We start from the raw sequence: 50,697 nt of genomic DNA, 5'->3' as shown, positions 1-50,697 counted from the left end.
CCATATTGAGGGTTAACGGCTCGCACCACCCCCATCCCCGGTCTACGCCAAGCTGGCCCAAGTAGACCAATTTCGACAAACTTTTATGTCTTTCAGAAAATGCCATTTCGTAAGACTTGCATTTTGACAATCCTTTTTGGACGGTACAATATTTGCTCTAGCCTTTTGGCTTTTGGGTAACGAGAAAAGTTTAACTGATTCCAATCTATAACATCACTAAGGCATTCTCAATGTTTTGTTTGGATTCACTAAGCTCAAATGTATAAAGAGTGGGTTACCTACGTTATATTCATACATTACTCCATAATATTAACCGTCCCTAAAATTTGAATGAATCTACACGCTATTAGCTACGGTACCATGACTACGAAAGTGTTAAGCGAAGTCCCCCTGAACGGCACTTTTCGGAGGTACTAGTTTATCTAGTGAATGGATCACCTATTATTATTGCCCGTTTTCGGAGGCTGGAACATTTCAATGGACAAGGGGCAGTCCACTTGATCGGCTCATTTCAAAACCACCGAATATTCAATATTAAGGAGAAGTCATTATGAACGGCTCTTTTTAGAGCTACAGTCTCTTAAATAGATAAGAATAAATCTATGCGCAAATAAGGAGAATATATTTTTTTTTTATAAATTATGATATTCTCTAGCCAAGGGTAAGGACAGTTAAGTCGTTGTGCAAAATAACCAACAGTTTTGAAGCTATTTGATTAATTGGCAACTTTCTAACACGACTGAAATCAGCTGAAGAGCGGTAAGTTAATGTTCGATCTGTACAATATTTACTGGCATTTGATCCATGGAAAATTTTCCTGTCACTCGCTGCGACAACTTCTGTTTCTTTTTCAAGAATGACGAGAAAGGGCGAGTGTATGTAGACAGTTACTTTTAATCGTGTTTAGGGATAGTCCTTAAGCTTACCGCCATGAACCAACGAGGGCGTCGTCATGGTAGGCATATGCGGCACCATCTTCCCAAACATATCCGTTCTCCTCACCGAATGCAGTAGAAATGTATGATATCCAATTAACGCTGGGATAGCTTTCGGCATAATCGATAAAAACTTGCTTTACATCTGAAATAAATTATATGCGATAACATAGTGAATGTATTAATTACAAGCATGAAAACAAACATACAAATCTTCGCTCAGTATGCCTTCTATTGTCATGCAGAGCCGTGCTAAAAGCCTGTGAAAATATGAAATCTTACACTAGAAGCCTAAATTTGATAAGTTTAACACCAGGGTTTGAAAAAATATTCATTGCCAAATATTATAGTTTTTACTGACATTTACTGAAAAAAATGAAAATTATTGGTTTTCATTTGGTAGAGAAAATTAATTTTACAGTGAAAAGGTGAAACTCAAAAACTTTTTTCAACACCAAATTCGATCGTTTGTATTGCCTCATTAAATGACCGCGGGAACCTAGTATAATATTATAGCCATCGATTCTCAACAATAGCAATCGATTCATTAGCATTCTGAGTATCTTAAACATCGTAAATTACGGTACGTTACAAAATCTGAAACAAGTAAGCAAAATAATGAACAAGTAAGCATTAGCATGACTCTGAGCCTTTTAGTTTTCCCTGAATTTAACAAGTGAAGTGGAATGATTAATGTGATATCGAAGGTTGAAGTTCCAAAGTTTATACCCGAGGCAGATGACCTTTTCACAAGCTAAATGAATGGACAGAGAGAATATACAGACGTTTTTTGTCCTGTTAAGTAGAGCGAATATTGGTTCTATATCATGTATATAGCTGGTTCATTAGCATCGATGATTTCAGAAAGATGTGTTGGTGAAAGACCATTTAGATATACTATGAATACACGGTTAAAACTTTAAATTCAATGCGTGAATGGGTGAGCAGCTAGTGGAGGTATATAAAGCGAGTCGGGTGGGCAAACACGACCAACCCTCATCTTCAGCCCCATTGTCAGAAATGTGCAACAGAAGTTTGGCAAAATACATTATATTGACTGTGTCTACAAAGTTTGTGGAATACTTATATTTTCAAGGAATTGTACCACCCAGACTTTCGGGTGCTGACTTTTTCTAGCTACGTTTTTTGCCACCCAGCAGTATACCATTTTTCACAAAAACACCTAGATTTGCTCTAATTTGACGCATTTAAGGACACTTTTGCCCAAATTGAAAACCCCTTTCGCAACCTAGCTCAACCCTTGATTAATTAATCATAAGCCCACTAAATGTCACAAACTACTTCATGCGGGTGCCTTCATTCAGAGTATTTGGGTTAATATTACCTATTACAATGTGAGCGTTTTCATCTTGAATTTCAAAATTGAAGTATCAAGTAATTACAAAGCTTACCTTCTTTACCAAATCCAGGTGCTTGTCCATTAAACACAATCACACAATCGTCCGTGTATAACTCTTCAACAATGGTAGAATAATCACCACTTCCAAACAGTTCTGATACTCTCGCATTAAATGCTTTGATCTCGTCTGCAAGGGAAGGACTACCTGTGTTCGGTGCTGAAAAGAAATGGTTAGGGATTATCATGATATACATTTGAGCGAAATGTGTGATGAAAAATAACGTACCAATATTTACTGTCCTAGTTTAAAAAAAGACGGGCAACCATCCGTTTAATTGCCTCAACATAGGTTTGTTTTTTCTGGTTGTTTGTTTGTATTTTTCATTTGCCTTTGATAAGGAAAATCTGAAATAATATACTAGAATGCGTTACAAAAATACAAATATTTACCTGTTAATAGCTGACACGAAAATTTCCCATCATCCTTCTGCTTGAGGTCCTCGCAATGCTTAGTACATCCCATATGGGTAATTGTATCCGAGACCACAACGCATTGATTACAGAGTGAGATACAGTCCTCCGCATTGCATTCCGCATACTCGCAAAACATGATGAAAATACCAACAACCATGACGGCCAAGATCCTCTTCATCTTGACTGAGATATTACCTGTATTATATGGTTTGATGAATGTGCCATTACTAATAATGGCTTTATGTATTCGTTTTTACAGTTTAATCTAAGTAAAGTTATTTGGTCTCTGTGACTTTTACAAACACAAAATATAGAAAAATAATAGGATTTTTTAAGAAGTATTATCTCAATCCACATACATATGTCTAGCCCCCTTCTTTTTTTTCTATTATCTATTGTTTTTCTTCTATTCAAACTCTAATCAACTGTCGATTATATCAAGTAATGTGACGGTGACCACATTATTTAGATAATTTGGACACTGAGATCATGTTGAGACATGTTGGACATGTCAAGATAATGTTAAACAGTTCAAACAATATATTTATCTGACTTGTTGGACATTGGACAAAGTACATCATTAATATTTTAATTATGAACGATAATAGAGGGCCATAATTTAGAATTTCAATACACCATCAGCGCTAAAGTGAATAATACGAAGGAAGATACTTTGAAATAGCGTATTGTTATTATGACCTTGCTAGATGGCGTTAATATGTCGGCAGACAGAGCTTGTTCACGGTTGTTCCGAAGGGCTACAAAGAAACAATTAGCGCTCAAAAACAGAAATTGGACAACTGGTTTCATAAAAAGGAATGCCTCGCCATACTTGATCAACCATATCATTTTTGGTGTGATTCCTAAGTGAGTCCTAAATTTACAACCATTTTTCTTGCGATTACATGTTGAAGTAAAACTTGCTACAAAATATCTCACTATTTGGTGTGTATAGCAGCGACGTAATAGAAAATGGTCTTTAAACATGTTAATGGTAGCGCCCATTATTCATTCATGAAGTTATAATATCAATATACATCTCCCGCTATTTGCCGTCGTTGTGAATACATCATACCTTAGTTACTAGTTCACGTTTGGTTTGTGATCATTTTGATCGTGGTTCCGAACACAGATAGCATGAACCAGTTGACCTGGCAACGATCCAGTTTGACGTCACACTGCGATGACGAATTTGACGAAGCCCAGTCCATCAAGAATCTTGAGTATAATTATGTGAAGAATTTTGAAAAGCTTTTGTTTACAGACCGTAGAAAGTATGGACTTACCAGTAAACAGTTGATCTGATCAAGGTACCGAGTTTGGTTGATGTTCCCAGAGAAAATGATTGTAATCAAAAATATTCTTATTTATACATATAATTTTTGTTGGTGATTAAAAATATTGCTTAGGAGTGAACCATTTGATTTCCAGGGGTTATGAAAAGGCTTTTATTAAAATTTAAAAAAAATGAAAAATGAGTAAAAGCAAATTGTCCCACCAACTCTGTATTAAGGGGTACTTCACCCATTGCATTTTTTTTTGCATTTTTGTGCATTTTGTGAAGAAATGAGAAAAAGAAATTGGACAAAGTGGTATGCAAAATGAAGGCGTAAATCTTCTCGTTCAATTGGTGGCATCAGTATCAATGACGCGTACATACTTCTAATGGTATAAGCCAAAAAGTGGTACATCACTGATGTTTTAATTTCACTTCATTTTGGAAAGCTTACTATCAACGCATTTCGTTAAAATTTTGGATATGTGTTGCTAACACATTAGGGAAATAATGTTGATATGTAAAATGGGAATAAGTGGTCCCTGATTTCTTTTATGACTTCATGAACTTGGTGCTCCACAACTATCAAAAACGAACCGGTTAAAATGCTTCTATTTTCAATGTTGAGCTATATTTTGTATTTTGAACTTGCGACACTATTTCACTGAAACTTAATTAAGCCATAGGTAACAGGTTACCACAACCACACTACAGCAATGTTGAAAAAGGTTGTATTTTTTGTCATCTATACCACCATATTAGGTAGTTTTCCGTAAGCTTCATTTTTTGTGATTTTGGTAACTATTTTATATTTATTTGCCCAATCCATCTCAACTAGGCAATCTAAATTCTACTCACCATTTACATCCCAAGGTATTTTAGTATATCCACCTCACAAATTTCCATTATATATCCAGTAACAGACAAAATATCAAAATTGATGCCTCATTATGACATGTATGATATCACAGACTATCACATGTATTCAAAATGGATGCCTGAATTTGACCTGAACCAATTGAACTATAACCTGACCTTTGATGACCTTATAGCCTTTTTAATCTCTTTTCCTATCAACACATTATAGAAGATACATACATGGTGTAGTATTAAATTGTCTATGTGGAAGAGATTAGGCGTATTTAATTTATTCAGTGTTATAATCAGTGAGTACATTTCTATAGATAGTATAACAAAGGATTTAATGTATTCTATTCATGTATTCTACTTGGACATGTTCAATAGAATAAATTATGGTTTGTTATGAAACACACATCTCAGTTACTAGGTTACAGTAAACAAAAAATATATAGGGCTAAAATGGCTTACTAAAATGGTTTAAAATCACTTTGTATGTAGATATATTTTATAAGTTCATGACATGAGGTGATGAACATATATATGTACTTTATAAATTTGCAAGAAAAAAAAGAAGAGGGGTAGTGATGAAAATCAGGGTGTTATTCCCCTTAAGGTGTACAAAAATAAAAAATCAATTTCGCCGCCTTCGGCTATAAAAAATCCGCCTGACCCAAACTCCCATACCCAATGAGAATCAAATGATGCGTCCCCTAGAGGGTACATGCCCATCGGACCGTTTAAGGTTTTTGTGATTGGTCGTAGTAACTTAAAATTGATCAGTTTGCCAATAATACGATTGGATACGAGAGTACATCGAACGATTCAAGACTTTTCTGATTAGTCGAATAGAATAGAATTTATAATTTTTAATGACAAGCCGGTATTTTAACCAGGTGTGTTAAATTGTGCACATGCATTATATAAAGTAGGCTGCTCATGATCTGATTAAACAAGTTTTTTATTTTGTTATTTTGTTTAAAAATTGGCTTGTGATATTGTACTCTTAGTAATTTCAGTGTATTCTACAATGACGGAAATAAGTCTTCGGATAGTTTAGAACCTTGCACTGAAACCGACCCCCTTTTTACCCGTATCAATGTTAATCGGGGTCTCATCATCAGGCTACGTGTTTGCAACATTGGTCAGTGGGGGAAGGGGAAGGATATAGCTTACATGAGAGTTGAAGCTACACGTAGAACATTATTTGAAAAAAAAAATACGTCCCTCCAAATTTACGTGACTGAGAATGGAAAAGAAGAGTAAAATTGACCAAATGTCCCAACACATTTTTTCCATGATTGTCTGAGCGAAATAAAAAAAAACCCAGCTAGTTTTGATCCATACTCTGAAATCGACCCCCTTCCCCACAATGTTGATCGGTGTCTTATCATCAGGTTCCGTGTTGGACCCTGTCACATTGATTGGTGGTGGAATGGGAGTGATATAGCTTACAGGAGGGTTGAAGCTACACGTAGAACATTCATTTGTTTGAAATTCATCCATCAATTTATGTGACTGGGGATGGAAACAAGGAGTAAATTGACCACGTATCCCAACACATTTGGTCCATGATTGTAGCTTTTATCTTTGTTTTTATATGTACAGCATTGCCTAGTTCACTGATCTTGGGTACCTTCTTTGAATGATATGTCTGAAATAAAAATTACAAATCACCCATATTCAGGGGTATAGGTGGTGTGGTGCAATATAAAACAATTGCGGCCCATTCTGGGGAACCAGGGTGTGGGTTCTCCCACTTGGGAGTCAGAATTTCATAATAGCCCATATAAGACCAAAGTATTTTTTGGAATGAAAAAAAACCCGTATCAACATGATCTTGTCAAACAGCAACCCCGTCTCTTATACATAATTTATCCCTTGCATACACTGTGTCTTGCAAACCATATTTTTGGACTAGCAAACCTTTCCCTGTAAACACGACGCCGTCGGCCCGACGTAGGCAACTGGTCAGCGAAGTCGGCAAGGGGTCGGGATCCTGCTGAAGTAGTCGGGCGGACATCGGCCCTACGTCACTAAGTGAACGTCGGCCTGCGACGTCGCGTTGAGGTCGGCCCTACGTCACTAAGTGAATGTCGGCCCGCTGACTCTGGGGCGACGTCGGGTTGAGGTCGGTGAAATTCATCAAATCTTTGATGTTGGGCCAATGTTATTAATCCATCCATTGACCAATTTTTTTATTTTTACATGTATATTACTTTATAAAGAAAACAAATCAACAAATTATAAACCGAAGGTCCCTGGTTGATCCCGGTAGGTCCATTAAGGTAAGTGACTTGTGTAAATTAAGCTAGGAAATTTGTGTTCGTTGTAAAATAGAGAGTAGGTAAGTGTAAGACTCGGTGTAAGCAGAGTATACGCTACTAAATAATATTTTTGATTTTTTTTTCATGATTTTTCGTCTCATTGGGCTAACTTACCAATCGTTGGATCGACGTTGGATAATGGTTGGTCTAACGAAGTTCCAAGGTCGGGCCGACGTTGTTGAAGTCGGGTTAGGGTCGGCACCGGCTTTTAAGCAGTCGGCATTACGTCGGCCGGTGGTCGAACCGAAGTCGGACCGACCTCGTCGGCAGGACATATACCCAATGAGCAACCGACATCTGAGCCGACGTTCAGCCACCGTCCATGGCGACCAATACCCGACGTCGGGCCAACCTCTTTGTGTTATCAGGGTTGTTTTGTTGATGGAGAAAACCAGCATAAAAAAACTGTTTTGGGGTAAATCAGGATATTTCGTCGGCTGTATTCCTTAGTGGCGTATTGGGGCACCAGGAATAAACAACTTTTCGAGAAAATCGGGTTTGAAGAAATGCCAATTTAAAATCGAGTTGTGTAAATCAGACATTCATTATATTTTGTATTTGATGTGAAATTTCTGAAGTAAATTGGCAAAATAAAAACAATTAGTACAAAACTATACGTCACTATGGAAAACAAGCAAGACGCAGTACCCCAACCTAACCTATTCGGTCGCCGTGTAATGGCGTTACTTTTCGTCGGTTTCATTCCATAGTGGCGTATTGGTCCAACCAGGGGGATGACACTCTTATTCACATTTTCATTTTACAACGCAAACATATATCGAATCCAGGTGGTTTGCGAATAATGAAATGTCCGCATCCCAGATCAATTAAACCCTGGTATGAATTATTTATTAGCTTTCGCCACGATCCGCTTTGCAATAACATAAAAGCACTTCAAATAACAGCCCGTTGAGTTCAATGAACTACGCCCTGAAACCGATAGTGCCCCGTAAAGAAGCTCTAGCTCCCATTGACCTCTATACAGGTCAGTGAGCTCTCCATACACAAATGAACAATTAAGTACAACAGGACAAGGCCAGCACCTATGACCTGCTTAGTGACATGTTATTTTGAAGTCTTCTAAAGCTTAATATCTTGAAGATTAGTATTCGTTTGTACATATGGACTGCGCATTTATGATGCAAAATATTAGTTCTTATATAAAATTACAAAATATTGGTATTATGACACACGGTATAGGTGATATAAAACGACTAATAAAATCATGTCATCATGGCGTCATGTCAAAGGTTCATTATATCCCGTATGTTTGTCTAAATTAATTAATATTTTCAGAACAATTTCTACACCCATTTAATATGTACTCAGGTGGAACCCGACTTTTTTTAATTTTCATTTCTTTTTATGTAACAAATTCAGGTTTTTCCATTGCGCGCGCTGCCGGTCAATACAAATTTAATGCTAACATTGAATAAACGCGGAATTAAGAATATGCGTTTCTAGTATATACAGCGTCTGACTCTACCTGAGGACCTAGCCTGAGTCCCATGGGCTCCAAGAATGGCTCTCCATACACAAATGAACAAATACAATGAAGGGTCGCCATTGCTCTCCATACACAAATGAACAAATACAATGGCGAGTCCGACTGCCATGCAAATGAGCCAAGTGTCCTCTCAAGGTATGCTCTGTGGTCCAACCACGGAATAGGCCTGGAAGCGGCGCTAGAAATTAGCATGAAGCCGCATTCATATGTAAATAGCATATTGTTATTTAAATTTGCGCCCAGACGTATTGAGGGCGACAGTCATGTTATCCAGACAGAGAATGTCTTGATGCGCCAGGCATGTCAAATTGCTGAGTGAATGTGTATAAATCCCCTTTCTGTATAGGTAATAAGCTAGTATATTTCGTGTTCCAGTTTGTTATAACAAAAAAATAAGTATTATATTAAATATATTAAGTGTATAAACTTTAAAATTGACGTGAATTTGAAATGCAGAGCTCCAAATCTAGCTAAATCGTGTAGTGTGAAATTATGCTGTGTGACCCCCTCTGCGTGGTAGAATTATATTCATAAAACATTGAATTTAACATATAATATGGGCAGCCAACCACGATTTATCAGCATTTAAAAGATATATTAATTAATATTAACAAAGATAAATAATCAATAGTACAAATGACAATTTAACTAGTAAACAAGTCTGAAATCTTAAAATGTTGCCACGTGATTTCCCGAACACGTGATATGTCTACATGTGACCATTATTCAGATTTACCGAAGTATTTTGAGTATGGTGCAAGGCTTGCAGGCAACTGTGTATTTCTTTACCTCCGTATAAAATCAATAATTCATGCTGGGAGCCAAGTAACATTCTGTCTGCTTAGTGCAGTTTGGTATTTTATTTTACTTGAGAGCATATAGAAATACATAAAAACGAATAAGGCGCCATGATGGAAAGCTATGGAAGGTCAGGTCGGGTATCAAAGGTTATTTTAACTTCAAATACTACTTGTGTTTCACACCTTGCCTCTGTCACGTATTTCCTTCATATTATTGACCGAAAGTCCTAATTTTGACTTTGCTATTGCAAAATGTCATTTCATATCAAATTAGTAGACTTTCTTTGAAAAAAACATATCACTGGTGCCCGATGGGAATATCCGTCCGCCATTTCATTAAACTGGATCGTTTTCGCCTGGTTTGTGCCCAGATGTATTGGGGCGCGCTATACTCTCATTGAACAGGCAAAGTTCGCAAAACTAACAACGTTGTTATTTGCCAATATCAATTAACATGATCCAAGGGTCGAACATGAATTATTCATAACGGATCGATAACTGGCCTCACTTTCTAGATAGTAAACCAGCGGAATTTTTCATAGGTTTTGCGTTGCTAATAGAACAACCGTGAATTTAGTGTCACCCCCTTGGTCCAACGCTCATTATAAAATGCATCGAGGTGTATGCCACTATGACATGTAATGTGTTTAGCTAATTTTGACTGCTGAGACTTAGCAAAATGAAAGAGAAAATCATCAAAACATATGTGCCAATTGAAAAAAAAAATGAATCACTGTACGCCACTATGGAATGAAGCCGACGATTCCACCTATTTCACCAAGAATATGAAACCAAATCTATTTTGATGGCGTTTACATCGTGTAACGGTCATTCTTGGCGCTTGCTATTCAAAAGTCTCAGACCCTCACAGCATAGCAACCGGCAGACTGAAAACACCAAACATACGAACCATCTGGGCGTGGCGGCCCATTGTCTCCATTGTCAATATTAATTGACAAAGAAACAAAGCTAGGTAATCTACAAACATATGGCTGTTCTCATGATTATAAGTTTGAAAGCTTCAATGCATTTTAACCATTGTGCAAATCAACCCGTATCTAATAGCGCTTAGGCTGCATGTACTACTATTCTTTGGTAAAAAATCCCTTTAAAAAGGGATGCACCGGCAAAATATGAATTACAATGAGTAACCTCGGATTTCCTTTAATATAGATTATGGTTAAATATTTTTGACGTGTAAAGATTTTGTGGTTGTTCGAACATTTTGAGTCAAAAATCAATTAGCTGTGATTCTCTAACAATCGGTCATAGTATAATTTTGTTTGCACAATTGATGATTTTAAAATCAAACAACATTCGCATCTTTTAGTATAGATTAACTCTTTGTGATAAATCAAAGTGATATACGTAGGATCATAATTCATTACATTTGCACTTTTTCTGATTTATATCATCATGATTATAGACGCAAATATATAAAATTTATCAAAGATCCGATAATTGTTTATGATGCGTGTATGAATAGATTTTGAGCGCTAATCTTGGATTAAGCCCTTTTGATAGGCAACATACCCCCTCTTGTAAACTGACAAACATACAAAGCTAGATGGTCGATGAACAATGACTATTACTATTATTATTCGGTTGAAAGGTTGAATGGTTATCTATGACACCTTGTGCTAATTAAACCTGATAGTTGCCGGCTGTTAGGTTACTACTAGTACTACTAGTATCGAAAATAAAACTTTATGATAGAAATAATTATGAAACTATTAAAATACAAGTCGCTAATAATTTGCCCCAAACATATCTATAGCGTCTGTCGATCATAAAACACAATCATACTCTAGACTTTGTGTCTTTTACAGGGTGTCCCAAAATGATTAGCACCAGTACACGCCACGACCTATTCCGAGTCATCTCACTACTAGCGTTGAGGTTTATTGTCAAATATTTCAAATCTAAACAGCAATTATATCAGCGAGTATCCGGTGGTTGAGGAAGCCAAAAGAAACACAAGAAGAAGGAAAAAAAAAAGAAATAGCGAACAATGCCCCACCCCTGATCAATATCACTCGACGAAGGTAAGAATCACTTATTCAAGTTTTAAAATGATGCAAATATCTTGTAATGCATACGTTCAAGCTATAGAATTGAATACTTTTTTCAAACCTGATTTTTAGCACATTTGTAATGTTTTGCGCTTCACACATCCTACATCTAATTGGAATCAACCATGCGTTTATAGGACAACAGAGCAATTTTGAATTAAGGGGAGGCGACCTTTTGTGCGTAATTATAGAGGGCCAGGGGATTCACTCTATCATTATAAAAAAAATATTTGAAGAAATCAAAGAGCCCTAGGAATAAAAATTGTAGTGTAATTCACGGCAGACACAATTTCTTTTAATGACAAGAATGAGTTTTTGTAATCGATCAAAAACCAAACGTTTTATACCAATTTTGAATTTAGCCTGAATCCGTAAATATGGCACCTCTCGCCCTTCAGGTTAAGGCAGTTTTTACCATTATGCAGCGAACCATTGTTGAAGCTATTTCACATACATGTTCAAAACAGAGAAAGAATATGTGGCCATATACTGCTGATATATCTTTTGTTAATTTCGAATGATAATGTCTTAACGTCGTAAATTTTAAGGTCAAATTCCTAAAATCAAAACAAAACATTGCGACGCAGATATTCCCCGACTTATGTAATTTCATCATCGTATCAGTGTCTTTATTATTTGTTTGAGGCCTTTTCCAAACGTTCGTGCTATTTATGCATAAAACGGCCACTCTATCTTTACAAAATGCATCATTTGTATGTAAACAAAAGGCTAAAGATAGCATTATGAGATTTACCTTTTATTATTACACTCCTCTGATCACCTGCCTCCGTGGCCGAGCGGTAAAACCGGGACTGATCCCATCGAAGCCTGTGGAAACTTTTTTTTCTTCAAAATTCATGATCGCATTCCTAAATGAGAAACTTGTCGGTAAATCGTGTTTCGTATCCTTAATGTCACAATGACGACATTAAATTCTAAATAGAGCTCCACGTTAAGGTTACTGAATATTTTGGATGATTTTACCAGTTGTAAAAATATATTATAACCTTGCATGGAAGAAAACATAACTAGGCCTAGCTACTTGCAACTACTAACAAATTGAATATATGAATACAAAAGCCACCCAAGTCCATACTGTGGCCAAATTGATTTAAGGCAGCTGTGTACTCTCAGATATGCATGTAGTAAAAGTGCCATAACTTTGTAATTATTCATGCAAGATGTATAAAAGTATACATTTTTTTGACGGCAAGATATCAATGAATCTTAATATAAACACAGATTTGGTGTAAAAACAACAATTTTGAAGAAAATCACAAAAAAGTGATTTTTTTGCATTTTTTTTTTGGGTACATCATAACAAAAAAACACTCTTTCGAAAAATTGTTGTTTTATTTTTTTCTTGAGCCTGAGACTCCATTCAAAAAACGGTTTTTTTATTTTTTTGATATTGGCCTAATTTTTTGAGATATTGACCATATAAGGCATCAAAATGAACTTGTTAAAATTCACAAACGCCTATTTGCACAAAATGATGCCTAAAATCGGAAATAGACCAAAATATAAAAAAATGAGATAACCGTTTCTTGAGTCGATCATGCTTTTTACGATGATCATATTTGCTTACCTATAGATGCTGTATTTATTGAGTTATCGTGTACCTAAATCGTCATTTTACCGAGAAAATGAACATTGAAATAATGGCCGTTGAAGTTTAAAGTGGTCACATTTTGCCCTTTCATCGAATCTCACAGGAGAATGCGGCAGCTTTCGTTTTTCTACCTTATATTACGTGAACATCGGGTAAATCCACAGCCCGTTGAGAAGTTTGAGCGAAATCCGTTCATAACTTAATATTCAAATCGAGGGAAAGAACTTGAAAAAACCCACATTTTATCAGCTAAAACGGAGCCATTTGACCACTTGAAATTAGTGTTTCCAATGGATGCGCCACGCATGCAGATAATCGTCGCGTATGCGTAGCGTATCTGCGCGTTAACAAATTGCGCGATACACAGCGCGATGCGTTGTTGCGCGCGTGTACTCCGCTGATACAACAAAGATTTTCTCTCTTTTAAAATTGCAAACACGAATGAAATAGTGAAATAAAATCCATAAAATAGCACAGTTGGAGTTTATAAATCTGGATTTTCTTTCCTTGTATTTATAAAAAACATAACAAAGTAACAAATATCAAAAAAACTCAATTTTGTGAAAGAAACAACGTCTTGAGTACACAGCCGCGTTAAGCATGGGAATTTGTTGCTATGCATAGGCCTGTCATATGTATGAAAAAACAACTCAAATTCATCCACTGTGTCTATTGAGCATGTGAAAAATAGCATGTATGAAAGAACCACCCAAGTCCATGATTTGAGTCTTGTAACACATTGATTGAAATCCAGTATGTATAAAATCCACTTGTAACACATTTCATTGCTTCAGAGTGACTTTTGAAAAAAAAATGGGTTTAATAAAGGAAAGTGTGTGGTTTATATTACATGGCAGAATGCATATCAACATTATACATACCTGTGTGCTTTATTTTGTATTATCTTACTAGTGGTAATCTCATTCAAACATTGTTGTCATTGTATATGATTCAAAAAACCACCCAAGTCCAAAATTTAAAATGAACCCCACGAAGTCCCTGAAATGCTAATCGTCATACTTAATACAGTTTAACCCACTCATTTGCACGTAAAACTTACCATATTGACCAGGTAAATATAACTGAAGGAATTAAAATGATACACGTGTTTTTCTCTCAAAATCACTTCCCATGGACTTGGGTGGGTTTTGTATTCATGTATTCAATTGCTAAAATGTGTTTTTAGTCTATAGATTTGTACCTGAGTCCATAGCAGTCGGGTTTTTCTTAACACGAACATGGATAAGCCAGGCCTACTGTATTGTTTTAAAGCTGACTCCGAAGGACTTAGATTCAACTTTTACAACTTTCCTTTTTTTGCAGAATGGTTGAGCCCATTGTTATGGTCAGGGCCGTTACCAGACCTGACCTTCAGAGGGGGAGATTAAAAAAATCCCAATTTCTAATCAAAAGTTGTAGTATTTATGTGCGGGAGGGAGGGGTCCAGGGGCCTGCCTTATGGCCCCTGGTAGGGTCCATGGGCATAGCCCCGGCGGAAGCTCCTGGTTTTTGACATATTAGAAGCTTAAAAACAGTGTTTCAGAGTATAAATTTCATAATGAATGTAGTATAGATTTTTTCCCCTCCCCTTTCTCTTCTTCGATTTTTCTTTCCCTTTTTTCTCTTCTCCCTTCCTCTTTTTTCTTCCCGCTTTTTTCTCTTCTTTCCCTTTTCTCTTCCTTCCCTCTTTCCCTCTTTTTTATTTCCCTCTTTTTCTGTCCTTCCCCCTTTCCCCCTTCCCTTTTTGCTCTTCTTCACATTCTCTTATGTGGGTGTGTGTGTGTGGGGGGCAGCTTTAAAAAATCCCAATTTCTGATTAAAAGTTAGTATTTATGTGCGAAGCGTTAAACGGGAGGGTCCAGGGGCCGCCTTATGGCCCCTGGTGTAGTCCATGGACATAGCCCCGGCGAAAGAAGCTAACAAAATCATTGTTTCAGAGTACAAATTTCACAATGAAAGTAGTATAGATTTTTTTTTCTTTTTCCCTCCCCCTTTTTCTTCTTCTCTCTTTCTTTCCCTTTTCTCTTCTCCATTCCTCTTTTTTCTTCCCTTTTTTGCTCTTCTTTGTGCTCTTGCCTTTAGTGGTAGGATTACCGGGAAGTAGTGGCTGTTGGGTATGGTTTGCTCTCCGATTTACTCAGGTCCTACTATATATTATGTAGGCCTACAGTACTGTTAATTAGCTTTCAGTGGTAGGTTTACCGGGAAGTAGTGGCTATGGGTATTGTTTGCTCTTCACTTTTCTCAGGCCCTAATATTATCATAATACTAATCATGGCGTGTCCGTCCGTCCGTCCGTACCTCTGTCCGCGCGCTATCGCGTGTGCGTGGCTCACTAACGCGTGCTCGCGGTGCGCTATCGCGTGCGCGCGGTGCGCTATCGCGTAGGCGCAGTGCGAGCATCGGAAAGCATTACAGTGTGGTTAAGGTTTTACCGTCGTCAGCCGATTCGACTTGACTATTGCGCCTGTTTTCAAGGCGTGCGTACGCCGCGTCGTGTTCTGCGTTGCGTTGCAGACATCGCAGAGAACGATGCGCGTTGTGCGTCTGAATGGTATTGTTGCGCACCGGCGATAACTAGGGCCAAAAATAAAAAAACAATGTTTGCTGAGCGCAAAAAAGTGGTCGCTTCTAATAAGTAATATATTAAATACAACATGTACAAACCAAATATTGCCAGCGTGCTTCCAGTAATAACGGACCTGGACCCCCTCCCCAAAGTAGGCCTACGACAGTAGGGTCCAATAGATGGTATGAAGTTATAGGCCTACCAAACAAACACAGAATCAGGTGGTTTTTTTTTATTTTTAGGCCTAAACGAGTGTTGGTTAAATTGGTTAATTCGTTTTAATAACATTTTGGCCTAAATGTTGGGTAAGCACTACGGTATATTGGCGTATTAAAGGTTATACGTTTGTAGAACGTTTCATAATGAAACACGCTACAACAAAATTAAAAACATGTGAAAATGTTATTGTAGACATATATTATTTTGGCAACATTGTTCCAACTAAGAATATGTTTTGCAGCAAGTGTTCAATGTTTTTGATTGTTATTTTCATAATGCATGCGATATAGACAACACCATCAAAACTATTCAGTTTTAAAAAAATGTGTCATAGGGCCTACATTGTATACAAAAATGATATCATAATTGGCCAAACGTTTTTCTACAGCTATAGGCAACCCAGCGTTCTACAGCTATAGGCAACCCAGCGTTTAATTTTGCTTTAAATTGAACTGCAACAATTGATGATATGAATCCACCTCGAGATAATTCCGTAGGCCTATAGTTTTTGTGACCAAAAAGTTTTCCTCTCGGTAAAGGCACCAAGCATGCTAAGTAGGCCTATGCCTATAATAATTGTAGGCCTATTATAGTCAAACACTTCCGCCCATGGTGTCAAACGCTTCGCTTTAACATGTTTAATAAATCCTCTTTTTGGTCATTCGAGTCAGGTGAACATAAAGCTGAAAATAACTCACTTTGTGTAACTTGATAACTCTTTGGCCCAATATCTTTGCAGAATGGGAGTCTTTCTTACACCCGTTTGTGACCAAAATACACCAAATTAGAATTAGGCTAAGAATTTTTTGATATTCTTAGCCTTAATAGTCGACATCATTATAATTGTTCCTAATTATGGACACTTTTTAGCCTAAGTATCTTAGGTAACTTTTTTTTTACAGTGAAATATTTCCGGCGTAAACAGACAATTCCTTTTTTGTGGCCATATGCGTAAATGAACGCTGATCCGGCATCAGATCGCGCTTCATACCAGCGCGTTGGCACGCACCAAAATATCCACGTACGCAATTAACTACGCATGGTGTCGCAAAAAAATGCATTTTGACCTATTTTGGTCAATTTACGCGAAAACTAGGTCCGGTACCCCCAATTTTTTTTGCGCGATTTTACAGAGCTTTTTCTTTTTCATAACATATATAAAAATTAAAAAATTTTGTATCGACAATTTTTTTTTATACAACGCAAAAGGTGATATATTTTGGGCAAATTGCTGATTTTGCCACTGAAGTGTACAGAGATTTTTGGGAAATGTACACCTCTTTTAAAACAGCTGTAGCTCAAAAGTGAGGTCCGGCACCCCCTGTTTTTTTTTCCTGATTTATTATCTACACATATTAATGTACAAAATATGTCAATTTAAAAAAATTTCGTCGATAGGTTTAGTAACGACGGTAAAACCTTAATCGTGCAGGTGCATCTCATCGGATCAACACATTTCAAAACGGCACACGTGCAGAGGCCTATTAGTAGCAGAACATGACTATTTCCGGGATGCAAAGAGGCGAACGATGGGTTTCCAGATTACAGCCAAATAAGCATCACAGCTACAAAACTACTAAGTTGATTATTGTGTCAAATTGGGTCTTGATCATTGAGAGACGTATCATAGTAGTAGTTTAAAAGGTCGGGGCAAGTAGGCCTATATGGGTAACGGGTGTTGGGTAATCAGAGATAGTCACAAGAACCACCCAACCCGAGAACCGCGAAATCTAGTATTATATACTACTAGATTTTGCGGTTCTCGGGTCGGGCGCTTCTCGTGATAGGCCTATTTCTAATTACCCAAACCCGTTACCCATATACAAACCCGTTACCCATAATTATACCTACCCTGACTTTTTAAACTACTATGAAATGCGTCTCTCAATGATCAAGACCCAACTTGACACAACTTAATCAACTCTGTTTGTTTTATATATGTGTGATGCGTACTTCGGTAGTTCGGTAGGCCTACCCATAATCTGGAAACCCATCATTCGCCTCTTCCTAGCCCTGCCCTGTTACCAGATTTAGAGAAACCGAAATTAGTATCTGGACGTGGATATAGGCCGTTACTAAAGTAATGAAATCAATCGCGAGAAACGTGAACGCAAAAACGGTTATAGGCCTTATTCCGACGGTTCTTTAGTCCGAAGGTTCTTTAATCCGACGGTTCTTTATTACGAAGGTTCTTTATTCCGACACTTCTTTATTTCGAAGGTTCTATAGTCCGAATTTTAAAAAAGGTTCCCTAATCCGAATATTAAAGGAGGTTCTTTAATCCGAATTTTAAAAACGGTTCTCTAGTCCGAATATGAAAATAGGCTCTATAGTCCGAATTTTAAAAGGGTTCTATAGTCCGAATATGAAAATAAGATCTATAGTCCGAATTTAAAAAAGGGTTCTATAGTCCGAAATTGCAAAACGGTTCTATAGTCCGAAACGGATACCGTGTTCTTTAGTCCGAATTGGTAAAAAGGTTCTATAGTCCGAATTTGTATAACATTAACGTATACTACATTTTGAATACAGAACAAACAAACAAAATGGGAAAGGGGGATTAAAAAATATCGAACGAAATCAAGAATAAAACAATGAACAAATGAATTAAAGAACAAACTAAACGACGAACAAAAGAACGATTCGGAAAAAGGTATACGAAAGAAAGAAAAAACAACGAAAGACAGAATAAAAACGAACACAAAAAAGGGACAAGCAATCCCAGGGCCAGCAGGCATCACTGCCAATTGCATGCATGTTACCCGCTCGCATCCCTGATAAAAGCCAGCCAGGATATTTTACATCCCCTTCAAATCGCAAGATAAAATCATACTATTCTGTAAAAAAATTTGTTTTAGACAAAAGCCGCAGCATTTACATGCATCGCAGGATAGCGCAATTAAAACTAGAGCTCAAATACACCGTAGAGTGTCGAGTCTCTTACTAGTATATAATAGGCCTATTATAACGGAATGAATAACAGATAAAAATGATGAAAATACCATCAGAATAAAGATAAACGTCAATGTATGCTACGGAAAATATCCAGAAAAAGCAACCATGTTGAACTTCATCGGATATGTATTTAACAATTGATGATTTGACACTGAAACAAATGATGAAAATAAAATTCGGACTATAGAACCCATTTACCAATTCGGACTAAAGAACACGGTATCTGTTTCGGACTATAGAACCGTTTTGCAATTTCGGACTATAGAAGCTTTTTTAGAATTCGGACTATAGAGCCTATTTCCATATTCTGACTATAGAACCCTTTTTAAAATTCGGACTATAGAGCCTATTTTCATATTCGGATTAGGGAACCTTTTTTAAAATTCGGACTATAGAACCTTCGAAATAAAGAAGCGTCGGAATAAAGAACCTCTTTTTATTTTTTTTTCGGACTAAAGAACCTCTTTTAAAATACGGACTAGCGAATGCTATGAACACATGTTCGGACTAGCGAACCTTCGGACTAAAGAACCTTCGGATTATAGAAGCGTCGGATTATAGAGCAGTCCCCGCACGTGTTCGGTATTGAAATAATGTGTTGAAAATAAGGCATATACTTATTGGTCCGATGAGATGCACCTGTTAGTCACACTGTAACAACTGCACACAAGTGCGCACTGTAGGCCTACTCCGCGCACACTCCCGTTGATACTCCGCGATAGCGCACCGCGAGCACGCACGCGATAGTGCATCGCGTGAACGCGAACCGCGCGGACGCGAACGCGATAGCGCGCGGACAGAGGGACGGACGGACGGACGGACACGCCGTTATTAGTATTAAGATTAAGTAGCTTCCAGTGGTAGGTTTACCGGGAAGTAATGTCTACGGGAATTTATTACTCGGGTATATCACAAAGGAATGCAATTCGATATGTCTGATGTGCTCTTAGGTCCCACAAAAAATACTGTGCAAAAGGTGGGTGACCGACCGCTTTAAGCAAAAAGTGTAAAAACTTTAATTTTAACAAAAATTATCGAATCGTGTTTGATTTAAACACAGCTGCTGGTTCATATTGACTCGTCCAGCCATTGCTACATGACATGCCCTTCGCAACCACGTACACAATATCAACACTTCGTATTCTATACGCGCGCTGACACGAAATCATGCAATACTCAGTTGATTAATATGTGGAAAATCCATGATCCCAGAAATATCTTGATGGGGATGGGCTGGAAAATATGTAGGGGTCATAAAATTTGATCTGAATGGGAGGGGGAGTTTTGTGTGTGTGAACGGGGGAGGGGACAGTTTTGTGTCATGTAGAGGATGGTGGTGTTAATCTTAAGTATCTTTAATCTTGATGCAAAATTTAGCCTAAAATTGAAAAATTTTCAGTAAAACTTGAACAACAGTACATGGCAGATAATTGTATTATGTATCTGATAAATCGTTCACTGTCAGAGACATGTTTCTCGAAACATAGCTAGTGGTCAGGCTTTCTAAGCCACCAGCAGCCTTAAGCCAATAAGTCATAGGCCTACATACCATTGCTTACAATGTCATGTAATAATCCTCAATATAATAAGAAGTACCTGGATAGACAGTTCAGATTCGAACGAAAGTGATGTGTCGACAATTATTTAGACTCTGGATAATTTCAATAGTCCACGTGCTTTTCAGTAGTACTGCCCTCACCTACATTGTAAACATGCCAATATATAAACAAGTGCACATTACCTATTCAAAGAGCAGTTGGACCAGGGATGTGCATGGGTTCACTCTCACATCCCTGGGTAGTCGGTCTGTTGCTATTCAGTAGCCATGGTAGCGAGCCAGGAGTGAGCTAGCACTGTGACCAAAAAGTTTGTTGGTAGTCGGAGTTGACAGTTAACCATGTAGGTGTTAACAATTCTTAAAAATGGCATGATTTCCATAGACAGAAGAAGTAACACTGAGAACTCGTCTTATTAAACACTAAGGCTCGGGCCAAGATGATCTGCGTATTGTTCTTGAGCGCCCACAGAAATAAAGTAGTGATACATGGACAGTCTTAATTAAAATATGTTGTCTCATCGCCTTTCGATTGTGTGTTTCTCCAGATCAAGAAGAACCCGGACCCAAAAGGGATGTAGGCCCCATTCGCGTATTCCTAATAAACGTACTTCACCACAGCTAGTGGATCCCCACAGTCACATACATCACCTAGAAAGATAAATCAATAGAATGGATCGACATTGGCAGGGCTAGCCTAGTGGCTTTAATAGGCCTATAGTAAGCTTCACCATTAGCCAAGCTTCGAGAAATCAGACCATATAGTTTAAGAATTGTCTTGTTTATGGTCGTCTACTCTATATATCAATGAAAAGCTGCAATACCGTATATTGTTCTTCTTTCGGGTTGACATTTTACAATAATAATTCATGTAGTAGTACAGATTGTTATCACTGTACAATGTATATATTTTGACTAATATGTAATATTATATTCTTTACAATTAAAATCACGTGGCATTCCCATATTGGCGGCGGAAGCGGGAGACTGTGGTGGTGGGGATGGGGGGGATATATATGTCCCCCTATTCTTTCTATCATTTTACTCTATATGAATCCATGCTGTGTTGCTGGGGATTTTCCCGTCGTATTATATTATGTTATTGCGAAATACAGATTGCAATTGGGTTTTCCCCAGCATGTTTTTCTTACATAAGGAAGTGAACATTCAACATTGAAGGCCCCTACGTTTAAAAGTCGGGTTATACAAACAATTGCAATTGCAATTCACCGATAAAATATCGGGTAAAATATAACAGAACAAACGTCTGACCATCGAGTGGACCGAGAGTGGACATGCTACAGCAAGGCAGTGTGAACTACACAGAAAATAATTCGGCAAAGAAGAGGTAAAGTAAACTAATTGTACTTTATTTATTTATAGAGATGATACTCTTCGTATAGCAGCAATATGTTTGAGAATGGCCTATTTTGTGAAAAATCTGGAAGAAATACCGCAACAAACTCCGGTGGGGGGGGTGTCTCCCCGTTGAAGATATATGGGAATGTGCCACGGTTTTGGGTTTTCAGTGGAGACCAATGCGCATAATAATACTTTTGGGAAAAGTGCCCTTAAAAGTGCTGTTAGTCAGCTGCCTCTACCACCCTTATCCTAATCCTAATCCATAACTCCAACCCTTAACCTAAGTTCCTAACTCTAAGGGAGTGTTCATAAATACTTTGGTGGGAAAGGGGTTGGAAAAGTCGGGACCTCGGACATTACATTTTTTTAACCCCCCTAAAGAGGGTGTATTTTTTGATCCCCCTTATTATGGTCTAAAATGTTTTGACCCCCCTTCATGTCCTAAAAAAAGAAACCAAAAAAATATGTTGTTAACTCATTAGCTAAAAAATACCGTTTGGAGGTATTACTCATTGGAGTCATAGTGTTACACCCAAATTGTTAAGTGCGTAAATGTGGTTAATTCGAAACAAGCAAATAATTTGGAATGTGCGTGCCTTGTCGTACATATTACCCCGGACTTTTACACTCAAATTTCTTTGATTCCACCTAAGGACTGAATTTTGTTTGATCTCCCCTTTTTAGGACCCAATTTGATTTTGATACCTCCATATTTTCCAACCCCCCCTACCAAAGTATTTATGAACGCTCCCTAACCTAACATTCATGACATGACAGTGAATATCCTTATTATTGTAACTGCATTCAATAGAGGGCAATATACTAAATTGTGATATATTCAGACGATGGTGGTCTACCCAGCAAACACAACACAATAATGTTTTAAAACTTTATAAACGAGTTAAAACACGGTTTTATTTTTTGCTAAAACGTTTTAATAACAATTAAATGTCGGGTTATACAAAGGTCGTGAAAACTACACCAGCGTTTTAAAACGCCAAAGATTTCCACAAAATATTTTTTCAACACTTAATAACATTATGCCAGAATATTTTGCATTAAGTTTTAACAAATATTTTCTCAATGTTATAAAGCGTTTTACACCCTTTATATACATTTTGGGCTTACTGAGTAGGCCTACCTCATTTTGATGCGGCAACAGCCAATGTCCTTACAAAATATGTGCACAAAATATATTTTTCAGTGTATAAATTATCACATGAAAACAGTGCAATGCAAGTGCTGGGCGCTACCAGGGTTTTTTTAACTTTAACCTCAAAGAGGTGAGGCAAAATGCCTTTATTTCTTTTTTGTTATCTCTCTTCCATATAATTTTTCATAATATTCTCATAATTATTACATATCATGTTTCACTTGATTTGACATTACTCATATGAATTCATATGTCATATCATACATCTTATTATAGTATCATACATAGGCCTACATGTATTATTATCATACAATATTTTTTGATTGGGATTTCGTGTTCAATACATCATGATATCATTTTACAGGCCTATCCTAGCAAACACAAAAACGTTTTAAAAACGTTTTAAATAAGTTATATTTTGGCTTTTGGTTTAGGTAAAAACGTTTTAATAACATTAAAATGTCGGGTTATATAAAGGTCATGATAACGTTTTAAAACGTTTTGTATGAAAAACACACTACAGCAATATTTTTAAATGTTTTTAAAAAATGTTATTGTAAACTATTTTTGCAAACATTTTTGCCAAATATTGTGTCAATACTTGAATAACATTATGTTAAAATGTTTGAACCCAACAAACACAGAAATATTCTTAAAATGTTTTTTTCAAAACCTTTTAATAACATTTAAATGTCGGGTTATATAAAGGTCATGAAAATGTTTTTAAAACGTTATTGAAAATATTTTGGGCAAACATTTTTCACAAAATATTTTTTCAACCCCAAAATATCATTCTGTTTAGAATGTTTTGTATCAAGTTTTCAAGAATGTTTTTGGAATGTTATTAAAACGTTTTTATACCCTTTATATAACCCGACATTTAAACGTTTTCTGTCAAACATTTTTGTTTGCTGAGCAGTAGATTATTAAAAATGTTTTTTAAGGTTATGAAAACGTTTTATACTCTTAATATACCCTTTATATAACCCGACATTTAAACGTTTTCTGACAACCTTTTATAACCTTTTGCGAATGATGTCGAAAACGTTTTGTGTTTGCTGGGCTATAATACATACATTGTATTAGAACCTCATAATTTAAGACAAGATTACATAACATTCCAGTACACTTTACCGTACTGCCAACCATTTGAATCAATGTCGATTCTTAACTTTCTTTTCGTGTTTGAAATTATTTGGTCAATTTTTTTAATTTCTTGAATAAATAAACTCGAAATTGGAATAATTTTTTTCGTATCATTATATATGATTTTTGATTTATAAATTGAATAAGAGCCTAAAATAATCAAAATATTTGATCAATTGTATTCAGATTTTTCAATATGCCATCCACAAATAACTTTTTCTATACATATATTAAACACTCTAATATTTTGAATGTGGCATATAAAGGTGGAAAATTGCTTCCAAAAAGATTTATTTTTTGAACATGTAATAAAGAAATGTTCATAGTTGTCAGTACAATTACAAAAGTCACAAATATCAATGTCACTAAGTTTCCATTTGTGGAGATTTCTTCTACATGGAATGAGATTATAAAGAACATTGAATTGAAAATGCCCTAATTTATTAATCAATCTATTTCGGATTTTAAATAAAAGATTTTATTCCATGGCTTATCTGCAACATTTAATTGTTTATCCCAGTATTGGATGCAAACTGGTTTCTCGACACATGTACTTAAAATATTATATATTTCCTTTGTTTTGAGTAAGGAAATATGTTTAACTTTCTTGTTTTTTAACTCAACTAATGTACTGGGATTTCTCTCACAAGAATGTAATCTTTTTTCCTTAATTTGTGACTTCCAAGTTCTTGGGATTGCCTCAATTATTTTGTGAAGGTTAAATATATTCATAGGGCTTACTACCATTCGTGATAACTCTTTTAAATTTATAAGTCTGTCTTCTACTATAATATCTTTCAAATAAATAATACCGGCATTGATCCACTCTTTGTATAGTAATATTTTACCTTTACATTTCACATAGCTATTTCCCCACAAAATTGTGCTTGTATTAACATTAAAATCTTTCATCTTATTTGCCTGCAGATAATACCAAGCTTCCAATACATCTTTGTAGAAAGGTGGAAAATCCTTGTACACCATGTTTTTTACATCATCACTCTTACAATTAAATTCAAGTACTAGAGATAGCCCACCAAGTGGTTCAAACCAATATTTTGATATTCTTTTCCAAATCGCATTGTCATTTTCATCTAACATTCTAGATACCCATTTTATTTTAAGTGCATATACTTGATGTTCAAGATTGATCATTTTCAACCCTCCTTGCTCCATGCAACCAGTAATAGTTTTTCTCTTTACTTTCTCCTTACCTGAACCCCAAAGGAAGGTAAATATGTGTTTATTAACAGTTTTAAAAACGTAATCAGGGACATGTAAACAACTAGCATTGTACAATATTTGTGAAATACCTACTGATTTAATAATATTGACTTTACCGTAATATGTCAACTTTCTGGCTTTCCAACAATTTAGTAATTTTTCTAATTTTTCAATTTTGGTTCCCAATTGAGTTCCTCGACTTTTTTTTATTTTTACCAAAATATATTCCAAGGCATTTTACTGGATCTTCCGTCCATTTGATCTCTTTATTTAAACCAGATGGTTTGTTTTTGCCCAGCCATATAGCTTCTGTTTTTTTCTTTGTTCATTATAACACCAGATACAGAACTAAATCTGTCTATTTCTTTCATGACATTGTTTGCAGAAACCATGTCATTAACAAAAACCGTAGTGTCATCAGCTAATTGGACAATTTTAATTTGCAATTCTTGATCATTATTAAACGTGACACCTTTTATATTATCGTTATTTCTAATACATGTTGACATATATTCAGCAGCCATAATAAATAACAAAGCTGAAAGAGGACATCCTTGACGAATACCTCTGTGTAGTTTAAACGATCTTGATAGCCACCCATTCATAGAAATGCAACTATTTATATTGGCATATATGGTTTTAACCCAATTAAAAAATTGTACCCCAAAACCAAACTTTTTAAGACATGTTAACAAGAAGTTAATTTCTAACGAATCGAAAGCTTTTTGAAAATCAATAAAGAGAACAGCACATTCATTATCCATATCATTACAATATTCAATAACATCTTCAATCATTCTTATGTTTTGACCAATAAATCTACCCTTAACATAACCACATTGATCAACACTAATTATTTTGTTCAGGACATTTTGAACACGTGATGCCAATACTTTAGTACATATCTTATAATCATAATTTAACAGAGATATTGGACGAAAATTATCTAAATTGTTTTTATCCCCCTTTTTGTAAAGTAAATTGATTATCCCCCTTCGTTGAGAAAAAGACATTTCACCATTTTCAAAACCCTCATTTAATGAATCAGTTACCATTCCTTTAATATCCTCCCCAAAACACTTGTAGAATTCTGAAGTTAAACCGTCACTTCCAGGAGACCGGTTCATTTTTAATTGTTAGACAGCTTTTGTACACTCCTTTACAGTTATCATACCTTCACATATATCTGATTCTTCATTTGTCAATGTTTCTACACGAATATTATTGACGTAAGAGTCAATATCTTCATCTTTAATTTCCTTTGACTTGTATAAATTACTGTAATATTCTACTGTCTCATTGAGTATATCATCTATATTCGTAATACTTTTACCATTTTTCAACTTGAGCTCCGTTATTGAATTTTTCACTACTTTATGTTTTTCAAGGCCCATAAAGTATTTTGAATTGGTTTCACCTTCTTCAAACCATTTTACTCTAGCTCTAATAATTGCCCCTTTTGTAATTTCTTTATATTTTTTTTCAAGTTTTGCTTTGGCTTCAACATATTCATTTTTGTATAAATTAGCATCTTTGTCCATTTTATTTCCCAATAGTTTAACATCTGTTTCTAAATTTTCCAAAAGATTGTTTTTACATTTGGACTTTTTCTTACAATAATCAATAGTAAAATCTCTTATTTTTCTTTTACACAACTCCCATATTAGTTGTTTGGACAATTGCTGTCTTTCACCGTCCTTCTGGCATTTTCTTATTACCTGTCTCAGATCTTGTTTGTAATTTTGGTCTTCAGTGAGTGAAGAATTGAATTTCCAGTAACCAGGACCTGATTTTATTGTTCTAATTTTCAATTTCAATGAGATTGCGTTATGATCTGATTTTATGGAGGGTCTAATATCAGTTTTCTCCACATATTCTTGTAATACTGTAGAAATTAACCAATAATCTAATCTTGAAGCTATACCAAGAGATAGTTGACGCCAGGTAAATTGCCTTTTTTCAGGCCATATTTTTCTCCATATATCTAAAAGCTTCAAACGCTTAATCATTTTTTGCAAGTATTTACACTGTTCATAGTTTCCTTTGACACCTTTAGTATCTTTAATTTTATTTTGAACGCAGTTAAAATCGCCTCCAACAATCAAAACATATTTTGCATTTCTTCTAATCCAATGAAATGTCTTTTTACATAACATATCTTTATACATCCTTTTTGTTGGTGCATATAAATTAACAAGTGTAAATTTCACATTTTCTATAGACAAATTAACTAAAATTCTTCTACCATCATTTGTTACACATATTTTTTCTATTGTCACATCAAGCTTACTTTTATATAGTATTGTAACACCTTTGCTTCTATTAGTTCCAAAAGAACTAATTATTTCCATATTTCATTCTTTTGATATAATATTTTCCAAGTTTTTATCAAGATATGTTTCCTGAAGGAAGCAAATATCGGTATCCTGATTTTTTAACCAATTATATAAAGTGTTACGTTTTTCTTTATTTCGTAACCCCCTTACATTTAGGGATACAAAGTGTACGTAATTTCTATTCATAGGTACAGTATTAGAGTTTGTTCACATTTGATCAACTTAACGTCTTTTTACACAACTACTTTCTTCTTCCTTTTGATCTTCTCTTCTGATGGTTACTTCTGCTTTTCTGCTTTCTCTTCTCACCTATCTGGGTAGGCGACGGAGTCACTGCGCTCATACTTGTATCTTCATAATATAGATTCATCTGACTGTGAATCATCTGACGAGTCAGACTCGTCTCTAATGCTAGGGTTCTTAGTAAACTCCAGTTTGCCAGCTCTTAGTTTTAAAAGTCCTTGTTGTTGCTTTGGACGAACTGACACTTTCTCTGCAGTCGCTAACACAGAAGGTGATAATTGTGTATCTTGCTGTGATTCTGCCTCAGTTTCTGCGTTTTCCTGTTCTAATGTCTGAGATTGTTCCTGGTCAAGATTTGGTGTAGGCGCAATATATACAGATGGTATATTACGTACCTTATCCGGACAAGTCCCTTTTGAATGTCCCTCTTTGTGACAGATTCCACACTTTATTTCATTTCTACATGTTCCCACATAGTGTCCTTTCTGCAGAACCAGGGGCATAGTCATCCCTATCTGTCCAAAATACGAGCGGACATTTTCTTGGCGTGGGTTCAGGGGGCGAAACCCTCGGAAGCTCATGGGTTTTAGGCATTTTTAACCCACGAGGCGAAGTCTCCTTGCATACATTTTGTAATGTTTAATTAAGTGCACATTTGTGACACGATCTGGTCCATGGAGGCCAAAGACGGTAAATTCGGATAATAATGATAATAAAATAATAATAATATGTCTAGTATCGACCATATCGTGGAGGTCATTGGATATTATATTATTTTTGCACAACTCAAAACTCGTATCATTATTAAACTAAAATGTACTTTAACCTTTCTATGTTGTATATTTCATCGCTTTAAGAGATCCCTTTGGTGTCTTTTATGTTACCGAATTTTACGGTAAATTTTATTTTTTAGAGGTTTATTTTACTCACCAATTTAGAACACTGATTACGCTGCTGTACCTCAGTGCAGTGACGTCATCACTGGTTCTATTTATTTTCACCAATTGTAGGGTCGTCAACATACCTCCAAACCTTCATCCTGTTGTCATCAGACTCAGTGACCGCATCATTGATCATGCCTTAAGAGGTCCAATGATAGTGCTTTAAGAGAAGGGTATGAACGTTTGGACAGTATTTATTGTGGGACATTTATAGAGCACATCAGACATATCGAATTGCATTCTGAATACGAAGAATGGCCTTCTGATATCAAATAATTTTGATTTTTTGAAATTCGCAATTTTATGGCAAATCATTAACAATTGATATTTTTGATATTTAACAGTACTCGAAGTAAACTTTATAAATCTGATGATTTCAACCTAAAGTGTATGTAGGTGGGATGAAAAGCCGACGATCAATTGAAAATTTTGACCTTTCGTATTGAAGATATGGATTTTTTTCCCAAAACACCAAAACAAATTAGGTCTTTTTGGGAAAAAAATCCATATCTTCAATATAAAAGGTCAAAATTTTCAATTGATCGTCGGCTTTTTCTCCCAGCTACATACACTTTAAGACTAAATCATTAAATTCATAAAACTTACTTCGAGGACTGTTATATCTCAAAATGTGAAAAATATCAAATTTTAATAATTTGTCATAAAATTTGTATTATATCGTGAATTTCATAAAATGAAAATTATTTGATATCAGAAAGACATTCTTCGTATTCAGAATGCAATTCGATAGGTCTGATGTGCTCTCATGGCCCACAAAAAATTCTGTCGAAACGCTCAAAACGCTCATTCTAGTTCCCTTAAGGTACACATGTAATTCTACCCATTCAGAGAAGTAGTTTTGTGCTTTCTCTTTGTTTCCTCTCAGAAAGGAAGTTCACCACGCACTGAACAAGTGACGGAGAAACACCAAGTTTGAGAAGCTTTGTGACTGTAATCTTAACGTCAATCAAATTAAATGGGTAATCTGATTGACAGCCTCATACCCCCATCAAAATGCATATTTTCGTATCAGGTGAAACTTCATATTTTTCTCATTAACATAAATTGAAATTGTGCGTTCCAAATAGTTATATTTCTGAAGAAATGCATGAATGCTTGAAAGGGACGACACAGTAGCCATTGAAATTGATGGCATTAGCAAGTCAAAAGCAGCAACGTCTGGCCACCGACCTGTTCCAGTCTTCTGCTAGAGTTTCCTAACCTTGTTGATATTATAGGCAACTTTTGCTTTCCTGGTCTCTTGCAAACCTCTGTTTTTGAGATCAGTCCATGTGTCACCCTTGGCGAACGCTTTCTGCCTTTGGTTATTTAAATTTTTGACACGGTCTGTCATCCAGGGTTTGTCATTAACATCATCAATCACATGAAACCTGACAGTTTTGACTGAAAAAAAAATGCCAATACATTTTGTATGTCCTAGATAGGTAAAACTATACATTTTCTGAATCCTTATGACCAGAGTATAATACATTAGTAATATTTTCAACACAAGTTTGAAATTTTACCTCATGTAAAGTTTAATGCACTTTCCCCCATCCATGAGATAATATTTGATTTTGGGAACAGCAAAATTGTGTACTAGGGATTGTAAGGATTACAAAGAAATAGGTTTAGAAAAATACACCATTCAGGTGCATGGGAAGCCATCCGTCCAACTAGACTAACAGTTCTTACATTGTAAATGCATTTTTGTTTCACTTTTGGATAATTCTAAAATCAAAATTAGTTAAGGTAAGACTGTTTGGCCAATCAAAGACTCTAATCGAAAAGAATGTGATAGATGGACGCAAAGCAAAACCTGGTCGACTGTGTATAATGTTCACGCCAAGGCTGACGCTTTCTATCAAACAGTTAACGAGAGTATTGATGTTAATAATCTGCTTCCTATCAGAAAGATAAGAATGGAATCAAGGTGTTGATTTGACACCCAAATCCGACAACCTATTGCACAAAATTTGTGGTCTACACTGTCGAAGGCCTTCTGGTTGTCCAGTAAGGTCATCCCTGTGTAGTACCCGGAGTCTGTTTTCTGAGTATAAATATTGTTGCAATGTTTCTTCATATAATGTTTTATTACTTTTTCAGATGGCATCGCCTAATGCTATCAACACAGCTCTGGCAGAGACGTTTCCATCTGAAGCTGATGCTGATAACCTCGCCCGTATCTTGTATTTCTTGGCTAACAGCCAGGTAGATGGTGTTGCAGAACCATATTTGAATTCACTGCAAAGCGTCATCGGAAATCGCACTGTTTTTAGGATGGTAGCGGTACGAATGATACAAGACACTAGAACGGCGGATAATGATCAAAGATATAGGCAGGTTATGCATGATGTTTGGAGCAACTTTTTGAGAGACAATTTATCTGAACATCCCGATAATGGGCAAGAATGGGCTTTAGCGGTGCCGCAAAATAGCGCTTCCGCAACTGTGCAGTATGCTTTTTTCCGTTCTGTAGCTCAATTACCACCAGAAAGCTTTTTAGCATTACAACAGGCTATTCAGGCAATCGGCAGCGCTGGTTCTCTAGCGGTGTACGCGAACAGGGCATTAACCCACGCAAGGTCAGCTCAACCACTCGTAAGAGTCGCTCTCGTCACCGCTTACTTGGCCTATGATATTATCAAAAACATAAGACGATGGTGGAAAGGAGAGATAACCGGCATAAGGTGTGTCAAGAATATCATTGATAATGGTGTTAGTGTTGCTGCCGGACTCGCCGGTGGCGTAGGAGGTGAGATGTTAGGCGCCACCGTAGGTTTTGGCTTAGCAGGGCCTTTAGGAGGGGCAATTGGGGCTATTGCAGGAGCAGTAGGGGGCGCAATGAGCGCGTCAACTGCGACCCATACACTATGCGATAAGCTTACCCAATGGTTTTTTGAATTACCCAAGAGTGAAGCTCTGGAAGCAGCATATAATTTCCTAAGCGTGTCCCCAACAGTTTCTAACAGTGAAATCAACTCCCGTTACAGACATCTCTCTCTAACACACCATCCTGACAGGGGAGGTGACCCAGATAGCTGGACACAACTTCAGTATTCATTGGCTGTTATCAGGGAAGCAAGAGGGGAACGTTAAGTTTGCAAAGTCAGTCCAGTCTGAGGATGGAATAAGCCATGGCGTTACCGAAAATGTGAAGTAGTTTCATATTTTGCTTTCAATGAAAAACTAAATAATTTGGAATATTTTTATGCAAAAACAACATATAATCTAGCTGTGACAGAATATTCGTTACCTAGGCACAAAAATACAGAGGTTGTGTTGTTCCATGCAACATGCGCCTATACGTCAGGATTTTAACCGAGGCGATATATATCGAAAGTGCCAATGATGGTATACAGTAGTTTCGTAATTAATATAATTAGAACCAAGCCAGAAAGGCCTTAGGATAAAAGCTTCAATTCTTTAGTATAAACATTAATAGTTTACAAGCGTATTGAAACTTGTAAGTTACAAATTTTTAGTGTGTGACAAGAAAAAAAAGAAATGCTTAGTATGTAGTATTTAGTATATTTTCCACCAAAAGAAAATGGTGTTTTAGTCTGGGGTAAACATGGTAAAATATAAAACAAAAACCCAAGAGCACATGTGCGTCACGGAGCACGTAAATCAAGTCGTAGTTAGTGCACACGTTAGTATGTTTTAGGTGAATGCCTACAATAAATTGTAGCCGAGAAATGAGCATTAAATGAAGAGTGCATCTTCACTTCATTCTTTAGTACACAAACCTTTATATATAATATAGTTTATCTGCATTAAATGTATTTGCTGTAAACAGTTACCATACGGTTTTCAATAAAATACACCAAAATTAATGCCCATGTGACCCATGGGCGCCGCCATACCAAGACCACCAAGTGATCAGTAGATGTACTATTAACAATGCTAAGAGATAGGAATCTTTCAGACAAATATCATCAAAATTGCTGAAAATTTGATAAGCAACTTAATTATACATTGGGGGATTCTGTTTTTTAGTATGATTTCTAGAACTAAATTTTGAAAGTTTTGCTCGACGGGAAAAAAAGGTTTTCGACGGAAACTCTTACAATAATACTACAAAGTTGCACAAAAATGACAGATTTGCTACAAAATTTGGACATGCATCCCGTGTTTCCAATTGAAATACACAGGAAGACCACCCGCTGTGCCAAAGGTCACTTTTCCAGACACCCTGTCTCGACGCTGTAATGTCAGCGCCCATGTGGTCACGTGGGCATTAAATTAAGTGCCTTTATTCAAATGCCCAAAGACGACTGGTAAATGATGTAAATGTAAATGAATAAATGTATTTGCTGTAAATGAATAAATGTGTATGTTGTAAATTATTCGCACAAAATCGAAATTTTACTCACAATTTGACAGTTTCGAATATCGTGGACGATAGGCATCTTTAGACTTAATAATAAAAAAGAGGCCTCTCGTCCCTTTTCATGAAGTTAATATTTTTGGTCGTGATCCGTATGGGTTCTTCGATGTGTCTTGAGTTTATATCATATTCCTTGCAATAGATTTCAACATGTTCCCAGTTAATAACATGATTTTGCTGCACACCGCGGTCTGCTATTGGTTTTGTGCAAAGGAAATCTAATTAGTTATTTATCGTCAAATCTGATAAATATGCTCTGTGAATATAGAGATACTAAAACAAGAATGTGTCTTTAAAAAAGACAAGTTCACGGATCAGGTGCATAGTACATGTACTTTGAGCTACTTTGGTCTAACATTTAATATTCATATCTAACCTACTCTGCACTTATTCGACAATAAATAAGTGATATGAGGCTAAATAATGATACCTGCGTCTTGACTCTGGAAAACAATATTTTTTAAAAACCTCATTTTGCATTTAGTTTTTTAAGCCCCCTCGGGAGCCACCTACAGGATCTCATTTTGCATTTAAGTTTTTATTGTGTTGCAAAGTAGCAAAACTTTCTTTATATGGCGCAATTTGTGCCTGAAAAAGGCTATCCCCTCTTACAACCTATCGACAGATCTGATTTCTATAATGAGGTGTCACCGGGTTTGCAAGAGATAATAATACCAAATCTAAACACCATGAAATTCACCACATCACGACCAAGCTCACATTGGGCGCCCCATTCCTTTTTTAAAGGAATTTTGATTAAGCTACCTATACAGGAAACAAATTTGGCTATAAGTATATGACGAAAATTGCAAGATGCCTTCATCACTAAAGTAAACACTGATTACACAGCCATTTGCTCTTGCTAGCTTTTGTCAGGGTCAGTGTCCTGTTTTTATGAACTGAACACCAATATTATACAGGTTTATACACATGGGTTATCAGAGTCAATAAACATTCAATTAACTATAGATAATGGACTTAGTTTTGTGCAATGTAGTAATTTTCTGAAGTAAATCGCCTACTGCATAGTTTTCTATACAGATGATGTTTATTTTGTGATCAGGCCTGGCCATGACATGGTAACCAATCAGTTATGTGTATTGTCACCATGTGATGGCTATAAGCCAATTACAAACATGTTTATAAAAAAGGCTAAAAAATTCCTACATTTAACAGACTCTTCCCGGCCAAGGGCTAAATAGTAAGTTGTTAGTGGGGCAAGATTAGATAAAGGCATACAAATTTAGGTATGAGATATTAGGAATTATTTCCTAGTCTCTTTAACTACAAGGTTGGTGGGCTATATAGCTATTCAAGACACAGGGTATGTAAGGGATAAACTGTGCATATGAGATGTGGGTGCAAGTGGCATCATTTCACTGCCGTGAAAAAATAACACGTTATTTCTTATACTTCGTGCAAAGATACTAAGGACGTTGTGAGAAATGTTAGTGTTATATCTCCAAGAGATGTGATTTGTTTCTGATATGTTTTCTGGAATTTACACGTAGTTTAGGGATTGTGTTTGGTTGTAAATGTTATTTGAATTTATATAATTTGTAGCTGAAAATTAAAAGGAAATATTGTAATTTAGTTTATGTATTATAATGTTAAATTGTATACTGTTTCACCGTGGATCAGTTGACAAGTGACTTAGCTGTATTATATAACCGGGGGGGGGGTGGTACTTAGTACAAATGACCATACGGGGACGTGCCGCTAATATAGGTAGCATTGTCGGCCTTTTGGTATATATCAATGACCCCTTTTCTAAGCCAATTTTGGTATATGAATGGGTCCTTTTTTCAAAATTGTTTCAATTTTTTTTCGAAAAATAGCCCAATTTTGCCTCAATCTAGCCAAAATTTCGAAATTTTCCAAAAATAATTGGGAAAATTTGTAAAAACTAAGACAAATTGGGTTAAATTTGGCCGCATATTTGAATTTTGGTATATATTTCTTGAAAAATTGGTGTATTTATGGGTCCAGTTTCAAATTCTCAGCGGCACGTCCCTACCAAAATCAAACTTGAGTACCCCCCCGGGATTTTACAACACACCCGCCAGCATTTGCAGGCATTTACAGGTTAGACTTTTGCCAACGGTCAGGTACAATATTGGAGCCCTGGTTTATGCTAAACCATGTATATACTTTATTTATTTAATCATCTTTATTAAGCAAAAGAAGAAGAACATATAACCCCAAGATCGACTGAGATTCATACCGATCTCAGGCAAGGGTAAACACAATTACAAACAGCAAATATACACATAAACAATGAGGAAATACATCATGGCGGTGAGAAAACAGTTATATGACTTCTTGGACATTCCACTTTGGCTCATGTCTCGAGTTGAAGATCAAGTAAGATGACATGAGAACGGACTTGGTGATTTGGCCCGGGGTGGGGGGGGCACTCCCATTGTGGCCTGTACACCATCCATACTGCAGTTACTGTCCGTTTTCCTATACACAATACACAGTGCTCTCACCATTGACGCGCGACGTTTACAAATAGTGTATGTTAGAAGTATATTGCATTTGCCTAGTTAACATCACTGTGTGTGTGTGTGGGGGGGTCACTCCCATTGTGGCCTGTACACCATCCATACTGCAGTTACTGTCCGTTTTCCTATACACAATACACAGTGCTCTCACCATTGACGCGCGACCTTTACAAATAGTGTATGTTAGAAGTATATTGCATTTGCCTAGTTAACATCACTGTGTGAAAAAATAACCGGCCAATATTTAAAGTATTCTCCAAACTTCTAGCAAATATAGTTCTCTAACATGACCTAAAATTACAGCTAGGTTAGATGTTCAGAAATAGTCGCACTTTCGTAGAATATGAGTGAGGGCAAGGCATAGCTAGCTCATAATGTAGCTAGCCAACTCCCCGTGTTAATTGAATGGAGATTTGACCGAAAATATTGAGCTATATTGGTAACGGACCGCTTCGTTCTGAAGGATGCCAAAAAAAAAAACGGTACAAGCTACATTTAAAGTATTCTATGAAATTCTAGAAAATATAGTTTTGTAACATGTCCTAAATTTTTAGCTAATTTAGGTGTTTGGAAATAGTCGCACTTTTGTGTTTTAGGAAGGATATGTAAACGACAGATAACACCAAAAATATGAAGAAATTATTTCCAAACCGTGTTAAGTCAACAATCATTATGTTGCTCATTTTCAAGAATGCTGGTTAACAAAAAGCAGGCCATTGTCTCATTTCGTAAACAAAGGTCCACATACCATTGTTTCCTTGCGTTTCCTTTATATTCGGTTAGGCCTACCCAACTGAAGCTGTATTATAGCAGCTCATTGCGATACCGCACATATAAAACAGACACATGTACACAACCAGAGAAGATCCGATTTAATCAGTTGAGCTGTTTCAATGAGTGTTATCTTGGTTTAATAGCTTTTAATGGGGTTTAAGTCCTGCAAAGGTCGAGGTGGATTCTACTGTAGACATGACTGCATCATGCCGCGATAATCAACTTTTGAAAAGCACCCTAAACAGGGATTTAACCCTTGGCTAAAACAATACCCTAAACAGGTGTTTTCACACCCTAAACAGGGATTTTATTCCTTGCATCAAATTTCATACCCTAAATTTCATTTCCGCGTATTAGCAATTGCAATTTTGCTACCCCTCCCACAATGGGAGTGACCCCTTTCAATACCTTGAATTTTTTTGGGGTGTTAAGTTGTTTTGACAAACGAGTCAGCCTATTTTTGTTGTCGGTGTCAATCAAGCCTCTAGAGCCGACTTTGATGGCAATTAACGAGCAATCATACCCGGCGTCGGTAATGTAATTAAATTAACGACAATTATATAGCGATTCGGCTCATTTATGATAATGGTTGCATAGATGTTGTTTATCGTGTATGTTTTTTTGTGGAAGTACTTTCTTCTGAATGTTGCACTTAAACTATCTGTATGTTACAATTAATCCTCTTGCTTTTATAAAAAATACTATAAATATTTTCTTGCACTGTCTGAAAAAAAATATTTCGCGGAGAAAACCGAAATGACTTAAAATGACGAAAAAAAAACCACTTTTAAACTTAATTATGTTTGGATTAATGGTATATTTAAGAAATAAAGGGTAATGCATTATCCTTTACACCCAAATAATGTGTCCGAGGCAGTAAAAACGTAAATAATGGGTGAGGCGCAGCCGAACCCATTATTTAAACGGATTTACTGCCGAGGACAAATTATTTGCGTGTAAAGGATAATGCTGCACCCTTTATTTCTATTCTATTACCACAAAATAGTACAATTTAAAGAGTAAATATCACATTTTTTGCCCAAATATGTCAAGTTGTTTACCTCGATGTGGAGCGCCTACGCGTAGCCAAAGCGTAAGCGCTAAAGTGCGTTGCCCTGGCCACTTTATTGCTAATTAATGGTCTGTCACGTGACACGTTTCAACAAATCACAGTGCGCGATTTTGAATAATGGGTCGCGGGGGTAATAGAATGTTTTATAATGTCTGTGAGACAATTCAGAGGGGAAAGAACGGAACATGGTATTTCTGCAAATAGATTCATCAGGATTGTCCATTGAAATTATTTACAAAGTTCTAAAACAAATCCAATATAAGAATAAGATAGGCGGTGTTGACATACCTCAATGACGTTTCGTGCTGTAACACAACACTTTCTCATATTGAATGACAGCTTTGACTTTAGACGTCTGTCTAATACACTCAACAATGATTGTGGAAACTACTTCCTTCCGCACATCTATGACCAGTTACTAACAGCGCCACCTACGTCAGCTGCCAACAGGAAGCAACAGGCATCTAAGGTCATAGCTGGTCATTCAATTTGAGAAAGTGAAATTTGGAAAAACATTTTAATCAAATAGTTTGCCATATCTCAGGTGTCTCGTTACCTGTGTAATAGGGCAAAAACATCAAAGCCTATAGAATCATGTTAAACTTACATATAATTGTACCTTAAATATGGCGAACCATTCTGCGTTTAAACTGTTGTTTAAAGCGAAACAATTTGAGACCAGATTATCTTTTTCCCTGTGCATACACAGTGAACCACCAGTTCCCAACGATCATGAACAGTAACGTAATAATCAAAACGTCAAGCATATACAAAAAGGGACAAAGGAGATCCATTTGATCAAAATTACAGTATTTTTGATTTTTTTACACCTGTCGACAATGGTGGAGATCACAATTTGACATTTTAACCTTAATGCCTATAACTCAAGAGCTGTACTTCGGAGATATGTCGAACTTTTTCTGAGTCCTAATATTGAGAGAAACACATTGGTATGAATTTGACCCAGTATCGACCAATTTTTTAAATTGGAACCCTGCTCTGCATAAGAGGTCATTTTAATTTATGCAAATTAGCATTTTCCCCATTTCTTTTTGCACTTTTTGAATATGTTGTTGGGATGTCTTTTCGAGATACTTACAACAAAAAACATGGATGTTCCAATTTTGTCGAGCTTAAACGTAAATTGACTCGTCTAATAGTGGACTTAACTCATTTTGGCCTAAAATGGACATTTGTGGCTTTAAGCCCTCGTCACGGTTGTTTGATGTGAGCATTTATTAAATTTTCAAAATAAAACATAAAATGTTCAATAACTAGACCTGGACAATACCAACAACTACCACACCGATATGTACATATATTTCCAGCTCATTTTAACATAGATTTTCGGGTTTTTTTTCAACTTATTAATCTTCTTCTGCTTTTTGTGGTATTTTATAAACTGTATATTTGTGTGTAAATTGAGGGCGCTCTTTAAATATTTATTTTAATTTAGTTAGCCAAATAATAATTAGTAATAATTAACTCGGCACCGAACTTTGCCTGTTTTAAGGCCTGCATTGGTTGTTTGGTTTTGTCTACTTATGTGCTCAGTGATTTTCATCACTTGTTCTAGTACACTTTTTCTTCTAATGCCTATTTTGGTCCCCCACTTCGTTCTGTCTAGTCTGTATTTTACTTGTTCCCCACGTCAAGTTGGTGTACCTTGCTTTTTTCTTTCCAATAATTAGTGGTTTTTCTTTAGCGGGTTGGCCGTCGGACAAGTTTAGAGCCCACTAATTGTTATGAATTTCCGTCGTAAAACCCTATCCCACAATTAGCTAAATAATATATCTTATTCCTAACATTTCATGATAAAAAGTATTTTGAAAATTTCGTTGCTATATCTTACATTTCTGATGTTTTAATGTCATTATTATACCACTGTCTACCCTTTGTAAAGATGAAATCACGATTTAAGATAAATAGCGCCATCATTGTTTACATTTTCTTAAATCTGACGTAGTTACATGCTATCAAACAACCCTTGATTAATGCTGAATAAATTCTCAACTTACACATCTAGATTGATTTCTTGAGTGTTGTTATTATTTTAGCATTAGAAACAAATTTATTGATTTTTGGATCGACCGTCGATGCTGCTTCGATATGCCTACTTGTTTTTAATGAACTATCGACTAATTTAACAGAATTAATTGTAAGTTTGTGTAAAATTACAGGCACAGATTCATATGCTTCATTGATTTCATAAATAATAAGGATCGACCGATCATCGACGGTTGATCGAAAGCTCAAACTAATTGTTTCTGTTGGGCTATTCATATCAACGTTGCTCTCCCCACAAAGGATGTAAACACTTGATGCAATAAATGTTTGGAATTCCGCGCACCAATATCAATGAAAAGAAATCCAGTTAAATACCCTAACTCGGAATTGTGGTAAACATGAAAAATACCTGGAAATCCTGTTGAAAGTAAAAAATATATTGGAATTCTGCACCTCAGAACTAAAATAATCTGGAATGCCAACTGGGTGGGCATCTTTGATCGGGAATAGCAAAATAATAATTATTAGGAGTGTACACATGCGTGCATTTAGCAAGTTATACTTCAAAGTAAATCTATAAAGCCTGTAACATTGCAAAGCCCATTAAGGCAATTAAATGAAAAATTCAACAGGTCAGAGGTTACATAATTTATTTGCATTTTGCTTTAAATATTAGTCATAATTTGTGAAATAAGCGTAAAATCGCAATATTGAGACCCATGGCTGCTGAATTGGTGTTCTTTGTTTTGCAACTATACGAGGGGGTATCAAAACGTTTTAGAAATCGCCCAGAAGTGAAAGAGCTATATCAATGAAATTTTGTCAGTGCAATCACTGGTCCTTAGGTACATTATGGTCCAAAAATGGTCTCATAGCTATGTTTACTTTTTTTACAGGTGGCACTAGATGCCAATAACCCGCTGCCCCAGTTACTGCGCATAAACTGCAAGATTGAGAAAATTGAGGCAAGCAGCATTATTAAGATCCTGCTTTTAAAGGGTTGCAGTGCCTAGAAAATTGATGATGAAATGAAAGTTATCTTCGGTGGTGATTGTGATATGTCTCTGTCGCTCTTTGTAAAAGGCATTTTTATTTCATCACAGATTTTCTGGGCACTGTAACCCTTAAAATGGAACTTAATCATACTACATGCCTCAATTTTCTCCATTTTGCTGGTTATGCGGTAACATAGGCAGGTAGTGACATCTAGCTCCTGTAAAAAAAGTAAACATACTTATGAAACCATTTTTGCACCAAAGTGTACATAAGGATCAGTGATTGCACTGACAAAATTTCATTGATATAGCTCTTTTACTTCTGTGCGATTTCTAAAACGTTTTGATACCCCCTCGTACATGCAAGAAGTTTGTCTTTGTGAATAGGATATTCGGTGTGCCAGAAGTATGCCCTTTGCGAATGAGTCACAACGTGTACAATAGGGCATCCACTTAGGACATGCTGCTGTCTGTTTAATGTGCATCAAACAAAGAACAATTTGAAACTACTAATTTGCGACTTTACGCTCAGTTTGTGGAAGAAGATCACAAATTTGAATACAATAAAGATTACGATATGACAACCATGCCATCTCGTCTGGAGAATGTAATATAAGCAGACTGGGAACTTGTTGTTTTTCTTTTAGAAGTCTAGGTCCATGAAAAGGAGCAGCTTTCCCTTGACGCGTTTGTATACATACATGTACCTGCGAAAATACAAAGCACAATGTTCTCATAAATTATAAAGTGTACTATTTAGGCTGATATCTCCACCCCCTCCGAAATTTGCCATGCATTTATTTATATGGAATTGGAGCAAAAAGCTGCATTTGAGGTTACAAGTATATCAATCCAGGATTTAAAGAGTACAGTATGATTGTCAATAATATCCCCAATGTTTTCTCGATCAAAATGGATATTTCAGTATCAGTTAAAAGCTCATATTTTTCTCAGCACTTTTCTCTGTCAAATTTTAAGGACGAAAAATGTTTTGTTCCGATTTACTAAGCTTAAATGTATCAAGAGTGGGATAACCTACTTGTATTCATACATTACTCCATAAGATCAAACGTTCCTAAAATATTATTGAATCTACACGCTACTACTTCTTTTAGGGATAGTCCTTAAGCTTACCTCCATGACATAATGAGGGCGTCGTCATGGTAGTCATGCCCTGTACCATCTTCCCAAACATATCCGTCATTTTCACCGAATGCAGAAGAAGTGAATGAAATCCGATTAACGGTGGGATAGTATTCGCCAATATCGACAAAAACTTGCCTAATATCTGAACAAAATTACATGCAATAACATATAAATGAATAAGTGAATGTAGGCCTATTTTAAAGCGCTCTTATTACGTAGGAAACAGTACCACGGCGCTTTACAAACATGAAAACATAAAACAAACCCCATGGCAGAGGAACCTTTATGAATAGCTGTCTTAAACACAGCAAAGATTTAGTTCTACCTGGTTTATAAGAATTGAGGATCATTTAAACATTTGAATACAAGAGGCGGGGTATGCAAAACACGGGGTATCTCCAACCAACCCTCCCCTTCTACCCAATGGTCTAAAAAGGGTCGACGAACCCAAAAGTGTGCAGCAGAACTTGGCCAAAAATACCATTGAATACATGTACAAGGTGTATAGGATATTTATATAACTCTCGCACGATGATCCTGTGGGTATGTTCAAAGGCAGATGCTGAACGAGGCCGCTTCTCGTCACCCACGACAGAGACAACCCCTTTTCCATATCGCCTATGAGTTCTGGAACACACCACGGCCTGTGATCGAGCTTCAAAACCTAGCTCAGCCAATGATTAATTAATACTAACCCCAAAAATATCGCAGAATACCACAGGCGGATACCTTCTTAATATTGCCTATGTGCATTACATGTGCATCTTGAATTTCAAACTTGAGTCGAGGTGTCAAGTAATTCAATCGTTTACCTTCTTGACCAAATCCAGGTGCTTGTCCATTAAGCATAACCACACAGTCGTCAGTGTATAACTCTTCAGCAATGGTAGAATAATCGCCACTTGCAAAGAGTTCTGATACTCTCGCATTAAATGCTTTGATCTCGTCTCCAAGGGAAGGACTGCCTGTGTTCGGTGCTAAAAAGAAAGGGTATGGGTTCTATCAAATTATTTAAGATGATATCAGTTTGTATAAAGATGATGATAACGAGGATGATATCATCATGCAACAAGATAGAAATTATTGTTAAAATGAATGTTTAAGTTCCTGATTTCTCCCAATTTCTGATTTTTTGTCATTTTGTTAGTAAAAAAATGGTCATTTCTATTTTTTTTTAAAGAAATACTTTTTATTTATGTTGCTTAAAACACTTAAATTGGTAATCCCTTGCCCCCTCCCCCTAGCACGCCTAGCTACGCCGCTTGATATATAATTGATTTCACAGCAATGAATATAAGGCATGTATGTACGCGTGTAATTAAATACGGTAACAACATGGGCAATGCTACAAAGGTAATTTTACAGCAATATGGTCTCACTAATGGTGTACCTATATAGAGTGTCTTGTCTCAAGTTGAGAGTAACGCCATGTTGGATTTTGAAGCGGCAGATTCTGATATCAGTACGCGGATGCGTCGGTCATGTCGGTAGCGAACGAACAAATAGCCGGTGTGTGTATACGCCCCGCGAGATTAGGATAACTTAAGACGATACAGATAGACTATAGATTGGTGTACAGACATGATGAATTGCATTGGTCCTTCTCACATTCTGTCAGCTCTTCAAAATAATCCAAGTACGATTACGCAAATAGTTTTGCGGACAAAACAACAATTTGGAACATACTACCTATACTTACCCACTTTTGTGCCTATCATATTCACTATGAATCAGGAATCTACACAATTGAACGAAATGTGTGATGAGATGAACAATAAAATTAAGTACCAATATTTACTGTCCGAGTCTAAAAAAGGTGGGCAACCACCCGTTTAATTGTCTCGACATAGGCGTTTTGGAGGGGATGGGGAGTCTCGCTGTTTTTTTGTTTGTTTGTGTTGTTTTGTTTTTTGCTTTGCCTTTGGCAAGGAATATCTGATATTGAAATATTAAACTATATTGCGTTATAAAAATACAAACATTTACCGGTTAATAGCTGACACGAAAATTCACCACCATCCTTCTGCTTGAGTTCCTCGCAATGCTGAGTGCATCCCATATGGGTAATTGTATCCGAAACCACAACGCATTGATTGCAGAGGTCGATACAGTCCTCCGTCTCGGAATTCGCAAAGTTGCAACACGTGATGAAGATACCAAAAACCATGACGACCAGGTTCCTCTTCATTTTGAGTGAAATATTACCTGTACTGTTACAGACTGTAACAATAACAATTATACAAAGGTGGGTCACTTTTTTACCATGTTCGCATGTATCAAGTTTGTAAGCAAAGTTTCATACAAAGTAATGCCTGATCACTGGTTTTATACAAAGTAATGCCTGATTATATTTGATCAACTGCATCATTTGGTGTGCGTGCCCGGACGCAAATTATTTTACCGTAATAGAGGTCATCCGTGTTCTACAGGGTGTCCCAAAAAAAGAGGCCCCTCATTGCGCCCTCTTTTCTCTTATTTCTGAAAAGTTCAGTAAATATATTTTGGTATGTAAAGAAACCTTTAATCGTTAGCTTTAATAAACCGAAACAATTATTTCAATCGGCTAACAACTTTTGAAGATATGCCCTTTTGAATAAAAGTACCGGTTTTTCACTCTGTCCACGGATAGCAAACAGAGTGGTTGGGATGGCTCATGCTGTGGAGTGGCCTGCACGATCACCAGACCTCACACCACTTGATTTTTTTCCTTTGTGGCAAAATCCAAGATCTTCGCAAACGTATTACTGAATGCATTCGCAAGTATCCGGTGCACAAAGATGGTACGCAACGCAATTGATGCAATGAGGACCAAGGCTGAAACCTGTATTCGCCAGATAAAGGGCAGAGCAGCACAGTAAACTCACTTCAGAAGAACCAAAGACAAACCAAACAGCCTTTTAGGGCTACCTTTTATTCTAAAAAGAGAAATGACTTATGTTGTAAATAAAAAAGAAAGAAAGCAAGAAGCAACAAAGTAAGAAAGTAAGAAACATAATAAAACAAAAAGTTATTGCAAGTAAAGCAAAAGAAGTCCCATTCGGCATCCATTTTACCCACAAATTAATGACACTATTAACAAAATCCATTGCCCATAAACCCACCGGTAAAGCCCATTCCATAAATAAAGTTATTTTATAAAGTTATCATTGAGGAATGTTTGATATTCATGCATGGTATGTGTTCTCCTTTTCAATCTTTGAAGTAGCCAAACCTTCTCCGTGGACAGAGTGAAAAACGGGTACATTTCTTGAAAAGAGCATATCTTCAAAAGTCGTGAGCCGATTGAAATAATTGTTTCGGTTTATTAAAGCTAACGATTAAAGGTGTCTTTACATACCAAAATATATTTAATCAACTTTTCAGAAATAGGAGAAACAGAGGGCGCAACGAGGGGCCTCTTTTTTGGGACACCCTGTATATTTGCATATCCTTTTAGCAACTACTATACCTTGATTAGGACTTTCAAAAAAGTACCTGAATGTGCAACCATAACTGTTTCAAAATAGCCCGCCAAAGTCATGCAGGTAACTCTGAGGTCATGCATTGAATTGGATTGAATGAGGAATACTACGGAAACCAGTGCCTTTTGTTAGAAGTCACGCATGAGTAAAGTGGATAACCTCTATTAACATTTGAAAAAGGAGCCTGTTTAAGCAACTGTATACGTGGTGTGGTGTCTCGCACAACCCCTTTTAGGGCCAGGGTTAGGGTTGGGTTTAGGGTTAGGTTGAGAGTTAGGTTTTTGGTTAGGGTTAGGAAACTTTTATATACGTATTCGTATGTACAGTAACATTAATCGGTTCTGGTATAACGACTCGTAGCACAGTGGTATAGTCTCTGGGCTACGAATCCATAGGTTCTTGGTTCGAACTCAGGTAGAACTCAAGTAGAATTTTCATTCTAATAAATTTCTTCTCTTTTGTTAAGTAAGAGGAAATAAAATGGCAATAAACTTGTGTTATAAAACTGAACACCGTGGAATCTAACCTCATATACTTACGTACATGAATAACATGATGTATGCGATGCAAATGTTAACTACGGAACAAAATGCTGCCTGGATAATATTATTTCAACCGTTTTGAAATTGCTACCAAAAATCTCACTATTTCGTCGGCGGTATCACATAGTGACGTATTCGAAATTTGTAACATTTTGCGAAAATTGGTATGGCAGTTTCTTATGTTATACTTCATATATTTACCAAAAACTATGGCTCAAAGTGGCATAATTATGTTAGTTAATTAGCAAGTTATTAATTAATTAATTTATTAATTTAATTATGTCATATTTGCAAAACCTTGAAATATCTGTATCACATAACGACGTATTTGTTGATCACATATACTGCGCAAGCTCAGTATATCGTATCTGCAATTTAGGGGATTTGCCGTTTCACAAATATATACGTATTTTTCAAATTTTGTCAGTATGTGACACAGCCGACGATTTGGTGTGTAGCGACTTAACTAGACATTTGTCACAAGATGGTCTTTAATCAAATCAATGGTTGTGCCCATTATACACCTCCCACTATTCGCCGTCCTTATGAATACTAGTTAACGTTTAGTACGCGTACCTGTCAGCAACCCATTGAGCTTGTGATAAGATCATTTCGATCGTGGTTCCCAACACAGATAGTGTGAACCATTTGACTTTGCAACGATCGAATTTGACGGCGCACCGCGATGGCACATTTAATAAAGCTCACACCACCATAGTTCGGCTGCCGAACGCAATTTTGCTGCCGGTGCTTGTTTTGGTATCCATGGTGACCACCAACTTCAAAAATACGTTTACTGAACCTCTGTCAGCATTGAACATTTTGAGGTATGGCGGACCAAAGGGAAAAGTATACTTTTTCTGATTTTTTTTTTCTGGATACTTTTTCTGACAAGAGGAATAATTTAGAGAACTTTTCAACAGCATTTGAGCAGTTTTTTGTCCTCTGTCTGAACTTTGACCCGCCATATCTCAAAATGCTCAATGCTGATAGAGGACCAGTAAACTTATTTTTTTAGGTTGGTGAAACGCAATATCCATCAAAAATATAACTAAGGACACTAAAACAACGTCATACCTACTGGCAGCCGAACTACCAAGAATCTTGAATGTAATTATGTATATACGCACAAAATGCGTATATACAGACTTGACATTTAATATGGAATATTTGTTCGCAAAATTCCAAGGCTGGTCTTGTAGGGGTCTGCATAAACCGCACGGGCTAAATATTAATCGGGGTGTGTCGGGAGATGGTGTAAAATAATTGTTTGACAGAAAAGGTACTTTCCATTAGTTTACATTATGGCGCTCACAATGTAGTGAATTAGCATAAAATGGCGGATTTAAGGAGACTAAATTTGACTTTTGTGGGGTATAATTTCTGAATTTTAGCAACATTTTTCTGATATTATCAAATTTATTGAGGTTTGAGGCGATATTTACTGAACCTAAATACCAATAAGTGTTCGTCCGAACTGAAATGCACTTGTAATCTACCAGTTTTGAAAGTGGGAGGAGTTTTACAAATATGGCTCTTAAAAGTGGTACGTACTCAGAAAGTGTGAATGGTCCCCCGGGCCAAATGTTATAAACTTACTGTACACAAAGAAGCAGCGTGAGTTCATTGGACAACCAGGAATCAGTGCAGTTGTTTTTGTACCGTACGTTTATAACATATGACCCCAGGTGGCCATTCAAACTTTCTGAGTACGTTTCACTTTTAAGACCCCTATTTTTAAACTCCTCCCATGTTCAAAAAATTAGTACATTGCAAGCGTATTTCAGCTGTGATGAATGCCAATTACTGAAAAATCACCTCAAACCCCTATAAATTTGATAATAACAGAACAATGTTGCATAAAATCCCAAATTGTGTCCCCCCACAAAGCTCAAATTCAGCTTCCTTAAATCCGCCATTTAGGCAAATTCGCTACATTATGAGCGCCATATGGAAAGCACATTTTCTGCCAAACAATTATTTTATACCATCTCCCGACACATCCAATTAATATTTAGCCTGTGCGGTTTATGCAGACCCGATCCAGACTAGCCTTGGAATTTTGAGAAAAAATATTCCATATTAAATGTCAAGTCTGTAGTTGGTTGAAATGTAACGATTATCCTTAGTTATCGAAATTAATTCTATTTTAACACCCACTAAGAGCTTACATTTTGTTTAAAGTATGTAGAAAGTATGTACTCACCAGTAAACGGTTGATGTGATCAAGGTACCTAGTTGGTTGATGTTCCCAGAGAAAATGATTGTAAATCAAAAATGTATTATTATTTACATATATGATTTTTGGTGATAAAAATATTACTTGGAGCGCACCATTTGATTCCGGGGGGGGGGGGCATGACAAGGCTGTTATTTAAGGTTTTTGTGAGGGGTTGAAGCAAACTTAAAAATTTACCAGTTTGCTAATAATACGATTGAATACGAGAGGACATCGAACGATTCTAGACTTTTCTGATTGGTTGAATAAAGTAGAATTTATTATTTTGATGATAAACCAAATATGCATAATTGTGGTAATGCATTAAAAAAAAGTAGGCTGCCCAACCTCTCCCGCTTATATATATTAGTATATACTTTTTTATTTTATTTTATATAATTTAGTAGAGGAACAGCAGTAGTGTACCGTGACCATTAAGGTTCGAAAGTGTTTTTAACTTTCTTCATGAACAAACATCAGTAGATTTCAAGCAAGTCAAAAACATTTTCAAACCTTTGTTACAATGATTTGGTTACGGAACATTGGCGCACATCTACTAAATATATGACGTATGACGTAATGATATTAACATTAAGGCTATTGGAGTTGGTCATATAAGACCTGGCACTATGTTTATTCCACAACTTTATATCAAACATTTAGTGTTTGACCCAGATTCAGAAAGAATGAAAGCTTTACCAAACAAAATTGGTTTTATGAATCAATTGAATAAATAAAACACGTTCGATTTGATTTGTACATTTTATTTACGCTTGACAAAAGTCTCCCAAAATTTTAAGTTTGAAACTCGATCTTGGCCAAAAAGTTTCGGTTTCGAGTTTGGGTTGCGTTTTTGTGATTGCCATTGGTATTATAGTTGCCTCAGAGCAATTATGTTATGATAAATTCATTCTATTTAACTCCTAAAATTGTGTTCAAATTTGTTTTGCATGAAAAGCAGCGTATCCAAAGGTAAGACATAAGATTATTATTATGTCCCATCTACCCCCGTGCACACTAAATAATTAAGAAATAAAGGTTTCATTTATGGATGAAAGTTCACAAGTAAAGGGCTATTCGCATATCTAAAGTGTATCTGAGCGCTTTAGTGTGATTTGGGCGTTTAGTTTTATAGGCGTACTATACATGTATAGCCAGCAATACAGACTGAAATACACTAGGCCTTATATTTCTGTATAGCATAACGAAACTTCAAATACTTGTAGTGTAAGTCCAATCGACCGAGTTGAGGAACATATCAGCCTATGGCCGGGGCCTATGGAGGACCCGTGTCCGTTTCATAAACACAATTATTTCTAAACTATTAGCAATATTATTGCTCGTGAAAAATTCAAAATAAACACAGGAAAATCCATGAGTGATTCCAAAACTATTTCAAATGCGTTCAATAACGTCTTTCTTGACATTGGACCAGAATTAATAGCCTCGGAAACATACTTTACATGATCTAGTAGGCAGCGCAACCCAGTATCTGATATGTATAATTTATCCCTTGCATACACTGTGTCTTACAAACCATATTTCTGGACACTTCATTCTGCGAATCTTCATTTTGTTGATGGAGAAAACCAACATAAACAAAACGAAAACGGCAAACATGTGAACCATCTGGACGTGGCGGCCCATTGTCTCCATTGTCAAAATTTATTGACAAAGAAACAACTTGAGCATATGAATATTATCTGATAATAGGGTTGTGCCAATCAACCCGCATGTATTGGCTCTTAGGCTAATAATATTTTTTGGTAAAAAGTAAAACTTACGACACAACATCAAACATCTGAACCAGGCCGCCTCGGCGGCACACTGTCTCTGTTGTTAATGCAAATCTCGATGATTGAAGAACATATGGCTATTGGTAATTATATTCGGTTGAAAGGCTGAATATTAACTTTTAAATATTCCTAGTCAAACTTCATAGTTGCCAGCTGTTAGGCTACTTCTATTCTTTGGTAAAAACAAACAAACAAACAAAAACAGACAACAACAACAACAACAACAACAAAAACACTTTAGAATATAAATAATTTTGAAGTAAGTTTTCCGAAGTAATGACCCAGTTTTAAAAACGGGTCATCATTCGCACTTCTTGGGCGCGCACTTACGCCAGTTGTGGGTTGCGTCAATGCACGCAGGTGAGGAGCGTTTATGTGTATTTACGCGGGCGTGTAAAGATTCACACGATATGAAAAGGTCTATTCATTTTAGATTTTGCGCGAATCACTAGTACAGCCAATATCCTGAAAATACCATTTTTATTCATGTTTTTACCTGAACGGTCATGGATCATAATAAATAGTCATGGAATATCATGGAAATTCCTGTAACAGGATTATAAGTTTGACTTTTCAAATATGCAATGCCAAACATTTGGAAACCATTCCTGGAATATCCTGAAACCGACTTATAACTGTTTACAAGATGAGTAGCTATTAAAGAGGATTACACGGAGTTGTGAAAAGTTGTATTGTCACATGGTATTAGTGGTAATTGAGTTTACTTTACTCCCAAGGACAAGCTTCAAGTGAATTCTATCTTAAGCATGAATGGTTACCAAATATGTCTCTTTTATAATAGCTAATAGGATAAGCTTTTTCTCCTTTTCATCAAGTAAATGATGTTTGCATTTCAGTTAACCAC

General features: G+C 36.3%; 1 protein-coding gene across 2 annotated transcripts; it reads left to right on the top strand.

The window, feature by feature from the left end:
* The first annotated feature begins 21,665 nt into the window (after window positions 1-21,665).
* On the top strand, window positions 21,666-32,656 carry LOC140143806 (uncharacterized). 2 transcript variants are annotated; one of them, XR_011857798.1, is made up of 2 exons: window positions 21,666-21,867; window positions 29,811-29,901. XR_011857798.1 is itself a non-coding variant. In XM_072165618.1 (2 exons), the coding sequence occupies exon 2, from the start codon at window positions 31,031-31,033 to the stop codon at window positions 32,021-32,023; it is 993 nt and encodes a 330-aa protein (XP_072021719.1). In that variant the 5' UTR covers window positions 21,666-21,867; the 3' UTR covers window positions 32,024-32,656. The 2 variants fall into 2 exon arrangements, 1 of the variants encoding a protein (XP_072021719.1); XM_072165618.1 differs by lacking the exon at window positions 29,811-29,901 and adding an exon at window positions 31,031-32,656.
* Window positions 32,657-50,697: the final 18,041 nt, after the last annotated feature.

Source organism: Amphiura filiformis, unplaced genomic scaffold (genome assembly GCF_039555335.1).
Source record: "Amphiura filiformis unplaced genomic scaffold, Afil_fr2py scaffold_29, whole genome shotgun sequence".
Lineage (NCBI taxonomy): Eukaryota > Metazoa > Echinodermata > Ophiuroidea > Amphilepidida > Amphiuridae > Amphiura > Amphiura filiformis.
Note: the sequence above shows the minus strand (reverse complement) of the source record. Positions and strands in the feature narration are given on the sequence as shown.

What these genes read in the sequence shown, in the direction of transcription:
- LOC140143806 (XM_072165618.1), top strand. Translation starts at nt 31,031, where the DNA reads ATGGCATCGCCTAATGCTATCAACACAGCTCTGGCAGAGACGTTTCCA.